Consider the following 72,089-nt stretch of genomic DNA (forward strand, 5'->3'; position numbering starts at 1 on the left):
TGTAATGAATTGCAGATATGAGTTCCACATCCGGTATCCAATACCCATGTGTTAAAAGAAATAATATTAAGATCAATATGGATCATGAAAGTTGTACCTGAGATTTGCCCCGCATCCCTCTTAGCTTTCAACTCCTTGAGATAGGTCGGACAATTTCTCATCCAGTGACCTATTTCCCAACAACCAAAGCACGGATCCTCAGCGCTAACCTTTAGCTTCTTGAGTTTTGGTTCCGCCTTTGCCTTTCCCTTGAACCCCAATTTGAGTTGCCCCTTACCCATGACAACCTTTGCCTTTGGTTCCGGGTGATGCCTCTTCTTCAATCCACCCTCATTGATCGCAAGAACGGGTAAAACCTTTTTACCCATGCCGGCTTCGGCTGTCTTAAGCATTGCGTGAAGCTCACCAATGCTTTTGTCCCATCCGTTCATGTTGTAGTTCATGACGAATGTCTCAAACCTTTAGTTAGGCCGTTCAGGATCAAATCTGTGGCTAACTCTTTTGAGACGGGACAGTTAAGCCGTTCAACCCGATCAATGTGGCTTTTCATCTTAAGCACATAAGATGATGCGGATTGGTTTCTTCCATATGACATGCATGAAGTGCTCGAACCGTTTCGAAGCGCTCCATCCTAGCTTGAGTAAGGAACATTTTCTTAAGCTTGGTGATCATGTCATACGCCCCATGATTCTTGAAATCCTTTTGGATCTCGTGAATCATTGTTCCCAACATGAGGCAAGAAACTTGCACCGAATCTTCGGTGTATTTCAGCCAATCCGCATAGGCATCCAAGTTATTGACATGGGGTTCATCATGAATAGGATCGTCTAAAATATAGGACTTCTTCTCTTGCTTGAGAACAATTCTCAAGTTTCGATACCAGTCCATAAAGTTATTAAAATTTAGACGATCCTTGTCCAGAATGGATCTAAGTGATAGATTATGCACGTAAGGGATAATTGCGTTCGGTGGATTGTTTGCGGCCATCTATTAAAGAATTTAACAAAAGTTCAAATTAGTATTTTCGATATCAATAAATTTTAATCTTTAATACCCTTTAATGTCTCCAAGACAATTAATGATTAAAATCTAGAATCCAATGTTTCATTCAAATAGTAGTTAGGTGACCCTTATCCTTCTATTCAAATTAACAAGGTAGTCAACGTTTGACAATTGCAACCCTTTGCAACTTCTAGTTTTATGTGATCGGTAAAACATCATTTGTTTAGTTAGCATGTTTAATCCCATCAACACCTTTGAACGTCATGTGCCGGTGACCCTATTCACATGGTTTCAAATCAAGTCGTCCTACTTACACACACGTGTGAGTTTACACATACAAGTGGTTAGGTGACCCTCATCCCACAAGTATTGTAAAACCACCTCAAGATCACAAGTTTTCTTAAATGTGGTTAGGTGACCCTATTCCACAATTTAAGTCTACAAGTGATTTAAGTGTCGTATAAAAGGATGGTGTTCAACTTATTTTAAAAAGGGATTTTAGTTTGCAAAATTCTAGATTGGAAAACTATTTAATGTACCTTCCATTTGCATGCATTCAAATGTATGGTACCTTTGAAAACCAATTTTCAAGATCCTTTTAATAAAACCCATTTTATTATGAAATCATTAATAGTTAATAAAACCAATTTTATCACTTAATGATTTCAAGGAATCACTTTTATGCTAGTTGTCGATTTTAATTGTTAACATCCAAACATGATAAAACAATAAAATTAAAACAACCATACAAGCATAAAATACAAGCACATGTCCATAACCATAGCCACCTAAATAGACAACACTTGTTGACCAAAACAAGTGTGTCAAAAGGGGGTCTCACCGGAAGCAGCCTCTCTATCCCTATGGGATAGAGGTAAGGCTGTCTACATCTTACCCTCCTCAGACCCTACCATAGCATTGCTATTGGTGGGATATGCTGAGTACGATGATGATGATGATGATGATGATGATGATGAAGTGTGTCAAAAGGTCTCTCCTAAGGGACGAGAATTACGCCCTGCTTACGGTGCGCGCATATAATGTATATATGTGTGAACCCTCGGGTGGGCAAAAGTAAAATTGCACTAATTTTGACGTTATTTTACTAATCTCGTGAAAATAACGTTAAAAGTGGCGGAAGGTTAATCAGGCATCATGTGGTGGCGTTGATAGCCGAAAGACAAGGGCGCATGCACCGATCAGCCGGTGTCCCGATGATTGAGTGCTCTGTGCCTTATGTCCAAGGCTTGATGCAAAACTACTATCGAGCCGGGGGTCTCACCGGAAGCAGCCTCTCTATCCCTATGGGATAGAGGTAAGGCTGTCTACATCTTACCCTCCTCAGACCCTACCATAGCATTTCTATTGGTGGGATATACTGAGTAAGATGATGATGATGATGATGATGATGATGAAGTGTGTCAAAAGGTCTCTCCTAAGGGACGAGAATGACACAAGGCATGTGTCGGTGAACTCCCACTTGATCCCGCATCCATATGCTTCAAGTGTCCACCTTATGTTGTGACTCTTCCACTTTATTTAGGCTTCCAATGGGCTCCAACTTCAGCTCCTTGCTTCCATGGGCCTCCAAGTTTGGACTTTGGCCTTTGGGCTAAAATCTCATCTTGGACTATGAAGTCCATTAAAGCCCAAAACCAAAAACGTAACCTCGACGCATCTACTTTTACAAAAAATATATCCTAATACATTTTTCTCTAGTAAAAGAAATACAACTAATCTACTTATTATTACAAACCAATATGAATTAAATAAATAGATTACAAACCCAAATAAAAGAATATTACAACCAAATTGAATATTGAATAAATCACAACACAAACACACATCCAAAGGTCATGTCTAGGTTATGAACATCCAAATGCACATCCAAATATGCAAGGTCTTAGAAGACCAAAATGGTTCCCCTCTTACCCATAAAACTTTCGGCCAAGAGAAACAAAACCGAAAGTTTCGGGTTTTGTCCAAACAAAATAATTAATCATCCATATGACTTAATTCTTCAAGATTATAACATGCATGTAAAGTATAATCTTGAGGAACCAAGGGGTAACCAAAAGGCAAAAACTTTCGGCTATATGGTGAACCACACCATAAAACCCAAAAAATTTTAGATCTATGAAGCATGTATCCGTATAAGCGGCTCTTGATGCCATTGTTGGGTTTTAACAAGATTAACAAAGTCCATATAACCCATTATATAGAAAAACACAGCGGAAATAATTAGTTTTAAATCTTGTTTACCAATAAATATAAAACCCGTTTTATATAAAACCCAATGCCCGGATCCAAATACGAAATACATACTATCAAACAACCATAGGGTGTTTGGCATACTACCTTCAAGTCCAGAAAACCGAAGGGGTGAATGATATGAACGGCCAGATTCCAAAGGAGGAAGCCTCAAGCTTGTATACCCAACGAGCTCCAACAAACACCTTGGTTGCCAAGATCCTTACTTAGATAGCCTCTCCTCGTTCTTGTTCTTCCTATGGCCAAAATCAAAGGAGAAGAGAAAGAGAGAGTTCTTGTGTGTGTGTGAGAGAAAGTGTTGTTGAATAATAGCTCTTACTCCACAACATTAATTACATTAATTGCATGGCCCCACTTTTAGTTTCCCTCCAACAATTCAAATGTCAAGCATTATTATTTGTTACTTATGTGACATGGCTTTTATGTTTATTGTTTAACCAACTTAAACAACATAAAATACTTTCTCTCAAAATATAAATTAACCATATAATTTATATATTACACAAGTGCAAATATCTAGAAACCCATTTCTAAATATTCTAAGTGTTTGATATTTACTTTAGATTATATCTTGAATAAATATCATGGTGTTTGTCTAGCTTGTTATTGGGTATGACCCGACTTGGATCAATACGTACTAGCCACATCAACTCTAATATGTGTCTTGGGTAGATCGATTCCAACATTGTTCAATCGTATGTATAGTATGCTAATCGATGAGATAATGTTTGAATTGAAGATTACAATTGTTTACCTGCTATTATTCTTCTAATTTGTGCTTGATATTGAAGCAAATTTGGACGAAATAGACGATATGAAGAAACCCTAGTTATCAACGTTGAAGCATGGATGAATATATGGATTATGTATGACGAAAGAGAGAACAATGATTTAGAATTTTGGTTAATTCCAGTTTTACCCTGCCTCATTGAAAACCCCAGCACTTTTTTTTCCATACTTTCTTTTTTAGCCTTTCATCTATTAAAATCAATGGTGTTAAGAGGAGTTCTCTAATTCTCTCTTTAAAAGGAGTTCTCTCTAGATCCCACCCCGATATATATATATATATATATATATATATATATATATATATATATATTGTTAATAAAGATTTCTATTAAATAATAAATAATAATATTTACGTAAATTATTATCTTTTTATAAAACACTTGGATTTATACAATATGTTAAATAACGGAATATTCTAAATATATATTAAAAAGCTTTATTATAAAAAATTTAATAATTTAACAACTAATATATATATATATATATATATATATATATATGATTTAACCAAAGTTCGGAAAACAACTCGTTAATGTGTCAGTTTTAAAAAAAAATATAAATCTGTTATTGATTTATAATAGTTAGAATATTTATAAATACTTATATGATCAAATAACAAATAACAAAATTGATTTAATAAAATAAGGGCTGGGGGGATTCGAACCTGCGCCCCCCAGAGGTTCAACCAATAACACGACCACCCTGGCCAACTGGGTTAGGGTGTAACTTGGTTACAACCTGCAACAGATACAACTTAAACAAACCTGATGCGAACTGAAATCAATATAAACCCTAGATAATCAATTGCTCAAACGGCTCAATGTTCAATTAATTTAGGTTAGGGTTAATGATTTATGACTATTGACGAACTTGCTGCATAATTTAATTATCTTTAACAACAATGTATTGAGGGTGTAATACGGAATAAACCCGACGGCCAATACAAGATCACGAACTGCTATCTAGAGGTTGTGATAATCAAATTGATTATGGGGTTACTATTGGCGACGCGTAGAGGGTGAGATATAAATATTTAATTGATTTATTATGATGGTTATCTAGGTTACTCATGACGGGCTAAGTTGGTTCGTCCTAATATGTAAATGCGCATCAATAACGATCTAGTTTCCTAATCAACTAAGTCGGTTAGGCTGAATAAGGTAAGAATGATCAAAGGCATATATCAATTCCAAAGTTAGTAAACGTATTGCTCAAGAATTGGATTCGGGTTGTACATGGATACGAGTATAGGTTAAATGGGTAACCGGGTTTGGCTGATATGATCGTATAATAATAATAATGAGGATTTTGCAGTTTAGTCCCTAAGCTATTAAGTGGGATACTAAAGAGTTTAAACTTTAAAATAGTGTTAAAAATGTACATTTTTTAAAGTAAATTTTATATTTTAAATAAAATAAACAAATAAAAAAATAATATAATGTGTGACATCCGTCAAAATCGGGTCCCGTTTGTACTCGTTTATATTCGTTTATGATTCGTTTATCATGTAAACCGACCCGTTTTCTAAACCGAAACTTATGATATAATCAAAATGATGGTTTTTATGTTACAATATTGTTTTGTTGGGTCTTGAAAACATCCTTTATTGGCCTTAAAACACGTTAAAATCACTTAAAACGAACTTCGGGGGCCAAACTGTCATTTTTGAAACTTTGTAAAGTATCACTAGACCAAAATTTTTCTTATGTTCCCTTATGTCTCCTTGTTGGTTTTATTGTCCAACAAATCCGAGTTTTAACTTTTCAATCACTTGTTTAACCAAATTTAACTCTTCCTATAAATACAAGGCCATCTCTAACATAAATCCTTGCTCATAAACTCTTTCCTTACTCAAATTCAAGAATCATTCAAGGTTATATTCATGTGTTATGTCGGGTTTGACTTTCAAAGTCAAACGTATGTGTACCTTACTAACTCTTATTAATACTTGAAGTATATGGCACAACATATATATAATATACACCCCTTGTTACCTTTGGTGGTTACTTTTCCGGCTCCGGTTGGTTAAGTTTCGGGCCTCGTAAGGCAAGGCTTTATGGAGAACTTCGTGTTCTTGATATATATATACTTATAACTTGTTTATACATACTAACCATGTCTAACTCTTGCTCATTTAGTTTGTACATCACATTTATGAAGTTCCATGGTTATGGGATTGAAGAGACTAACCTCGGTTTAACCGTAAATAGCTCTCAACCATAAACCGAACTTGTTTACTAGTTTTGTTAAATAAATTGTTTAGACATGCTTATTGTTAGATTTAAATTTCTAAAATCATTTATACAAGTTCATTGATATTTGGTCATGTGGAAACCATCTATGAACTTATTGTGAGATGGAAACCGAACCAAACCAAACTAAACCGATTTTCACTCGCTTAAGACACACAAGTGTGTTTTTAGCTATCAAGACTTGTATATTTCTTTAAAATTACATTATAAACTGATTTTAAATGATTTATTAAAATACTTAGAATGTTGAATCCAACTTGATATTATAACAAAGTTGGACCGACAAAACCGAACACTCGCTTAACGTGCGTTGTTAGTTCTAAAACAATAGAACTACATACTTGGTTAAGTCTTAGCTAATTTTATTGAGTTATCTCATAACATTTATTATTCCGGGAAGTTGACTTTGGGTTTGATCAATTATCAAGACCCGAACCAACAACCCGAACACTCGTTAAAGACCCGTTTTAGTATCTTTATTCCAAAGGGACTTGCATTCTTGCATTTTTAACCACCTTATTACTTAACATAGGTTGAGTAAATAATAAAGTAAGATACTTTAATCCGGTTTCGAGCAAACTTACATTTTTAAAGGATTATTGTCATAAGCTTCTTAAAAGTTACATTTTAAACCTTTAACTTTAATTGTTTATTTTCTCAAGCATTTAATTTATTAAAAGACTTCTAAATCAACTTTTCTAATTCAAGGCTTTTATTTTATTTTAGGCTTTGCTCGTTAGACCCGTTCTTCCGATTACCCGACTTTTTCCGAAATCAAGTTTCTTACTTATATGTGAATACTTTCATACCCCGTTTTCCATCTTTCGTTTTGGGGGTGACATTTCATACCTATTCAACTAAATGCTTTATACTTGAATCTTAAACCGCAAACGTTGTTATACTTTACTTAAATGATTCCTCGATTTGGTGTCCTATGCTTACATGAGTAAATGCCAATTTGTTTATCGCTTTTGGTTGGTGGAACTATAAATCCTAGTCTATTTGGCAACCCCTTATAGCAAGGTGTCATTAACGTATGCTATTAACGATAACTATAAAATCCTAGACTATTTGGCATCCCCTTATAGCTAGGTTTCGCTAATGTGTTTAGCGATATCTATTTATCCAAGTTATTGCTATTATTTATTGTTTCGTATACGAGATTTGTGGCTTTTCTTACTATATACTTATATGCTCAAACTTATGAATTCCTCACCAACCTTTGTGTTGATAAACTTTATTTAATGAAATGTTACAGGTTTGCAACTAGGTTGACTCGAGATCATGGTGAAAACGTTGTCAAGACCTTTAGGTTATTAGAAAATGAACAATATTTAATTTGCTATGTTTTGTTATATTTTCTTGTGACTATCTCATGAATATTGTTATATGACATTTTCGATATTGTCAAATGAAATGAGTTTGTTAAATATCGTCGCTTTAATTAGTGTCATGCGCTTATGGTCAATCGTTACACCTCGGCATGTTCCGCCACCTTTGATCGGGGTGTGACATAATGATAACTCGATACACGCGATATATTTTTTTATTGATAAAATTTTCCCAGACAAAACAGGTCGGGTTATGATTAATGAATATAAATTTAGAAGATCCGAGTTGTTACAGTCTCCCCTACTTTAGGTAATTTCTCCCCGAAATTAAAGGATATTATATGTCACACCCCGACCAAAGGTGACGGAACATGCCGGGGTGCAACGGATTGCCTAAGAACACAAGACACTATTAACGTGACAATATTTAAACAACTCATTAATTTCATTCACTCACCAAAAGTAACACATCTTGTTCATACAAATAACACCAAATATAAGAATTTAAGTGTTCATTCTTCTAATAACCTAAACGGTCTCAAATAAAATAGCATATTCAAACTCCAATCAACCAATAATCAAACTTGTAACAATGCATAAAATAATATTTTTCAACACGTATGTCAGTGAGTAATTTCATAGTTTTGATTATATATAATATGAGGCAAAATCCACGAACGTATATGAGACTAATAATAAAAGCATCAATTGCGGTATATAAATCATAAGTAAATGAGGATCCTTTATAATCGGTAACAACCGACATACTCGGATAATGAGGCCCTATTCTACTAACACAAGGCTAAAGTAGTTAGGGGTGCGTATGATCATACTTATTGAGGCTCAAAAACAACATAAAACACTCATGCACGTAAAGCATATGACATATAACACACAATAGAGCAAGTATTCTAAGTATCATACACCATAGAGTTTGTGGTTTGAGGATAGAATATTATAAATCATTCTTGTTTGAATAAGTATGCATGTTACCCCCAAAGTATAAAAGTGAAAACGGGGGATGAAATGTACTCACATGAAATAGGTAACTTGAATGATTAGTTTGCGATAAAACGGGTAAGGGTATGTTCAACGAGCAAGACCTATATTAAAAAGGTTCTTGAGTTAGTAGATGGTTTTAAAACCTTTAAAGTAAAATAACTTGACAAGTAAAATAAATAATTAAAGTTTGAAGGCTAAAATGTAAATACATAAGAAATTGGTTTTTGAAAATTAAGTTTACTCGAAATCGGGTCTTGGTATTCTATTCATTAGGTTTTACTTAACCTTTGTTAAGTAAATATTTGGGTATAATTGCAATATTGCAAAGTTAAATAGATACCAAATGAGATTTTACGAGTGTTCGGATTTGTCGGTTCGAGTCTTGATAATTGGTCAAGCTCAAAGCCGAGATTCCAAAGTATTAAATGTTAAGAGATAACTCAATGAAATCAAAAGAAGCTTATCCAAGTGTGTAGTTCTATTAAGAAGAATCTCGATGTCCGTTAAGCGGGTGTTTGGTTTTGTCTGTCCAAACTTGTTATAAGATCTAGTTAGATCCAACATACCAAGTGTTTGGAGAAAACAATTAAAATTATGTATAATATAGTTCTAGATAAAACATGAGTTTCGGTGGCTCAAAACACAACTAGTGTGTCTTAAGCGAGTGAACTCGATTTGGTTCGGTCTTGGTTTGGTCCTTGACGTGGAATAAGACCGAGGATGGTTACCACATACCCAATACCATAGAACTTGTTAAAATGAACTTAAAAATTATAATATACATGTAACATATTATTAAATCATTTTAAATATAAAGCATCTAAACGAGAGTTCGGTCTTGGTTCGGTCCTTGACTCGGAATAAAACCGAGGATGGTTACCACATATCCAATACCATAGAACTCATGAAAACAAACTTAGAAATGCTAATACTCAAGTTTTACATACAATATGTTAACAATAAAGTATTTAAACAAAAGTTCGGTTTTGGTTCGGTTCTTGACTCAGGATGAAACCGAGGATGGCTACCACATACCCAAATACCATTGAACTAATAAAATAATTTGGAAACAAAAGTAATTAAGGACTAAACAATATTAATAAGCTTAAATAAAATTAAAACATAAATTAAAGTGTCTATCAAGGAATATAATAGTCCTCCATGTAACCTTGCCTACCAATACCGAAACCGACCATGGCCGGAGATGGGAAAGCCACAGAAACAAGGGGAATATGTTTTAGACAAGCTATAATATCAAGCTTTAAGTAACAAGAATTAGTTAGAAACAAAGATTAGTATTAGTTTGACCTTGAAGAGTCAAACTATTAAGAACTTGAAGAATGGATACTTGGATCTTAGATTGAGAGAGTTTGGAGAAGAAGGAGCAACCAAAATGGGTGTATGAGACTTGTTTTTAGTGGAAAAAGTATAGTTTACTCATAAAGGGTATACTTGCATTTCATTGGTTAAAATGGTCAAACTAGGTGGATGGTGGTGGAAAAAGTAAGGGTTATCCTTTAGTTTAAAAGACCCCTTTAGATTTGGTTGTTTGGCGATTTGAGTCCCTGAAGTTCGTTTTAAGTCGTTTTTAATAATAAAAGGGTGTTTTAAGGCACCGTAAAGGGTGTTTTATTGATCCAACATTTGTGTAACATAAATGAACATAAAACCCAACATTTTATTAATACCAAATGATCCGAAAGACCAAAATGGGTCAGGTTTCCAATACAAAAACAAATACAAGTTAAACCGAAAATGACGAATATCACATTATACAAAACCATTAAAGTTTGAGAAAAAGAAAATTAAAATAAAATTTAAAAATTTATCATGGCAGAGAACTTTGAATAGTTAAGACAACGCTCCAAATGCAAATCCGATAAGGGCACTTATATATAGGATTTACCAGTGGCGTATCCACCATGTCCTTGTCATCTTACATTGGTACCGTTATCCCAACTACTTTCAATTCTACATTATGACACACAATCTTACGCGTCATGATTTTCATGCGAGGACTTCGATAATTATGTTCCTGGCCATAATTATTTAGATCGTCGGATGGTCCATATGATTCGTCCCATCGTGTGGATTTACAAAACGTTTGGAAATAAAATTTTAAATGAAGTGTAAAAGGAAAGTGAATAATAATTAATCTATGACATATATTAGTTTTGGAAAGAAAAAAATTGTAAGGATTAATCACAAACTGACACGTGTTTACAATTATTTTACTTTATAAGAATATAGGTAAATTAAAAACTATAAAACTATTATTATTAATTTATTTTTATTACTATTAATACTGTAAATAAATTCTATAAAATGTGTGTGTATATATATATATTATATAAATATAATAATGCATCAATATTGTATTATTATGATCCAGGATAATAAATACTAAAAAGAGAAAAATAAAAATAAATAAAATAAAAACTTTATATTATATATTTTAAAGGATGCCTAGAATGTGAAAAAAGATTACATAAGAAAAATAATAAAAGTAATATGTCAAATAAAATTGATAGATTAGTTTTTATTAGTCCCAAATATCTCTATTTGGTCGTTGTCGGTCTCAACTAACGAATTGGCTGCTAACGGTCCCAACTTTTAACGTATTTGTTTCCAACGGTCCCCGACTAACGGAATCCTAACACCGTTAGTTGCAGGTCGCCGGAAAAACGTTTTTGTCACACCCCGACCAAAGGCGGAACATGTCGGGGTGCAACGTGATTGGACAAATACACAAGACACTATTAAAGTGAAAATATTTAATTAACTCATTTATTTCACAAATCAATAAACAACACATCTTAGTCATACAAACAAATTGAACACAAGTAAAAAAATATATTGATCGTTTTACTAATATCCTAATAGTCTTGGTAACGTTTTCCGTCAAGTCCTCAAGTCGATAAAAGTCAAACCTGTAACAATGCATAAAATAATATTTTGTCAACACGTATGTTGGTGAGCAATTTCATAGTTTGAGTATATATAATATGAGCGAAATCCACAAACGTATATGAGACTATAAATAAAAGCATCAATCGTGGCATATAAAACATATGTAAATGAGGAACCTTTCTACTCGGTAACAACCGACATACTCGGATAATGAGGCTCTATTCTACTAGCACAAGGCTAAGTAGTTAGGGGAGCGTATGATCATACTTAATGAGGCTCAACAACAACATAAAAATAAACACTCGCGCACGTAAAGCATATGAGGCATATAACACACAAAAGAGCAAGTATTCCAAGTATCATATACCCTAAAGTTTGTGGTTTGAGAAAAATATATAATAAATCATCCTTGTTTTGAATAAGTATGCATGTTACCCCCAAAACATAAAAGGGAAAACGGGGGATGAAATGTACTCACCTCGATTGACCAATCGAGAGATAATAAATGATCGAAATGTAGAATGCTTGCGAACGAAACGAACGAATCCAACTTGAAAGCTAAATGAAAACGAATAAACAAAATATATTAATGAACTTGAACTTTTAGTTGAAACTCCATTTGAAAAATTGAACGAGAAGGTTCGGTTGTTAATCAAGTTACCGGTAAATTTGTTAACGATTAGGGACTCGTACTTAATTGATAATTAAAATAAAATAACATTATATGATTGAGCTTTTAAATAACTAAACCAATATTAAATAGAAACAAGACGGATTTAAATCAGGAGTTCGGTTTTATAAAAATGAATTGATAATAAAGTTTATAATAATATTATTAATGATAAAGATAGAAATGATAACAATGATTTTAGAATATGTTATATATATATATATATATATATATATATATAAGATAATAATGATAATAATACATAGTAATACAACCAAATGAGAAATGTAGTTAAAACTAATAGTAGTAGTAGTAATAATAAATATAATAATTATTACTTTCGTTGTTGAATACATTATTATTAGGTTTACGAAATTTTACTAATAATAATTATTATTATGATAATTATATGCCCCATATTAAAGATAATAATTTATACTTATAATATTGTAATACTAATAGTATTAGTGATAAAAATATAACTTGAGTATCACTGACGTTAAACGACAACTAGGCCCGACATGGGTTTTGGTTCAATAAAACAAGTGGATAATATTAACAATAATAGAATTTAATAATATTACTTAATAATTATAATAAAAATGATAATAATAATCATAGTAACAATTATCTATAAATTATGAAAATAATGATAATAATATTTGTTTTGTTAATGTTAACAATAATAATAATAATAATAACTATCTTGTTTATGATAATAATAATAATAATAATAATAATAATAAAATCTAGATAATTAATATCATATTAATAAAAATTGGTAACATTAACTTGAGTAGTTTGTTAATAAAAACAAACCAAGGTTGGTCACGGAGGGAAAATGAACCCGTGACCTCAAGTTTAACACACACTAACTTTCAATACCTTATTCGAAGTCGGAGGTGAGGAAAGGGCCGCCAGAGACGAGCTGCTGCCAAAGAGAGAGAGAAAGAGAACGAGAGAGAGAGGACGGGAGAGAGACGGAGTGACGGAGAGAGAGAGACGGAGAGGTAGGGAGAGCCGAGAGAGATAGAGAGATAGAGATAAACGGCGAGATAGAGAGAGATAAAGAGAGAGACGGGGAGAGAGAGAACGGAGGCGGAGAGAGACCACAGCGGCCGGAATTCCGGTCGCCGGAAAAACAAAAACCGACGGGAAGGGGTACCGGCTGCCGGAAAAAGCGAAACAGAGGGGAAGGGATGATGGCGGGGATCCTGTGGTGGTTTGCTCGCCGGAAAACGAGCGGAGGGAGAGAGGGGCTGCTGGAGCAGGGCTAGGTTGTGGCGGCTGGGTTAGATGAGTTAGAGTTAGGGTTTGTGATGGTGCGTCGGAGGTCGGTGGTGGTGCGTCTGAGGTTGGCGTCGCCGGAATTGATTCCGGCCGCCGAAAAACGGCTACAAAGGTGGGGTGGCGGCTGGTAGTTTGTTTGAATAATATGGTAGGGTTAGGTTTAGTTTGGTTTATATATGTATGCATATTTTTCACAAAAGGCCCCTCAAGTTTCAATCATGTTTAAAACGAGTTAAAAGGTTTCTAAAGCTTATAACTAGTTTACGAAAATCATTTTAAACCCTCTATATTTTCTTAACGACACTATAATATGACGAACATCGTTTTATGGTCAAGGTATATAATAATGTTATACAATAATTATATAAACTTTTAAAAGTATTGTGTCGGGTTTACAATATGAAAGTTTACAAAACGAATATAAATCGAGACTCAAGTTTGACGAATGTCACAGTATCCCCAACTTTTTCGAAATTTCGTCCCGAAATTAAAATAAACTTAAATAAGAAAAAAAATAATTATTAACGAACATTGTCTTTAGTAAGATAATTGCATGAACAAATTTTAAGCAAAAGAATAACGTCAAATCCTAGCATGACTCGAAAAACGCTACAAATGAGAAACACGATAAAGGCACTTATATATAGGATGTACCAGCGGCGTATCCACCATGCCTTTATCACGATTCGCATTTCCATCGTTTTTCCGCTATCATTCTCGGGTCTGAGCTATCGCACACAAGCGTACTTACTACGACTTCCATACGGGATTTCGATAATTAAGTGTGCACCCATAATTATTTCGATCATCGTATGGTCCACATGGTTCGTTCCATTGTGTGGTTTAAGAGACATATTTATTTTGAAATCTTTAAATAATAGATGTGTAAATAAATTTGTTGAATTTTTCCAATATTGACAAAACAGTACTAGCGGTTAAGAATTTCGGGATTGACTTTTTAATAAGTAGGAAAATGGGATACATAAATGAAACAGTTTAAAGTCTTAGAATATAAACCAAGGCGAAAATAACAATTCGGCTTAAATTAAGTAAACATGATCAAACAAATAAAAATAAATAAAATTTAGGGTAAACAATATGGAATAAGATTCGAAGTCAGAAGTCATCAAGATAATTACCAAAGTCTATAAATCGAGGTACTAAATAAAATTGATAAGATGAAACCCGATAAATAGGAATGAAAAGTCCAATAAATGATCACATAAGGTTGGGATAAACGATTATACAACTTACAATAACGTTGTACGATGAGTTTCACACGTGAAAAAATAATAATAATAATAATAATAATAATAATAATAATAATAATAATAATAATAATAATAAAAATCTTGGGGTTATAAGTAATTTAGAATACGATTGCGTGAAATCACGAGAATGAGGTGAGTTTCTTTGGAGTGACACATACGTGTATCAATATAAATAAAATAGTATTTGATTAACAACCAAAACAATCAATGAAATGTGATAAAACATGAATACGGCCACTATTGTGAAACTATTTATATAATCGTCATTATAATAACGGTTTCTAATAGCGCCAAAACTTGTAGACAGCCACACATAGGCCGTTAATGGATTAGATGAAATGATGTAAAATAATGCATAGAATCTTGTCTTGCTTGAAAAGCATAAATGCTCAAATATGACTAACAAAATTTATGAAATATCGTTTGAAAAATAAACAAAAAATTTTTTAGCGAACTTGAGGTTTCAAAAGTATCACACAAATTGTCATAGAATAACTTGAATTCGGCCAAAATCAAAACACCAAAATGAAATCTCATGTGCATAATATTGTCGTCGAAACATCTTATCAATGAAGAAAAATCGCAATAATTGTGTGACTCGAATTAATGACTAAATATGTAAATCGCGTTTTATATACTCAATGAAAATATAAGAATAACATCGAAAATGAAATATCAAGTAAAGTCGTTTTATTGTTTCCAAGAAAATGAATATAATAATATCAATATATCGCTGTATCGCGTCGCTAGAGAAACGTTTTGATCATTATCAAGTGTAAATCTTGTAAGTCAAATTTGTTAAAGGAATTTGTATGCATAAAGCGGTTGTGATGAAAATAATTTATGAAGAAATGATGCTTACGATAATAAGATGTTATAATTCGCATAAGTCGTTATTGGACAAAATTTGTGTAACAATGTAAAATATTTATAAACATGTCCCCAAAGATTTGTAGAGTCATGATCATTGAGTTTTTGCAAAATGATGAGAGTTGTAATTTGTTATTGAATAAATCTCGCATTCAACAATCAAAATGAAACCTCGTATTTAAAAAAATTATGAAGAGATTTATCACCTTAAGTGACAATATTTAAAACCTTGAAATCACGCATATAATCGTTTAATAATCTTTTTGAAAACAATTCCTCATATTAAAATTTTGTTGTCATGACAATACCATATATATATTTTAGAGTTTATAATTTAAAAGTGATTATTTGAACACATGAGGTTGTTATAAATACACTAGTTGTATATATATAAATAAATAAAATCTGAGAAAAACGAAGCTTGCATGTGTAGGGAGAGGTTTTAAGCTTCGTATGGTGAATGGTTTGGATTTTTTATTTTTTTGTGGTAAGTGTGAGTGTTTAGGTCCGTTTGGATAGTTGAGTTTTTTTTCTTGAGTTGAATCGATGGGGTTTGTTGAGTCTAGGTCTTTTGAGTGAGTTAGGCTTGGATGATTTGTGTGAGTAGTGGTTGGGCTAATGGGTGAGGTTTTTGCTTATTTGAGCTCGGGTTAAGTTGATAAGTTGGCTAGTTTGATATTGGCTAGTTTGGGTGGAGGTTTGGTTATACATGTATTTTGTAAAGAGCGTTTAGGTTGCTATTTGATATAAAATTCCATGTTGGATGGGAACGGTGTGGCGATATGGGTTGTGACTCGACGTAGCGTGGGTCGAAGGGTTTTGAGTCATAGTTGGGTAAACTTTGATTTGTATATGTTCAAGGCATTTGTGAGTGTGTTTGTCGGTGTCTTTGAAGTATTAGAATAGTGAGTTTGATAGGTTTTCGTGGCGTGGGAGTGTTGGTATTTAAGACATTTTGTTGGGTTAATGTTGTACATCTTGGATTTTGCATGGGGCTTGGGTAGGTGAGGATATAACGTTGATGTGTTAGGTTTCGTTCATATTGAGGAAAGGTTTGAATGCTCGGGAAATTTTTGAAGTGGGAGGGTGGTTTGATTTAAGGCGGTAGTTTGAGGTGGGATACGGGTGTTTGAGAACTTGTGGTTGTGTATAGGGAGATTTTCGATTAGTAATAAATATTAATTTGAAAATATCATAATTTATAACTAATGTTTTAAACATCTATGAAAATTTTGATAATTAAAGTTACAAGTTAATATATGTATAAATATATATTATATAAATAGAAATTTTGAGATCCGCGCGTGTGAATCACACAAATATTTTTGTTTTATAAAGATTAAAATAAATTTATTTTTTTTTTTTTTTATTATTATTATTATTATTATTTATTTATTAATTTATTTTGAATACATTATTATTAGGTTTACGAAATTTTACTAATAATAATAATTATTATGATAATTATATGCCCCATATTAAAGATAATAATTTATTCTTATAATATTGTAATACTAATAGTATTAGTGATAAAAATATAACTCGTGTATCACTGACGTTAAACGACAACTAGGCCCGACATGGGTTTTGGTTCAATAAAACAAGTGGATAATATTAACAATAATAGAATTTAATAATATTACTTAATAATCATAATAAAAATGATAATAATAATAATCATAGTAACAATAATCTATAAATTATGAAAATAATGATAATAATATTTGTTTTGTTAATAATAATAATAATAATAATAATAATAATAATAATAATAATAAAAACTATCTTGTTTATGATAATAATAATAATAAAATCTAGATAATTAATATCATATTAATAAAAATTGGTAACATTAACTTGAGTAGTTTGTTAATAAAAACAAACCAAGGTTGGTCACGGAGGGAAAACGAACCCGTGACCTCAAGTTTAACACACACTAACTTTCAATACCTTATTCGAAGTCGGAGGTGAGGAAAGGGCTGCCAGAGACGAGCTGCTGCCAAAGAGAGAGAGAGAGAGTGACGGGAGAGAGACGGAGTGACGGAGAGAGAGAGACGGAGAGGTAGGGAGAGCCGAGAGAGATAGAGATAGACGGCGAGATAGAGAGAGATAAAGAGAGAGACGGGGAGAGAGAAAACGGAGGCGGAGAGAGACCACGGCGGCCGGAATTCCGGTCGCCGGAAAAACAAAAACCGACGGGAAGGGGTACTGGCTGCCGCAAAAAGCGAAACAGAGGGGAATGGATGATGGCGGGGGTTCTGTGGTGGTTTGCTCGCCGGAAAACGAGCGGAGGGAGAGAGGGGCTGCTGGAGCAGGGCTAGGTTGTGGCGGCTGGGTTAGATGAGTTAGAGTTAGGGTTTGTGATGGTGCGTCGGAGGTCGGTGGTGGTGCGTCTGAGGTTGGCGTCGCCGGAATTGATTCCGGCGGCCGAAAAACGGCTACAAAGGTGGGGTGGCGGCTGGTAGTTTGTTTGAATAATATGGTAGGGTTAGGTTTAGTTTGGTTTATATATGTATGCATATTTTTCACAAAAGGCCCCTCAAGTTTCAATCATGTTTAAAACGAGTTAAAAGGTTTCTAAAGCTTATAACTGGTTTACGAAAATCATTTTAAACCCTCTATATTTTCTTAACGACACTATAATATGACGAACATCGTTTTATGGTCAAGGTATATAATAATGTTATACAATAATTATATAAACTTTTAAAAGTATTGTGTCGGGTTTACAATATGAAAGTTTACAAAACGAATATAAATCGAGACTCAAGTTTGACGAATGTCACAGTTTTTGTCGGAAAAGTCACACTTTTTGTTCTAGAAAACACCACATGAACACCGCCACTACCACCAATTGACTCACTACTACTTGAGCACCACCAACCATTTCCGACGATTGTCCCAGGTAGGGGTGGCAATCTTAACCCAAACCATTTCAAATGGGTTAATTTGGGTTGTTTTAAAATTTAAATGGGTTGATTTGGGTCATAGGTTATAATTAAATTGGTAAAAATTGGTCACTTGAAATTTCACATTCTTATTTTCGGGTCAAAATGGGTTGACAAATTTAACTATATGGGTTGATGTGGGTTAATGTCTGAAAGAAAAGTGGCATGTTCGGGTTGAAACGGGTTTTAGATTGGAAAGAGATCGGTTTTGGTTTCAGCTCGGATCAGGTTTCATGCCGACACGAGTTTTAGCACTGGACGGGTTGGGTTTCGGTTTCTTTCGAGTTTTCGCATTGGACGGGTTGATTTTGGTTTTTGTTTCGTTTTCGTCGACTTTTCAGTTTCAGTTAATTTGTCGGGGCTTTTTTTTTTTTTGATGAACGAGGACAACGGCGAAAGCATTTTTATTTTTTTTACTTTTTTCGCTTTTTATTTACATTTTGAGTTATGCTTTTTTTATTGTTTTTGTTGAATTTTTTTAGGGGTTTTGATCTTAAAAAAACCTCAAACATAAATTAAAAAAAAATTTATAAAAAAATCATAACTCAAAATATAAACAAAAACAAAAAAACTAAAAATTTCGCCCGTTGTCCTCGTTCAAAAAAAAACACACGACTAATTAACCGAAACTGAAAAGTCAACGAAAACGAAACAAAAGCGTGCTGAAACAAGCTGTTAAGTGTTGAAACGAACTGAAAAATCGCTTAAGCGTGCTGTTTAGTGCCGAAACGAACTGAAAAATCGCTTAAACGAGCTGTTAAGTGCAGAAATGAACTGAAAAATCACTTAAACGTGCTGTTAGGTGCTGAAATGAACTGAAAAATCGCTTAAACGAGCTGTTAGGTGCTGAAACGAACTAAAAAAATCGCTTAAACGAGCTGTTAGGTGCTGAAACGAACTGAAAATTGCTTAAACGAGCTGTTAAGTGCTGAAACGAACTGAAAAATCACTTAAACGAGCTTTTGCTGTTAAAATGAGCTGTAACATGTTGAAAACGCACTGATTCGTTGGTAAAAAAAGCTGACCCGAAACCCGTTTTGACCCGTTCTAACCCGAACCTGTTGACCCTAACCCATTCCGACCCGAACCAAAACAACCATTTTTCTAAGTGACCCGTTTCGACCCTAACCCGTTTCAACCCTAACCCGTTCCGACCCAACCCAACCCCAACCCATTTGCCACCTCTAGTCCCAGGGTTCTGGCGACCTCAATAATTGGGGCTTTTACTAGAAAAAGGTTCTTAAAATTCTTATACAAAGTTACAAAGATGTTTATGACAAAAATGTTGAGTTTCCCGGGAAAAAAGTGCGAGTTTTCCGACCAAAAATGTTTTTCTGGCGACCTACAACTAACGACGATAAGTATCTGTTAATTGCGGACCGTTGTGAACAAATATATTAAAAGTTCGGAGTGTCAGCAGCCAATTTGTTAGTTGAGACCGACAACCATCAAAACGTTAGTTTACTTATAACAATAACCTGTAGGGAGGAAGTTTAATTTAATAAAAGGGATGTGATCCTCATACACCACCCCCCACATGCATATACGGCTCGCATAGGCCTATACGGCCGTATAGGGTACGCATGCCTGACAAGGGGAAAAAACAACTTTTTGCAGCCTATACGACCATATAGGCATTAAATGGCTCGTATTGCCTTCTGACAAAACCATAAAAGCTATATGGTCGTATAGGGCTATACGACCGTATAGAAAACATTTGCAGAAACATTCAGGTTGCCTTAATCGCTGCCGGAAAACGACTTTACAAGCCTATGCGAGCCGTATAGTGCTATACGAGCGGATACACTTGGTTCACCACCAGCATCGGAGCCACAGGCACAAGGGCTACCACCACAGTAGTTCTTATTTTATTTTCATTATGTGTTAATGTGCACTATTATGAACTTTATGTATGTGAACCACGTTTAAGACTAGATGTATTTTGGGTGAACCGGTTATTTTTATGTATGTGGACCATGTGTTTGGAACATGATGTATTTTGGGGTGCACTTTTATTTTAATATGTGTTGACTAGATGTTAAAAAAACCTCAAATTTTTATTATATGTAAGCAACAAGTATGCCTAGAATATTAAAAAACCTCAATTTTTTTAGAAAATTTAATGATAAACAAGTTGGGTCAACCAACCCAAACATTCTTGAGCTTTTAATGAGCTAAGCTTGAGCTCAACATTTAAGCCGTTAAGATAAACGAGCCAAATACGACCCGTATAAATCACATATATTGTATATGCGGTCATCATTTTGTTTAAGAAAAATGCGTCTATACGGCCGTATACGCCTATACGACCCGTATAGGCCTATACGAGGCACTATAAACGATGACCGACAACCTCAGACACAAACTGACACGATCCAGGTCCTATACGACCGTATAGCCCTATACGAGTCGTAGGGCTGTTCAAAAAGCTCACGACTCGAAGCTCGCTTGAAAAAAGCTCGGAGAAAGCTCGCTCGAAATCGGATCGATTGTAAATGAGCCGAGCCTAGCTCGACTCGATTTCTAAACGAACCGAGCCTGAGCTAGCCCCGGCTTGACTCGAGCTCGCTCGACTGGCTCGAACTATTTTATTTTAATTTATTATATATATATACATACATGCATATAATTATCGAGCCCAATTATTTTAACTCATGAGCTTTCCTTTAATCCAACCCAATTTCCTTTCTCACTTCGTAGTCCATATTCATAATTCTATATATTAAGTAACTGGGAGATGAGACTTCATAATTCACACACTCAATAATCAGTATATGTTCCATGTTCCACCCTAACCCTAGCCGCTCATATTCACCTCCGTCGCTAGCCGCCGCTCATAGATAATACTTCTCTGCTTAATTCTGTATTTGGTTTGGTTTAGACTTGTTGAATATATTTTGTTTTCGATTGTGTTATTAGACGTATTTATTTAGTTTGTATTTGGTTGGTGTTGATCTCAATATCATATTTATTTAGTTTAACTTGATGGTTGTATATAATTGTTATTATTACAAGTAAAATCGAGCTAAATCGAGCCGGCTCGATTTAAAACCGAGCCGAGCTTGAGCTCAAATTTTTAGCTCGATTAAGAGTTCGAGCTCGAGCCGAGCCAGCTCGATTGAATATCGAGCCGAGCTTGAGCTTGCCTTGGCTCGGGCTCGGCTCGACTCGTGAACAGGCCTAACGAGGACGAAAAATGATGTATGAGGATCCAGGGTGGTGTGGGGGGATGGGCTTAGAAAGTAAAAGTGTGAAAAGTGTTGGTGGGTTTCAGGTATTGGATAAACTTGATCAGTCTTTGGGTTGGTAAAGTGTTATGATAGATATGGTTTGAAGGAAGAGGCAAGAAAAGAAAGAAAGAAACAGAGGCATGTCGGCGATGCTAAGACGGAAAGAATACAACAAGTACCTAGTAAGAGCAATCAGGTTGTTGTGTTCAAATTACAGCCACCATACACCACCACCACCACCACCACCAGTGGCGTTGCTTCATCATCATGAATCAAAGCGTTTAGGGTTGTTTCAGCAGCGGCGGCATAAATGGGGAGGAAGTAAGTACGACGAGATCAAAGGGCAAGTGAGGTGCCCGAGATGCAGCCAGCTGATGAGCCTCCTCTTCTCTAACCGGCCGCTGTCAGTGAGCTCCGATGTGGGGATTTACCACGCCCTTAACATGTGCCCCAACTGCCGGACCGCTTATTATTTCAGGCCCTTTAAGCTCCACCCTCTTCTTCAGGGGACCTTTATTGAAATCGGCAGGGTGAAGGTGCCACCCCCTGACGATGGTGTCAAAATGTGGGAGAAGTTAAGGACTTACGGTGCGACTGCGGATGTTACTCATAAGAATGATCAGAATAATGCTTCCTCCAAGTGTTTGCCCACACCCAAGGAGATTTCCAGAGGCCTTGATCACTTTGTTGTTGCCCAACAACAAGCCAAAAAGATCCTTTCTGTTGCCGTTTACAACCATTACAAGAGAATTTTTCATCAAACTAAGTCAGTAACTTACCTGTTATTACTCATTTTTACTCTTATATCCTAATAATATTTCTATGGCATCATAAAATAGGCCATCACAAAACCAAGATGTTCAAATAGAGAAAAGCAATGTTCTATTAATGGGTCCAACTGGCTCAGGTTGGTTATCACTTACTTTTTAAATAAATAGTATATTCATTTCATCATTTCATTTTCAAATATCTTCTGATATTTTTATTATAATGTGACTGAAAGGACAGGGAAAACGCTACTTGCCAAAACCTTAGCTCGTGTTGTCAATGTGCCTTTTGTTATTGCAGATGCTACTACATTGACACAGGCAGGTTTGATCATAATGTCTACAATCTGAACACATATTATGTATATGTAATGCTATAAAACCTGTGTAGGCAGGTTATGTTGGGGAAGACGTCGAATCAATATTATATAAACTCCTTGTGGTAATATACATATATACTCATTTGGCATTGCATGCTGACTTATCTCTATTTTATGTTAATAATCATTTGTTTGTTGTATTTGGTTTTCAGGCTGCTGACTTCAATGTTGAAGCGGCTCAACACGGAATTGTGTACATAGATGAAATTGATAAGATCACTAGAAAGGTAGGTACTCTCTAGATTTATTAATGCTTTTATGTATATATCAATTGAGTAATTTGGGTATCTATTTATGCAGGCTCAAAGTTTAAATAGTGGGAGGGATGTATCTGGAGAGGGGGTTCAACAAGCATTGCTTAGAATGCTTGAAGGAACTGTGAGCACTCTTCAGTCTTCTTTATCTTATTGGAAGTTTTGAAATTTTCGCATGGCTAGATAGATGGTTTTTAAAATGTTTGTGATCGTCTATTTTCAGATCGTAAATGTTCCTGATAATCTATCTCGAAAGCAGCCTCATGGTAATGGCATTCAGGTAAATTGCCTTTGCTTCCTAAGTTGTGTTTATTCTCTAATGAGTTTGAGTGCTATAACTTTCCCATGTTTAACACGAGTAACAAAATACTGAAATGCAATATTATATGCATTTCTCTACATGTGAAACTATTTTCCCCTTTTGACTCATGATGCTCATTAGGTGCGCCAAATAAAATCAAACAAAAGAGCTTTTATTCACACAGAAGTTCATGAACTTGGATGCTGATAGCCTGATAGTCAAATTGAATATGAATTTACACTAAGATCATAATTATCATAATCGAGGTTGATGATGATATGGACCATAGTTGTTAATAGTGCTCATAGTGAGCACTATTGCGAATAGCGTAGCGAAGCGATGATCCAGCGCTATCTGATGTTTAGCGCTCAATAGCGACAATTGTGGTCTTTATTTATATTTTTTTAATAAATATTAAAAATTGAATTTTTAGGCATATTGATCGACCAAACAGCACCAATCTTCACCAATTGCATCGTAAAAACTTATATTCATGAATAAAACCCTATAAAAAAATAACAAAAATTTTAATATGTTATCGCTAAACATCAAATAGCGCCCGCTATTTCATTGCTATCGCCACGTAGCGTATAAGCTTGTCGCTGTTGACCGCTATTCGCTATTCACAACTATGATATGGACCAATGATTTGGTAAAGTGTAAGATCATCAATATAAGTAAGTTATGGGGCTTGTCTGTAATACTGAAACGGTTTGAAAGTTTTTAGTTAAAGGGTCAAGGTTTTTTATCTAATTAGTTTTTCTTTCTCTTTCCTGGTATTAGTTTTGACCTCTAATAATATGTTTCCTAATTAGTTTTGCTTTCTTTTTCCTTGTATTAGTTTTGACCTCGTCTTCATTTTCACTGTGGCCTCTATCTTAACCATTATTGCGCGTCCATTATCACATTGATAAAACCCGTTACTAATGGACGTTACTTTCTTATACCTTGGCATCTTTTGTGCCCTTGTTTTCAGACATGATCAAACTTGTCTCAACCACCTTTCTCATTTTTCTTCCTGTTACAATAAGCGCTTTAGTTCTGTACATGCACTTGGTTGTAACCCGTTCGAGTAATAGAGCACGGGGTCCTCGTGCGAAGGATCCACAATCTCAAGAGTAAGAGTTGTGGAGTCCTTCACACACTACATCGTTACATCATGCTTGAGTTTGTGTAGCCAATGCTTTGCCATGGCATTAGTAGAATATCATGGTCTATTAAGCTCTTGCACAAACTCATTCTAAGTTCTGATGGTGCACGTACCTCGTTCAATGTCCACATATCGACTTGTGTAATAAACTCCGTCATGGATGACTCAAGCTCCCAAAACTCTCTTTTCCAAGCTGACCACCATGCTTTTGGACCCATCTCGACCCTTCTTAGCTCTTTATTGAGACTTTTCTCGACCTTATTGTCAACACCACATGACATGGATGTTCACGAGCTGGGCCTGAGTCATGGCCAGCTTGAGCTCGGATCGAATTCTAAACTGAGCTGGCTCGGCTTATTAGCTTGAGCTTGAATCTTAAACCAAGCTGAAGCTTTGAGCTCGAGCTCGGCTTGAATTTGAAAAGGAAATTAATAGTCAACTTCAACAAAACCAAAAAAATTGAGCTTTGTTGTGTGAAAAATAAAAACGTGGAACCATATGGTATGACCAACTTACCTTAACTGCGAACGAGTTCGCCAATTGAGGAAGCAGTCCGTGGTTTGATGTAGACAAAGTGATGCAGGATCATTTATATTTAATTAGAATCTTTTATTTTATTAGTTTATCTTTTATTATTTTGTGTTTATCTCGTTTCCAAGATGATCTCTTTTCATATCTAGTATAAATAGGGTTATGGTTGTTAGTTTTATTCAGTTTTTGGTTGAATTTTAATTGAAGAGAACTTTGTTCTTTGAACCTTTGGTTCGTTTTATCGTGTTTGATTAATCATGAGTCTCGCGAGCCATTGATCGCTTTCGAAAGTGCATCACAAAGCCATGCCAAACAAGTGATGGGTAAGCAGTTCCATGGCTTGAAAGAGCAATTAGTTGTCGGTTGTGATGCTGATTGCTGTGAAGATGAAAAAGGTGAAAACTTAAATGTCGATGACAGAATTAATGTTTTAAAACGTTATATCCTGGACCCTTTCAAGTTTCAACAAGAAGAAATAAGAATAGATGTTTGGGCTGCATGCTGGCTTGTTTCATATATAGTTATTTAAAAAATAACTCGATCTCGGGCTCGGCTGGTTTACAAAACGAGTTAAGAGTGATCTGAAATCTCCTTTGATTCATATATTAGGCGGTTGTGACAAACCGCTGCTATCTTTGATTATAGTGGTATTTTTTATTTTTTTTATATCCCTGTAGTTTTTGTTTAATATTGAAGGTGTGTAATGAGCTAAATGATTCAATATATGTGTAAAGAAGACAAAGTATTATGTTTCGTTTCATTGATGATCATAAAATTTAAAAGTAGTGATCTTCTAGAGTACAAGGTAAAGATAAAACTTTGGTTGTCTACAGACTGTGAACCGCTCCTCACAGCTGCTCTTTCCACACCTCCGGATATTTGGTGCCAAATCATCGTTTCCCATCCGATCGAGGCCTTGTTTTACCTGCCATTGGGATTTGAATTGATTGGTTATTTTTGCAGGTAGATACAAAAGATATCCTTTTTATATGTGGCGGGGCATTTATTGATATAGAAAAAACCATTTCTGAGAGGTATGCACCTTTCACTGGTGGATTCAGTTTATATATATATATATATATATATATATATCTTAGTTACTGAATTTTGTCCCAGGCGACAAGATTCATCTATTGGCTTTGGGGCACCTGTTAGGGCTAATTTGAGAGGTGGTGGTGATGGAGGATTAACCAATGCTGTAGTTACATCTTCATTGTTACAATCTGTAAGAACTATGAACCATTTCTGCACTATTTAACAACATTTTAAATAATAATAATAATAATAATAATAATAATAATAATAATAATACTTTGCTTTGACTTCTAGGTAGACAGTGGTGACCTTGTTGCATATGGGTTAATTCCTGAGTTCGTTGGTCGGTTTCCTATTTTAGTCAGTTCATCTGCTCTAGATGAGGACCAACTTCTTCAGGTATTCTTTATGTTACATTTATGTGAAGTAAAAAACATTTGTTTGTAATAAGATTCGTTGTTATTCTGACAGGTTCTAACAGAGCCCAAAAATGCTCTAGGGAAGCAATACAAAAGGATGTTTGCCATGAACAATGTATGTAGTCATATGCTTATACTAAATGGTAATTATTTAATACTAATTAATTATTAATGATTTGTATTTAGGTGAAGTTACATTTTACTGGTGGTGCACTAAGATTGATTGCAAAGAGAGCAATGGTGAAGAACACAGGCGCACGAGGTCTAAGAGCCATATTAGAAAATCTTCTTGTGGATTCTATGTTTGAGGTTCCAGACGAAGGAATTGATGCAGTCGTGGTTGATGAAGAGGTCATAAGATCAGGAACTAGTGCAAAGATCCTTTATGGAAATGGTGCATTAGAAAGATACCTATATTCATTGGTATCATGAACAAACCTTCCAATTTTTTTATTTTTTTTAAATACCCTGTAGCAATATTGTTTGATATTTAACGATTTTCAGGAAAGCAACACAAGACGACGACAAGGGTGCTGAATCGGTAAGAGCTGCTATTAGTCTGTAAAAGAATTATATGAAACCAAATATTTTCATCACAAACTGTTTGTTGCTCATGCTATTGTGGTTCATTCTCATCTCTACTCTAATAACGCTTAGCTACCTCAAAGAAAACGGCTTAAAACGTATTCCAACTATACTCTTTACCATAAACCAGTGGGATTCTCAGCGCTACATGGCGGAATTTTAGTCGGGGTCGGTTTGTTTAAATAGCATGACACAAAAATTGTATTATTCTGAACACAACCCGTACAATAAAAAAGAAAATGTTTGTTTATAATGGTTTCATTACACAGTATATTATTTTGATTATTTTTAACACAACTCGTGTAACTCTGATTTAGATAATACTGATACTAATTCGTCACGATTCAATGTGGAACTTCAAAAAAGTGAACTATGCCTTTTTGATATAAAAAATTAATATAAAACTTGATTTCACATGTAAAACTTAGCTTTAACATAAACCTTTTTGGAGTTTTTATCTTATGTGAAAAACATTCTAATAAAAAAGATTTTATTTTTACCTTTTTCTAATTGATTTTAATTTTTTTTATAATGAAAACGGCTACTATATGTATTTATATGTAAAACCCCAATAAAAGATTATGCAAAAATATATTTTTTTTACATATAAAATGAATTTTTTATTACTATTTTACATGTAAAGAATATAGTTTCTTAGTTCCCCACTTTCATGTGGTTCCTTTTGATGTATATATATACTGGAGATGGATCAAATACAAATTAAAAAACCGTACGAATCAAAGAATTGGGTGGTGACAATTTGGTAATTAATCAAACACAATTTTATAAGTCAACAATCACATGCAATCTAATAATTAGAGTAATAAAAGTATACAACTAGAGTAATTTTACATAGAATATCTTCTTCCCCACATCCTTTTTCACCATATCCTTCTTTTGCTTCTTCCTCACATCCTTCTTCCTCACAACCTTCTTCCTTACTCTAATATTTGCATCGGTATCTTCTTCTCCATCATCACCTAAAACAATTGGTAGGTGATGATTCATCATTGGAATATCTACAAGCCATTTTCACGGATATTCTTTCACTCTTCCTCCTTTTCACTATTTAACTAACATTACAAACAACTAGTTAGAAACATGTTAATAATTACTCTACTTATACATACTAAATACACTATATACAAAACAATTTCTACAACTACACTATAGTCTAAGAACATATTACAAAATCCATAAACAGACAAATTACACACAAGAAACAACTAGTTAGAAACATGTTAATAATTACTCTACTTATACACACTATATACACTATATACACAACAGCCACATACAACTATGACAATTACTCTATTCATGAAAATAATTACACTGTAGCCTAAGAATATATTACAAAAGCCATAAACAGACAAATTACACACAAAAAACTAGTTAGAAACATGTTAATAATTACTTTACTTATACACACTAAATACACTATATAGGCAATAACTACATACAACTATGACAATTACTCTAGTCATGAAAATAATTACACCACAACCTAAAACCATATTACAAAAGCCATAAACATACAAATTACACACAAAAAATAACTAGTTAGAAACATGTTAATAACTACACTACTTATACACACTAAATACACTATATACACAACAACTACTACAACTATGACAATTACTCTAGTCATGAAAATAATTACACTACAGCCTAAGAACATATTACAAAAGCCATAAACAGACAAGTTGCACACAAAAAAACAACTATGATAATTACACTACTTGAAAAAGTTATAAAAGCAACAAATAGAGTAATTACTTGTTGGTCTATCATTGTATTTTTTGCTTATTCGTTCACTATAATTAGGTGCTTCAGCATCTGTATCTGTATGGATGTGTAGAAGATGCATTAAACATTAGAGATTTGAAATCCATTTCTTCTCGGCCTAAACCCTAGTTATACGAATCAAAAACATATAATCAGAAAAATGAAATTTACCTTTCATCGTCATCCTTATTAAATGATATTGGCGTCTGAAAAGTGAAAATGATCGATGATTGTAGATAGTTTTAAGAGATATGTTTGGGTTATGAGTGAATTTGTTTGGGGTTTGATCGTTGGTATCGATGAAATTGGGGTTTTATGTGGAAAAAGGTGAGTTTAAGTAATTTACATGATTGCCACCGCTAGTTTGTTTGATTTGCACGTTAGTATGAAATTTTACTTTGTATAATAACGGTCCCATATATATATATATATATGGTAGGGTTAACGTACAATAATAGGTTATCGTACATTAGGTACGCGAGGCCCTGCACCACCCGATCCTATTTACAATTAAAACTACGCGGTGACATAATTGTAATTAAATCAAAAAATACTTCTCGCACAACAGATCGTCATTTGTTGCAAGCCTTCAACCATAATCAAATCATCCACAAAACTAAAGCATAATCAAAATCGATAAACCCATTTTTGCTATAGTTTAATAGTCTTCAAATTGATCAAAAATTGTTGATTTAATCAATTGAATTGATGTGTAAGAGGCTTTAGAATCATCAATCGATTATGAAATTGCAGAATAATACACTTAATTGAGCTATGATTATAGTTCATGTTTAACGTTCTGCACAAAACTTTAAACGTTCTGGACTTTTTGTACATTACTTCTAAACTTTTTGTGCAGAACTTCTAAATTTTTTGTCTAGAATTTCTAAAGTAAAAAGTTTAGACCAAAATGAACAAAAATTTTAAACGTTCTGACTAAAATGAACACTAAAAATGAACAAAAAGTTTAAACGTTCAACTAATACGTTCTGACCAAACTACAAATTTAAAAGTTCTTACCAAAATGAACACTAAAATGAACAAAAAGTTTAAACGTTCAACTAATATGTTCTGACCAAAACCACAAGTTTAAACGTTCTGACCAAAATGAACACCAAAATGACACAAAAAGTTTAAACATTTAACTAATACGTTCTGACCAAAACCACAAGTTTAAACGTTCTGACCAAATGAACTAATACGTTCAAAATATTAAACGATTGAAGTTTTAAATTTATGATCAATTCGATCAATTTCAAGGTTAATTGATCAATTAGGTTGATGTAAATTGATCAATTCTCATCGATTTTGATTATCATGTACAAGTATCTGATGTTTTGTGTGAAACCCTGTGAAACAGCAGACGATGGCTGTGAATGAAATTTGATTATGTTTCTGATCTTGGTCTGCAATTTAGGAGTCGATGTATGATTGTGGTTGATGAGCGAAGGATTTAATTAGGGACGGAATAGGATTTGAAGAAAATTACAATCTTGCCACCGTGTGTTTTCATAAGCCGACGTTCCAGACACTCGCGTACCTATTGTACGATAAGGGATTATTGTATTGGATCCTTTATCTATATATATATAGGTATTGGATCATTTTAGAAGTTTTTTTACAGCGAGAAGTGAAGGTGTAACTCCATTAATCCCTAATTTCACTCCATTTCTTATATGTATGTGCAATATGTATGTGTGTACGTACATAGGTTTGAATGTGGCTCGGTACATTTATGTGTTTGTAGGTAGGTTTGAATGTGTAATTAAGACATAAATACAATCAACCTACATATATGTATGTAACATCATATGAAAGGGATTGAAATTAGGGATTAATGAAGTTATACATTCACTTCGCGCACTTCTCGCTGTAATATCACTTCTCGCAAGATCCATCCCCTATATATATATATATATAGGGAAAAGATCTAATACTATAATAGCTTATCGTACAATATGTACGCGAATCCCCTTTTTGCACGAAATCGGTCCATGTAATCACATCCCAACATCTCGGAATCGTCAATACATATCCAATTAATCATTGGTTCACCGAAAAAACAGTTTTGGATCGTTAATCGATTAATTTTTTTACTTTTTTTTTCACGAAAACCGTTTTTGAGCTTTTTTATGAGCGTTTTAGGTTTTGGCTGAGCGTTTTAGGATTTGGTTGAGCGTTTTTAGATTTTGCCTTTGTTTTTTTCCTTTGAGCGTATCGCGTACCCATCGTACGTTAAGGCATTATTGTACAGTATCTCAACCCAATATATATATATATATATATATATATATATATATATATGAGAAAAACATGAACAATAAGCATCTCATATATGTAATAAATAGCATTGATTTATGACAAATCAATTAATTAAAATTCATTGATAATTTGTGTTCAAATTTGTAGGGGTGAGTTAAACGTTCTGAACAAAACTGAAGACCTTTAAACATTCTGACCAAAATGAGCATTAAACGTTTAGACCAAAAATGAACATCTTTAAACGTTCAATTAATACGATAAAAAATTAGAAGTTTTGGGTGTTCAAAAAGTTTAGAAGTTCAGAACTTCTAAAGTTTAGAAGTTAAAAGTCCAGAACAAGCCAAATTCCTACCCTTAAACATTCAAATGTTAAACCTTTAAACGTTTAAGGTTAAAAGTTTAAGCGTTCAGGCAAGGCAAAAAAAGGCAAAAAAAAAAAAAATTAAACGTTCAACTTATACATTCAGACATTTAAACGAACACCTTTAATAAATGTTCAGAAGTTTATATCTAAAATTAAACACCTGTAAAATGAAATTGAACACTGAAATCACTTCATATAATCTCGTAATCATCAAACAATTATCAATCGACCGTCAATTTGATCATCGATTCCATCATATGAACAAATATGGAACATCTGCAACTGGGTTCTGCAAATGACGTATTTCAATTCAAATCAATTGAAGTGTGTGTCTGCAAATGACGTCGGTGACGATGGTTGAATCGATGCAACGGTTAATTAGGATGGAAACTATTTGAAATAATATACAAACTTGCCACCGCGTGTTTTTTGAAATCTAGGGTTGAGGGTGTCGCGTACGTAATGTACGATAAGAGATTATTGTATTGTATCCTTTATCCAAAGTTATAAACCAAATGAAGATGGGTTAAACCACTAATTAATATAATTTAATGAGTTTAATTTGATAAATAAATGTTTACTTTTTTTAAAGAAAGTTTATTTTATTAATGTCTAGCAAAAAAAAAAAGGTTACTGACTGTGTTTAATACCTTTACCGGATTCGTAGGTATAAAAATATTAATTCAATAATCATCATCACAAATAAAAAGTATTTAAATGTTTATCAAACCCTAACACCTTTTCCTTTTTTATTCTGTAAAATCACTAACTCTTCTTGATAGAGCCAACTACGAAACTGGGCAAAATAAAATATTACTTTCTACCGATATTTGATTTCTGATTTAGTTTCATCAAATTTGATGAGCCTTATGCTCACTAAATAAAGTATCTTAACGCAATATTTTTAACTATATAATGCCTATAACTTATTTAAATTATAAAAACAATATTTTGTTAAAACTAAGCTCAAATAGTTTGATGGACCAACAAATGTTGGGCCGGGCTCAAGTAAAAAATACATCGAAATAACAAGTAAACAAAGAATTTGATTGCTAACTCAAGATCGTTATAAAGATGTGTCGTTATAAAGATGTGATGGTAGTTTTCTTGAACATTTCGTAACTCTAGGGTGCATAAACTCTATTTCCAAAAAAGAATAATAATAAATTTTGGACATTCAAATTAAATAATAACTGAGAGATACCTATTGTGATGATAACTGAGAGAATAGATAAAACAACACTCATGGCTTTAAAAGCATATCGAGGGTAGCTGTGGCTGTAGCAACGATGATAGTTCGCAAGTGCAACGGATCGTGTGGTGTTGGATGAACTTGTGTGCCAATGAGTGAGAAAATAGAGATAAGAGGGGAATGCTACTAGTAGAGCAAGCACGATGATAACCTGTTACGAACTAGGGAGAATAGTAGAGAGAAAATCTTATTAATTGATGTGTTAACTATAAGGACATGTACATATACTAGACCCGTCAAAAGAAAACGGTAATAACATAATAGCGAGCAATGAGGAGTAATGATGTAATAATAATTGTCTGTCATAAGGACTGATTTATAACATCAATATCTCAATGATAATCGATCATATATGACAACTGAAGTTCTGCCAACATATAACAAACTAAAAAGTTTTTTTTTCTACTACAAAAGATAAAACGCTAATTTTAACCAAATAAACGCTAAAAAAATTCAAATTCTAAAGTGATATCGAAATGGTAAATTATCAAAATACCGGTACTGAACCGTTATATTCAGTACCTACTTTTCCTTAAATGTGGTATCGGTACGTGTGATACATGTACAGTACAAATCTCATCCCTTCCATAACCTAACTGAGATTCAGAAATATTTTCATCGATCATGACAATAAACGTTCTCCTTTTAAAGAAAAATTATTTACATTATAAAGAATTACTTAAAAATTGACAAACTAAAACCGTTATTTTTTAAATTATTGTTTATTTAAAATGATAAAAAGTTATACAGAAAGAAAAAAAAATTACCAACTTTTTAAAGAAACAAATAAAAGAGATTTCCATCAACACCACTAGAGGTGGCAAATGGGTTGGGTTGGGTTGAAACGGGTCATGGGTCAGAACGGGTTAGGGTTGAAACGGGTTAGTGTCGAATCGAGTTAGGGTCAAAACGGGTCACTTAAAATGGGTTGTTTTGGTTCGGTTTGGAAAGGGTTAGGGTCAACAGGTTCGGGTTAGAACGGGTCAAGGCCGAAACGGGTCAAAACGGGTTTCGGGTCCGTTTTTTTTTTTGACCAACGAATCAGCGCGTTTTCAACACGTTGCAACTTGTTTTAACATAAAAAGCTCATTTAAGCGATTTTTCAGTTCGTTTCAGCACGTAACAGCTCGTTTAAGCGATTTATAAGTTTGTTTCAGCACCTAACAGCTCATTTAAGCGATTTTTCAGTTCGTTTCAGCACGTAACAGCTCGTTTAAGCGATTTATAAGTTTGTTTCAGCACCTAACAGCTCATTTAAGCGATTTTTAAGTTCGTTTCAGCATCTAACAGCTCGTTTAATCGATTTTTCAGTTCGTTTCAGCACGTAACAGCTCGTTTAATCAATTTTCAGTTCGTTCAACACCTAACAATTCGTTTAAGCGAATTTCAGTTCGTTTCAGCACCTAACAGCTCGTTTAAGCGATTTTCAGTTCATTTCAGCACTTAACAACTCGCTTAAGCGAGTTTTTAGTTCGTTTCAGCACTTAACAGCTTGTTTCAGCACGTATTTGTTTCGTTCTCGTTGACTTTTCAGTTTCGGTTAGTTTGTCGGGTTTTTTTTTTGTGTTGAACGAGGACAACAGACGAAACGTTTTAGTTTTTTTTATATTTTAAGTTATGATTTTTTTATTATTTTTTTGGAATATTTTTTTGAGGGTTTTTGTTAAGATTAAAACCCCTAAAAAAAATTCAAAAAAAACAATAAAAAAATCATAACTTATAATATAAATAAAAAAAAAGTAAAAAAACTAAAATGTTTTCGCCATTGTCTTCGTTTATCAAAAAAAAAACCCACCAATTAACCAAAATAGAAAAGTCGACGAAAACGAAACAAAAACCAAAATCGACCCGTCCAGTGCGAAAACTCGAGTCGGCACGAAACTTGATCCGAGCCGAAACCTAAACCGATATCGTTCCAATCTAAAACCCGTTTCAACCCGAGCATGCCACTTTTCCTTAAGACACTAACCCACATCGACCCATATAGTTAAATTTTCAACCCATTTTGACCCGAAAATAAGAGTGAAATTTCAAATTGACCCATTTTGACCCATTTAATTATAATCTATGACCCATATCAACCCATTTAAATTTTAAAACAACCCAAATTGACCCATTTGAATGGGTTTGGGTCGAGATATGAGTCAGTAACCAACTCCAAAGGGATCCATTATCCACATAACCAATTTGCATAATCCATTATAAAACACCTATTTTTCTAGTAAAAACTAAAGACACCTTACATGGATAGCATAGTTTAGTAAACATGATTTAGACAGGTTTTGATGTCTTGTTTAGGAGCAACTCCCTCAACTCCTTATTCGATTTAGGCTTCTCCTCTCCTGCACCTGAAGAAGATGCCGCCTGTTTAGGCGGCTGACCTAGGGCTCTAGGAACAGCAAAAGTGTTTCTCCCCTTTAGTTCAACTTTTCCATCTTCATCGTCACAAACCAAACATCAAATACTTACTACTCATCCAATATAACCATGTATTTAATATATGAGCTAACCTTGTGTTTGTGCCGTTGAAGTTTTGGGTCCTTTTCTTTTGCCCTTAGGATCCGAACGTGCAATGCTCAACTTCTTTCCGAGAAGCATTTGCTTATTCTTTGCCACAGCTGCCTCAAGGTGTGTATCATCACAGAAGTCCACATATGCCAATCCCTTTATACAACACAAGTCAAAGTGTCATTATAATAATATAATAATAAAATAATAATAATAATAATAATAATGATAATTAACAAGAGAGAGAGAGACCCTTGATTTTTTAGTGAACTTGTCCAACAGTATTCGAATAGCACCAACACCACCAACATCACTGAAAAAAGAACGTAGGTCCTCAGAATTTGCCTGCAAATGTCATACAATCACTTTACAAAGCACAAACACAACATTTATCAAATGTATAACGTATAAGAAGAAAAGTTGCCTTGAGATTTAGATTTGATACGAAGGCAGTGCATTGGTCAGTGTATTGCAATTTCTCAGGAGCAGGGTCTCTTGTATTTTCCACTTTAACTGAAGTCTTATCATTAGCTTTAACCTTTTGTTTTTTTGCTGGTGACTCTTCATTAGCCGCTGCTGCTGCTGCATCTGAAGATGACTTTCTCTTTTCACCTTTAACTTTCTTAGCTGGATCGTCTTTTTCAACTGTTGATGAAGTAACATTTTTGCTCTCTTGTTGTAACCTAAATAACTGTAGCTCCTGCAGCCGAGGACTCACCTACAATAACAAAATATTGCATCACACACCCCAGACACCAACCCGGGCCGTCACAACAAAACTAAAACAAACTGGCTGATTATAACAAGTCATTGAGAATCTGACATACAAGTCCAAAAAGCTTGTGGCTTGCTTGAATTGACATGCTTTGAAACCGAACCGAGCCTGAGCCAAGAGTGACTCAAATTATTTTACCCTTATTTTATTTTATTATCTACATCTATATCTATATCTATATATAGCTATATCTATAGCTATACTATATTTAAAGGACTAAGGGACCTCTTAAATTGTAAGAGGTACAATAAACTATGTAAAAATTAGAACACGCCATGCATAAAACTTTCAGACTTTAGGGGCAATTTTGTCATTAGGACACCATCATCTATACGATGAATTATAATTCATTAAAAACAATTACAAGTTTGGTCCTTCAACTTCAATCACATTTTGTTAATTTATATAATAGTTACACATTACCCCTTACTTTAAACCAACTGCCCACACAACTTTCAAATGGCTATAACTTTTCACACGTTAATATTTGTTTTTAATATTACGCCATAAAAACGAGATTTTTATTCTCTTTAATTTATGTATGATATTGATATAGTTTTTTAATTTTAAAAAACTTAAATGTTACGTGGTTACCAGCTAAGACTGACCAGGTTCAGGTCAGAACAGGTTGATACAAAATAGAGTTAATTTGGTTCAAATTACACGCGTACTGTTGCTAGGTTACACGCATACCGACACTGTTAGGTGTTCGATGCTGCATTTGCATGCTTAACCTGCCGCGTCGCGCGGCACCCAGGCGCCCAGCTAGTGTATACGTACATGTATGTAGGTCGTTCCCCACCCAGGAGCTACTTTACCATATTCAGAATTCAAGGTTTAAATAAAATCCCTACAGTAGTTCGTCTTTGGACTAGATTTATAATCGTTCTCAAAAGTTTGTGTAGCCATAAATCCTATTGTATTCATTGATAATTCACAAATAAACAAGCATATTATGATATTTGTTTGGCGTCCTGCTTGCGGTGCGAGCATATAATGTATATATGTGTGAACTCTCGGGTGGGCAAAAGTGAAATTGCACGAATTTTGACGTTATTTTACTAATCTCGTGAAAATAACGTTAAAAGTGGCAGAAGGTTAATCAGGCATCATGTGGTGGCGTTGATGGCCGAAAGACAAGGGTACATGCACCAATCGGCCGGTGTCCCAATCGTTGAATGTTATGTGCCTCGTGTCCAAGGCTTGATTCAAAACTACTATCGAGCCGGGGGGTCTCACCGGAAGCAGTCTCTCTATTCATACGGGGTAAAGGTAAGGTTGTCTACATCTTACCTTCCTCAGACCCTACCATAGCTTTGCTATTGGTAGGATATACTGAGTACGATGACGATGATATTTGTTTAACGAGTTTATTTATTTTGTCGATTCAAATGGGTATATGTTATTTTGTTGATTCAAATGGGTTTAAAGACCTTTACCTTATGTTGACTCTACGCCCTGCTTGCGGTGCGCGCATATAATGTATATATGTGTGAACCCTTGGGTGGGCAAAAGTAAAATTGCACTAATTTTGACGTTATTTTACTAATCACGTGAAAATAACGTTAAAAGTGGCGGAAGGTTAATCAGGCATCATGTGGTGGTGTTGATAGCCGAAAGACAAGGGCACATGCACCAATCAGCCGGTGTCCCGATGATTGAGTGTTATGTGCCTTATGTCCAAGGCTTGATGCAAAACTACTATCGAGCCGGGGGATCTCACCGGAAGCAGCCTCTCTATCCCTATGGGATAGAGGTAAGGCTGTCTACATCTTACTCTCCTCAGACCCTACCATAGCATTGCTATTGGTGGGATATACTGAGTACGATGATGATGATGATGATGACGACTCCATTAACAAATTGCAATTTGAAGTTACAAACTGAGTGTTTGAATATTGTACTTTCAATTCTATTTTGTTTCAATGTGTTTATTATATTTTTTATAAACCTAGGCAAACCAAACTGGGACGAGCCCGAGCTTGCTCGGGCTCGGCTTGTGAACAGCCCTGTGACATACAATTAAAAGTACCTTGTGTAAAGCATGTTCAAAATCTTCTAGTGTACCAAATTCCCTCTCAAAACGTATCCATGAGTTGCATATATCCTGAATGTTAGGATACAAAGACGTTATAAACTGAATCGATGAAACAAAAACATATAATGTTTACAATAAAAGACATACCTCAGAACCTGTCCCATGAAACCTTTTACTGTAGCATCGTTTATATAAAGCTCTAGCTTCATTTATGTGTCCCATCTCAGTCTCCATTGATATATAGCCTTGCCAAGCTTCTAACATAGACCCGCTATAATTATTTATAACACTTTCAATTAGCAAACTGGCAAAAGTTGTTATATTAAATAAAATAAATACAACTCTGAACCTGTTCTTCAGCAAGCTTTCCCACACTCCACGAGCTGCAGCTATATCTTTCCCGACATTAGACTCCAGACGGGCCCAATAGCTATGTATTTGCAATAAACTGGATGTGTTCTTTAATTGTGGTGACAAATAATCACATGCCCTCTGGAAAACCATCATATATAAGATAATAGTTGCAAACTGATTGATGAAAAGCTACATAGGTAGATGAATGTGTATCCACTATCGAAAGCCCAAAAAGACTACCAGAGCGATAAACGTAGGATGTAGACAATAACTACATATTTAAAAGTGATTTAAACACGGTCAATCCAAAAGATATTACAACTACCATTATTTTAGGTGAAATAATATACTTACAACGGTCAATCCAAAGTAACACAATTTAGGCCAAATAATATATTGAATAATTTTACTATTTATATGAAATAATAAAGCATTCAAGTAATCCAAAAAGTGTGCAAAGAAAGAATACAATTCGTTAAATTTTTATATCAACTTCCAAGCATATCAAATTACAATTTCTTAAAAATTTCTCTTCATTTAAGAGAGCCCCAAATAGCCTTCTTGGACAACCACACAATGACACAAGTCTAAGGGTAAATAAATATAAGGTAATCCAAACCGAGTACGTTGCCTAAAAATGTAATAATTCGCATGTGTCATTTAAGCACGTCTTTTTAGTGAAGAATCAAGTAACATTATCAAATAGGATGAAGCAATAACCATATGATTAATAAGAGTATAAGACAAACCTGGAAAGTATTCCTTATCAAGAAAATATCTAAGCCATCATCCAGTTCTTTAGCAAACAAGATTCTCCTCCTCAGACCATCAACTCTGGTCAAAAATATATCTACGTACTGAAATTATCATACAGTTATTAATTAAAAACATTCATGGTAACATTTCAACTATTATAAGACGTTAAATAAGAATCACTTCTCTAAACTAGAACTTTTGGAACACCTTATCCTCAAAACTCTCACTAACATATAAATAAACTAATGTCACATAAGAGAACTGTTTCATTAGACCATATGGGTGTGCATGAAACCCAAAAACCGATCCGAAACCAAAAAAACAGAAACAAACCAATATAACCAATCTGAAACAAAAACCAACGGTTTGATTTTATGTTTTCGTAAAATCAAAACTTTCGGTTGGGTTTTGGTTTTACGTGTAATTAAACCAAAAAGACCGAACCGAGCTTATAAATTTTCGTTTTTTTTTACTTTAAGTAATTTATATTAAGTTTAACACAAATAATTTAGCCCAAATGTATAATAACCAATTAATTATTAACCAACCAAACTTAGGCCCAAATTCCTTACTTTTAGTTAAGTTTTTTTTGGCCCAAAATTTTGGGGCCAAAATGACAAAACAAAAAAAAAAAAAAACCGAACCCCAACCAAGAACCAAAAAAACCAAACTGAACCCCAACCAAAAACCCAAAACCAAACACTTTTAAGAACTCAAAAACGAAAATTTAGGTTTTCGGCTCGGTTTTAGCCCCAAACCAACCCATGCACACACCGTCAAACATATGAAATTAAGAAAACAACATCAAGTGATGATAAAAGTATTTAAAAAAATGAATAAGTATGGTTATACCTCATCTATGGTAGAAAATGTGCATTGCAGAGATCTTTCAAAAACCTGAAATGGATGAGACATCTGGTATCAGTGGTGCAACAATCATACACACCTTTTAGAAATAGTGGGCACTTCATTTTTTAAATAAATATAAAAAAACAAAATAGAAAAACAGAACATACATCAGAAAGGTCTTTCTCAGAACCATGACTCCTTTCAAGGTATAGCATGAAGCGAACCCATAGTTCTCCAACCCAAGGGCAGTTCCTTGTAGCCCTGTTAAAAATATCCCTCAAAGTTTTGTCTGTCTGCCATTTAAAAAATAATTAACGGTTAAAAGGTTAAACTCTCAATGTCCAAAAGAAACAAAAAATGTTAACTAAAACCTTCAGGGTTTTGTTTAGGTAGCTCGTGTAATCAATCCAGAGATCACCGGATATAGGAAATTCAGTTATTGCCCGTTCATACAAGCTTTTAACTCGAGCAGGATCTCCAGAGGACTGTTCAAATTTCAAATAAGCCTACAGAAACAAAACATGGATCATCAATCATACAATATTATGCAGGTAACAAAACGAGTTATTGTCAAACGGACAATCTTCTTGCAAGTATCAAACCAAGTTAAGTTGACCTGAAACGCTTTTGGCCCAATGCGTAATTAGAGTGTCAAATATGATTACAAATACTATACTGGTACAATAATAATCTAAATTTTGAAAAAAAAAAGAATTTGATTGAGAAGGTTCTTATGCATGAGAATGCACTTTGTGCAACTTTATACACATAGTCCAAAAGTTCTATCCATAATTGATGTTTCAAATATGATTATAAAACCCATTTTAATCAATAACAATCTAAATAACAAAAAAAAATCAGGTTAACTTACCATAAAACTTTGAAACCGTTCTGTATCAGGCACATCACTTGTTAGTATTTTTCGTTCAAAATCGGCACGCGCAGTCAGCATGTCTAAAGCCTTCTGATAAGCAGAAGCAACATGAGATGAAAGTCCATCTGTACTGCTACTATTGGCATCAAGAGTATTCCCTTGTTCAGACTCCCAAGCCTTGTAGGTCAAAAGAGTTGACTTCATGTCCTGATGTGGAATTGACAAGTGGCGATGATATATACTACCAACTCTTTGAACCTGCTTTTCCCTTGCCTGTAAACCAAAATATAAGTAACCATAGCAGCAAAAATATATGATAACAAACAATCCCAGTTTTGGATAATTAAGGTTAGAAGAACAATAATAGTACAAAAGAATATGACAGATGGTCCCAGTTTTTTACAGTTACAGTTAGAGAAAGAAAATAAATATATACCTCCAAATCCGTCTCATCCATGCTATTGAGAATAGCTTTCTCAAAACTTATATATGCTTCCCATAATTTACTGCCTTCAGCAACATGTAAACCACATGCAATGAGTGCACGCTCAAATAGGTCACGTGCCTTCAAAATTCCAGTGGGTGCGAGTTCACGAACAGAAGAATCATACTTTTGAATGAAATTCAAGTAGTCACACCACAGAGAGACAGACTGCATAGAAAGAATACCTCATTAAGTTTGATAACTAAACTCACTACTGAAGACATAAAGCAGTATGAGACAACTTATCCATCATTAAAAGTTTGACTCAATGTCTTTTAGTACCTTAATAAACCAGTTGATAAATTGCAATACTATTAAACAATAAACACATGAACATCTTAATAATAGTAGTTTCCAGACATGTAAAGAAAAATAAGACAATACCAGAATCTCATTACTAAAATACCAAATATAACAAGAAGAACGAAGCTAATGCTTGAATCAAAATGTATGGAGAGCTAATATAACAGTATACACAAAATTGTAGTGTCCAACAAAAGTTTCTCACCAGATTATATATTATCTATAACACTATATAATGCATTCCATATGGACATTTTAAAACGGTACAAAATTTAAGCAATTACAATACTTGGAGCTTCTGGTACAACATCTAATTCAAAAGTAAAGAGAGGGCAAATTTGTCTTTTGTTTTACTTCATCAACGTACTTAACTGTAAATGTCGCTCTCAACTTTTAGTTATTTAAAGATTACTTACACTTTCCCCCCCACATCTTTAACCATATAAGTCTTTTAAATGCATTTTAGCCCCCCCCCCCCCTTCTTGATTTTTAAACGGCCATAACTCTTTATTATGCTAATATTTTTTTGTAAACTATAAATACGAGAATTTTTTTCCTTAAATTTGAGTATGGTATTGCAAAAGTTTTTTTATATAATTCAAAAAAAGATTGTGCGCACCTTTCTAGTTCCCAAATACAACCGCAAAGCAAAAACAGTGATATGAAGCTATAATCTCAAAGGTCGTCACACCATATAATTCTTGTAAAACTAGTTGAATAAGTTAAAATGATTATTATCAGTTAAACTATAAGTGATAGCTATATCAAGAGTATAAAGCAATTATAGAAAGAGAAAAAGAGGTTACCAAATAATCAGAGACTCCACGCTCATAGAGGCTCTCAATAGTGGAAACTGCATCTTCATAGCTACAATGAATTAAGTAGAAGAAATGATTGTGTGTTATTATTATTCATGTATTATGGAAAGGAAGGAAGGATTAGTTACGCGGAAGAGGATACGAGTGAGATTTCGTCATTGGCCCATTGGTGCCACATTGCAGGAGTCAAGGGAAACAACTCCTTCATGGCCTCCCTTGCCACCCGTAGTTTATCAAGCTCTCCTTGCTTCCTTAAACCACTTATATACTATACAACATTACACAAATTCAAATTCAAATTCAAATTCAATAATAATAATAATAATATAGTTATTAGTTACTTGAACATGTGCGTCGTAGTTGGCCGGATTGGTGGACAGTTCCGTCGCTAGGGTTTGCAATTCCAACTCCATAGCATCAGCATCATATGATTCCGAGTCTGAGTCAGAAGAAGAGGTTGTGTTCTTGTCATTTAGGGTTTCTTCTTCCATCATACTCTCTCTCTCTCTCTCTCTCTCTCTCTCGCCCTTCCAATGCCTTTGCCTTTCTCTGTTCTTTTCTTTATAACTAGTCACCAGACCACAATCTTATTAGGTCTCCCCCCAGTTTACCCGTTTCTAAATCCATACCCGAATAGTCAAACCCATAATGTATTTTTCGTCAGGGTTAGGGACACCGGGTTTGTTGCTAGGCAAGCGGTGCTAAAGCTGAAGCAGGAAAAATTACTAAGCACGATAAGGCGTGTGTTGAGAATCAACATGCCTTCATCGCTTTTGCTTTTGATACATTTGGGTCTCTCGCCCCCCCCCCCCCGATGCTGCTTCGTTTTTAAAAAGAGTTCAGCGGGTCGTGCACAGTAACTCAGCGACACCGAAGAACGATAACTATGTTTTCAGTAGGATCGGGTTTGCCATTAAAGGGGGTGGCGGGGCAACTTGTTGCCCGCTTACCTGCCTCTTTGTTGTGACTGGATCACTTTTCTTATTATTAAAGATATTAGTTATTTCTAAATATTACATTTATTAAAAACTAGTAAAAGTGCCCGCGTGTTGCTGCGGGTTTGCGCAAATTATCCCCTCGTATTGGTTTGCAGTGTCTAGTGTGTTGCGTAAAGGGTTATCGGTGAGAACGTGTTGCCGCATGTGCATATGGTTTGTTGGATTCTTTTATGTGGGGTGCGCACTAAAATATTGAGCTATGGATATATATTGGATGTATCGTGTTTTCTGAAATATTTGTTAAGGAAGTAGGTTTATGGGTTTAGTGATTATTAAGCAACATACAGGATTGAATGCGTCGTAACGGGTTGGTGACGACCGCAATCTCATATAGTGTTGATGTGCCATTATTCAAATCATGTTTAACAATGTTAGAAATAATATGGGAAAATTGGATTTTAATAATCCCAACTTAGTGCAGTTGGCCGATAATAATCCCAACTTTAAAAATAGCTATCACTGGTCCCAACTTTCACACTATTTGTTTTCATTGGACCTTCGCTAAAAAAAATTTAACGACGTTAAGTTTTTTTCAAATTTCTGATTGATATTTTAGGGCTTTTGATCGACATGAGAATATGAATTGACTGATGTAAATCTGAACTTGAAATGACGCTTTAAAACAGTTTGATTTTTGTTAATTAAAAGTTTAAACATCGGAATTGAAGCATCCTTTAGTCGTTTGGACCACCATTTGATGGTAAGTTTTACATCAATCGACTCGTATCCTCATTCCGATCAAAAGCCCTAAAATATCAGTTTGAAATTTGGAAAAAACTTAACGTCGTTAAGTTTTTTTTAACGGAGGTCCAATGAAAACAAATAGTGTGAAAGTTGGGATCAGTGACAGCTATTTTCAAAGTTGGGATTATTATCGGCCAACCGCATTAAGTTGGGATTATTAAAATCCAATTTTCCAATAATATGAGGTTGAAAATCCGTCCAAAGCAATATATATGAGGTGAGAAGGCCAATGAAAGAAAAATAATATATAACGTGCAAATGATGCAACATAAGTGACCTCACAATTAATGCATGCTTTGTTTTCAATCTTAACATAAACCACTTGGCATACATTAAACATGGGAAGAAAGTGACATCATATAGCCGGTGCAACAATGGTTTCCAAGTACATGGCACCTACACCACAATCAAGTGAGTTGACGCCGTGGAAGTATTGAGGGAGTCTCATATCAGTTGCTTTTATATTAAGTGTCCGTGAGTTACTCATGAGAAACCACTCCCCATTTGTCATGTAGTGTGTGATTGGGCACCATAAACGCTCTGGTATAGGAGGGATGGGAGGAGGGGTGAAGAGATTGATCCAATGGTCTTGTCTTAGGATCCATAACTGGAGCGTCGCCATTTGTAACAATCATGTAAAGATCATATTGAATAGTAAGCATGTTGGTTTCGAGAACACCAGTTGTTTGGACTGGTGGGAACTGTAGCTTTGTCACATGCCCAGAGAAGGCATCGAATGCAATGACGACATTTTTATCTTCTATCATGGATTTGGTAATTGTGTAGTACATGGTCGTACCACATTGAGTCCCGATGGACCAACAGAATTTGCGGTCTAGGTACTCTACTTTTGCTGGGAATGGGATTTCCGTCCAAGATGTTAGTAAACGGGAGTATACATGGGCTTCGAAGGCATTTGATTTTCGGATCACGTGCATGACTTTGTAGTCGTTCAAATGGTCCTTGAACAAAGGAACTGTATCTGTGAAGTCTACAAATATGCTTCGGTCTGTAGAGAGTGATAATGTCTTGTAGGCAATAGTGGTTGGATTCCACAAGAACAATTCATATGTATCATGTACCCAAGTACATATGAGGCCATCCATGTGTGAGAGGATGGAGATGCATGTAATATCCGGGGAGAATGGGCATGTGATGGGTTTACCAGGGCCGTATTCACCAGTTGTGAACTCAATTGGATGAACAGTTCCAATGAGGCGATGGATGACAAGTGTTTTTTGGTTACTCGGAAGAAGTGATCAATATGAATGGAGCTTTTCAAAATTTCAGTTTCATAGTATGTCGTGCCATTCCATGCATACAACCTTAAACCGGCCAACGACTTTTGCCGGTAGTCTTGTGAGTATCTTAAGAACAACTGCGTCTGGAGACATCGTAAACACGAGGTGGGAGGATTTCATGGAGCCTTGAACAGGTATATCTAAGTAGGATAAGAAACCAATTTATCATTTTTGGAGTGGTCTGCTACAAGTTCAATAAATAAAATACTACATAAAAAGAGGTTGAATGATCAAATGTGTCGTATTCACACCAAAAATTTAATATCGATAACACCAAATAAATTGCAATGTATGATATCATACTTAAAGCAGTTCAAATTATTGAAAAAGATTAAAAAATCGAGGAGTTTATGAATATTTAAAAAGAAATGAATCTTGGCTTTCTCTTAGATGTCTAAAAACGATTTCAACAAACTAAAGTTAGCTATGTTTTAAAATGAAGCTTAGCCGACCATCTTTTTCTCGGAAATTTCATGTTGGATTGCACAACCATTAAGACGATGGGTTGCTAGGGTCCATTTTAAAATAAATATAAATGTTATTTATTGAAATCATTTTTAGTTATCTAACTGCAAGTCAACATTCTTTTCCTATTAAAAACTCATAAGCTCTTTAATTTATTGAACTTTTTTACTTAATAAAAAACCAAAACTTTTTAAATTTTCATTGTTTTTATTTCACACCTGATTTAATAATTATAAATCAAGTCCAACAAAGTAGTTAATTCTTTCATTATTATTTGTTATTAATTAGTGTTTCAAAAAAATTCGGATCTTGCATATTAGCTGGTAAGATTTTTGTTAAAAATTGCCCAAAATTGTCTAAAAATCGGCAAGCTGTTTAAAAAAGATAATGAAAACAAACCCGTTTGTGAACAATTCGGCAAGAATTTCATTTAGTTAAACGAACAAACATGAACACATATCTGAACGTACGTTCATGTATGCTCGTTTACACTCACTTATGTTCGTACATATTTATTTATTTATACGTTTACATTTATTTTATTATACGTTCGTTTACGTAATGTAAGTTTGTTTATATATTCATTCAAAATTTTCGGCCCATTGTACATGTCAGTGTATGAGTTGTTAGAATCAAATAAGTAGATGAGGCCTATATACAAAATTTCATATTTGTGTGCTCCCGGTTAGACTGCGTTAATTAGCAAAAAGTTAATAATAATAACTATTATTATATGGCAGGGTTCAAAAGCAAACAACGGATGCAACAAATGAAATCAAAATGTAAGTGTAATGTGTGTATATGCATATGTTTGAAAAGAATGAATCTTGATATCAAGGGCCATCTAGGTAAAATGACTGAAATTGTCGCCGCTCGTCGCTAGGTTTAACCAAGCTATTTTATGGAGATGCAAATGCCGATCATAAATATAAGTAAGAAAAAAGTATAATCATAACATAGAATTTCAAGTCTTAAGTAACACAAAAGCGTCAAATTTAACCATGGGTATTCAACACCATTGTCTGGGAGAAGACGTAATCCAAAGAATCCTGATACAATATGCATTGGAGAACGAAATATATCTAAGGAAAAAAACAATAATTGACATGGGAGCTGATGGAGCTTTTGGGGTTCAATGTTTGTTGTGTGCGGTGAGCAATGACCTGCAAGTTGATAGTCGGCATGTTAGTTGGTAGCTTACATGTTCAATAAAAGAGACAAACATGTAGTAGAAGTAGAATAACAAATGGGTTTTCCCATCAAAAGTTACCTATCGTGTAGGTGTCAGTTGCACGTGGGTGGGGTGGGGTGGGTGGGTGTGTCATTTGCCGATATTGGTGTTTATGTTTTGGAGCAACGATGTGGTATTACGGAGAGCACCAAATTCTTCTTTAACCGCCCGAACACCGATCGTGTCAGGTCCCTTGGAAGCGACGCATTGCACCGTTGTAGACTTCTATTATGCCAGCACCTATCATCATTTATCATTGACTACCACTGATTACTTGAAAATGTTGGAAAAGTAATACACAAAATCCTTTATGTTGGCAAGAATTTAAAACTCGTTTAATCGTAAGTTGTATTAGTATATCTACATACTCAGGGTGATTGTTTCACCCGAGTGTACAATCACATAGCACACTAGTCTTTTTACTCAGATTAAGTGATTAACCATAGTTTTACGTATGCCTACAACTGAGTCTCTTTACTAGCCATGTTACGAACTTTCATCTGTAACACATCTATAACTTAAATCCAACTATACGTGCACTTATGGCCTAAATGCTTTTTAATATATTACCTTTACGCATCAAACGTTTTGAAAACCATTCAATCCATGCGTTTGATTTGTAAATCATATGCAAAATGATTAACGTCTTCGCATTAGTTTTAGAGTCAATGTACTCATATTTGTTATGATCAGTGTGTCTTTACTAATTTATGTTGTGCAATTTATCTTGCTTTAGACCTTTAGTTTAGTTTTTAACTTTAAATCTTGATAAAATATTTGTTTTGATATAACAGTATGACGTTTGGTGTTGATGTTTTGGCCTAATAGGTTCGAACACTCTCATCGAGCTCTCCAGGAAAGTAAACGGGTCTCGTGATTGATTGAGATTTATGTGAATTACTTTCCTTAGACAAGAGACTCAAATACTGGTGTTATCACACTTCCAGTTACTACATGTCTGTCACGTTATTTTGTTTCATAAAGCATCTATATTATAAATATCTTTTGTTTAAAATATTTATGTTTCTTCCTCTAGAAGAAACTTCAAATGACAATTAACTTTGTACGTAAAACTTTACGTTTCTTAATCATAAAGAAACGTTTATTTTTGTAAACCTTTATATATGAAAAACGTAAATATATTCATAATAACTTTCCAAGGTTTAAGCTATAGTTTTGACTATGATCTAAGTTATGTAATGAAATGACTTTAACTCTTACCTTAAAATGGGTAGCATTTCGACTATACGTAGAGCTTTGGGCATGAAACTTCATAACTCCGGAGTGGCGTCGGGATGACACGGACTTCAAGGAAATGGGAGTGGTTTGGCATTTGGTATGAATAAAAATGATCTCTAAAGTCTTTTATTTATAGTGTTATGAAACTTAATCAATTAGAACAAGGTGTTACTAGAATGTGACATGTGTCGTTCTTGTGATGACTCATGTTTATTTGTGTTGACATGTGGCGGACATGTGGAGGCTGATATGAACTAAATTATATATAAATATTATAACTTTTCCCTACACTTTTGAGTAGCTTTGGGGTAGTTTTTATTACATTATATTACGTCTTGAATCATATTTAAATCTTAAAGGTTTCAAAAGACAATGAGTTATAATTGAGTGTTTTTACTAACTCGCGACAAACAAGTGATTTGTTATGGTAAAATATAATTAGTAAATATTTATTAGAGTTAATTGTTTACAAATTAATGAATATATGTATTAACTCAATTTTCATTATAGGTGAATTTGTAATATACGCACAGTGGAACTAAATTGCAATAGTTTATGCATTGGTTCTCATTAAATAAATGCTTAATATAAACTATATGGGAGTCAGAAATACAGGCAATTATGGACCACCTAGATAAAAACAGTTATCAGCCTAAATTCTGCGTGGTGTATGATAAGATGGGGAATATTATCGGTTGTAAAGACTCATCTGGCGCAATGTTGGATCACATACCACATCCAGAAGAGATATTATACGATGTTTTACGTGTCATCCATAGCATTAATCCGAAAGCACCACTTTCAGATATCATGGATGATTTCCGGTCGGACTTAAAGTATCAAATACAATTTAATGAGTCGACGATCAAGTTTAAAGATGTTGGGTTGCAGGATAAGACAGAGGATCGTATTCCCTCTTGGGAGGATGAGTTTAGGGATGAATTTGGTGAAGATTTGGCTGGTTTAGCTGATATAGATAGAGAGATTTTAACCCCGAAAGAGATATTGAAGAGCTTGAAGTTTTGTTATTCAGGGAGCCGGTTAAGAAATTAAAGGTCAAAGAGGAATCACAGGAGATATCTGAAGAACTGAAGAGTAAAGAATTGCATCTCAATGTGAAAGATCATCCACGTTTACACGGTAAAGTTGATCGGTTTTTAGAAATACTTGTTCGTGGATCACCACGTAAATCAAGAGCCCCAAGAAGGAATATATTGGGCTCAGGAATCAAAGTGTGCCGAATTGGTTATCTTAGAATTTTAATAATGGGTGGATCGAGCTGAATGCGTATTTTTGAGCCTACATGAGTTTGGAAATTAGTTTCTTGCCAACTAAGTATAAGAGGAGGGTGTTGAGGAGCACCGATGGGAATATGATCAAGGAGAAGCCTCTTGATTGAGGTTTTAGGAGTAAGTCTGGCTGAAGACTTTTTGTAAACTTAGCGCTTCCCGGGAGGCAAACCGGTACTATCTTTTTCTTCTATTTTTATTTCTATTTTCTGTTTACTTCTTTGCTCTGCCGGTTGTTTCTTCTCTTACTTGCAGGTTGTTCCAAGGTTTCCTATTAGATGGTTGATGGGATATGGTTTTAAATAAGTGTGGGGATGCCACTTTTTCAGGATTGCTGCTTTTGTTCGTGAAAGATGACGTTATTTGAAGATAGTTTGCTGATCGCGTTGGAGTTGGAAGGTGAGGAACACAACTCGCGAGGCATATCGTCTATTTACCATGGGAGTCTGTTCCAATTCATTAGTTTATTTTTATTTTTGCATAATTTTATTCGTAATTTCTTTTTTCTCACATTGAGGACAATGTGAAGTTTAAGTGTGGGGATGGGAAATTGATATTTTTTCGGCAAAAATAAAAATAAAAAGATTTTGAAAAAAAAGATAAAAAACAAATGTTTTTGAAAAAAAAGAATTGAGAAAGAAGTTGAAAAGAAAATGTTTCTTTAATTATAAATTGGATTTTTTTGCAAATAACGGAAGATGATAGAAAAATTGGAGATTGGTTTTCTAAACTAATAATAATATGAGATAATATAAAAAGAAAGCGTACTAAGCTTGGGATGCGTCGGTAGGCCCAACTAGTCTTGAAAGGTATCCCACTGCATATTCTTGATAAACCTAATTTTAGATTTTGTGAGTTCTCCTCCTAAGGGGGACAGTGAAGCTGAAATTCAATAAGACATAGAGAGTATTATGAAAATAAATAAAGAGTGGTGGCGCCCCACAATGTCCAATTTTATACGAGCTTTAGTCTTTAGTTATATATTTATAGGTTAAAGATGCCTAAGTGCACAACAAAAAAAAGAAAAAAAAAAGAAAAAGAAAAGAAAAAAAAGTTTTGTTTTGAAAGTTAAGCATTCCAAAAAGTTGGTTTGAAAAACAAAAGAATGAGAAAGTTATGTATTGTAAAATGCCAAAGAAGCATTCTCAAAAATAGAAAAAGAGGCCAAAGTGCACATATTAGACGAGATTGAGAGTTTACGTGTTAGCAAGGGGATGGTGACTCTGAGGATACACTATTGGGGCTCGAAATTTTTTAGTCAATAAATATTTTTAGGGAATATATATAGGACAAAATCCAATAATATTTAGGGCATGCTCGTACGACCTCATTTGACCTATCATTCATAATTCCATCTAAGTGTATTTTCTTCTTACCATTAAGGGGTTCTTATCTTACGGTGATAGGTTGAACCAGTCTGCTTCAACCCAATTTTTAATTGTCTTTATTATGCTTGAGATGGGGTCGGTGGATCTTAACTCTAAAGGTGTGAGACCCATAGGTTTTTAGTATCACTAAAACTTAAGTGCTTAATTTGCGTGGGGGACTTGATAGGCTAGTGGATGGGTTTAAGTGGACAACAATATCGGCAATCATGGTTTTTACGTTTATCTGAGCTTTATAATAACTTATATGTTTTGAAAACCAGTTTTTCGATTATGATTCCATTGCATAAATCTTTTTCAGAGACGAAAAAAGAGTAAGTGTGGGGATATTTGATATGAACTAAATTATATATAAATATTATAACTTTTCCCTACACTTTTGAGTAGCTTTGGGGTAGTTTTTATTACACTATGTTATCTATTTATAGATTCAAAGGATAACCATTAACCTAAAGACTGAAAGCATTCGGGGCAATTGTAATGTGTTCTTTCACTTAAAATTATGCCAATAACTCTAAGCCATAAGGACATGCATTTATTTATATGTTTGGTCCTGCTGACTACTTGTAGACAAACAGGATAGCCATTCGCCTGGAAGCTAAGAGTAATTGGGGTGACTGAAAATTTTAAATGGGAAATGATAGTACATTGACTACTTAGCCAATCATATGGATTTAATAGGCTAAAAAGGCACTTAGTACAGTCATTAACATGTATGGTTACTTTCCCATGATGTGTAAATCTAAGGTGATATAAACATAAAGAATCTGCTAAGCTTAATGTGGAGTAACATTGTTGTCTATGCATGTTCCATGATAAATCTTTCCGAATGATAGGTAGAAAAGTTATTATCAAGTCATACACGAGTCTATTGGTATTTGGTCCCCAAAAGTGAAGTATTTATTCTAAAATGACAAAGAACAAAAGTGAGCAAAATCCCGATCAAACAACACAATGTTGTTATATGTTCACATACTTATATTAAAAAAAAGGGTCATGTCATTAAAAAGTTTTTAACCAAATCTAGGGGTCAAAGTCAAATTGGGGTGATCTGGAGAAAGCCAAAAAAGCCTTGAGAATAGATATGGAGCATCAGAAAAAAATATGTGTTATCCATTGAGTATTATGCAACTTAATTGAACTTTAAATCATATCACCAAAGAAATGAAATTCATGCTAAGTCTAGACCTGCTGTTAACCTTTCTATACTATCATAATAAGGCTGAGAATGAAGTATTGAGAAAGCTACTTAGTCAATATGATCCCATGCTTGAGATCTTTTCTAAAAAGGATAGAAAATGTTTTGCAAGGAAACATAACTGAAATTTGATCTCTTAATGCACCATTTGCTCTTAAACAATGATCTTTAATGAAAAATATGTTTGATAATATGTTTAAGTCAAAAAGAGTTGCATTTTACCTTCAAAATGTTTGAATATGTATCTTCGAGTAAGGTTTGATGCTTTGTAACCTTTTTGAGCATACTTAGACATTTTGTTCTAAGTTTATCCTTGTCGAGCATGCTTTGAAGTTTTTACACTTTTCGGGTAGATTTCACTATTTTACTTGAAATTTAGCTTTCCAAGCAGGCTTGATATTTAATTATGTCTGAATATGATGTTTACTAGCAAGCTTTTATATAGTTAAGACTTTCTAGCATACTTTAGTGTTTTGATTGAAAGTATAACCGTCACTAGCAAGCTACTTAATACGTTTGATTATACTGTTCACTAGCAAGCTTTGTTGATTTCTGAACTTTCTAGCAAACTTAACTGTACAATAGGTTGTTTGGATCATACTAGCAAGCTTTTGATATGAATATGTGTTCTAGCTTAGCTTGATGATTCACTGTGCTTAAATGACTTAATCATGATTTTGTCAAGAATACTTTGATAGATTTGTTCTAGCATACTTTATGACTATGATCTTGATAAATTCTAGCACAACTTGTGATTTAAATGATAAGTATGAAATTCACAAGTGTTTCGGGCAAACTTTATTTTCCGAACACACTTTAGGTTTATATCACACTTTATGTTCTCAAATATACTTGAATTGAATTTTATATAGAGTTCGTGTACACTTTGTGTTTAGATCTCATCTCTAGCACACTTTGCTTATTCAACTGTGCCTCGAGCACACTATGTGTAACAGTTTATTTGAATGATTATTTGCTAACTGTTTATGCATTTTTCAGGTAAGGTTTGAGTTTGTCAGAAATTCGAGCAAGGTTGACAATTAGGAATATGTCTAAGGTATTATTTTGGGATTCTTAATTGATTCCTAGCAAGGTGGCCTATCTGATGATTTATATTTGATTATTAGACTTGTGATATATTTCTCGAGCAATCTTGTATTTCGAGTAAGCTTTCTTCATTTTACTTAGCCGTATTTCTAAAACTCTGAAATAACTCTGGAACGAGTAAGCTTTATGAAAGCGGAAAATACCGAGTAAGCTTTGTGAATAATCACTTTTCCGAGCAAGGTTTACTAAATGCATTTTATCGAGCAAGGTTTTAAATGTGAATATATTTAATGGATAATGTTACTGTTTGACGGCTATTTACTCACTACATGACAAAATGCATTTAAACCCACTTTCAAAAGGTATATGAGAGGGAGTTAGAGAAATTTCACACATTTTCATCTCTCTCTCTCCTTCCACTTTCACTCTCGTTTCAGAATATCAACCGACTTAAACTCAAGATTCCTAACCCTAATTTATCAGCCCATACAATCCGACTCGGTAAGTATCAATTAAGTGTTTTCCGACAATGATTAAGTGATTATGGGCATTGATTATTCATTTTTACTAACTCTCTGTTTCCTGTGTAGGTTATTAATTTGTCGAAGATCAAGTTCAAAAGACATTTCTTTATCCATTTTTCAAATTATAACCTAAATAGTTCAAAGTTATGAGCTTTATGACTAACATCTACTTTGAATGTGTTTTTGCTTGTGTGTTCAGATATGGCGGAAAATGATGAACCGACCTATCCGTTTGAGAAAAAGCACAACATGTGTGCTTTGTTACAAGTTACTCCTGACAATGAGGAGGTGGTTCTTATGATAAGGTGGCTGCAAAGATCGAAAATACGGTTTGCCCTAACAGAGTGCACTGTTCTCTATCGAAATCATTTACTAGATTTCTGGCGCTCAGCATAATTATACGATGATATAAACGGTAGGCATTTGGAAGCTACCGTGGCAAGGCAGGATATACGGATAAATGAAAGATTAATCAGAAGATGCTTGCAATTACATGATGATGATCACAATCCGATTCATTTTACAACTGATCATCTGCTGAAGATATTTGTGCATACTATGGGCTATCAAGGGAATGTGAAGGAAGGACAGTTCCAAAAGGGGATGTTCCCAAACCTGTATAGGTACTTGATTCACCACCTCATTCAGGGCTTTGCCCCTCGAAAGGGATCGTGGAATCTTATGAGTCGGGATTTGGCTAATGCTACAGTTGCAATAGTGTATGATCTACCATTCAATTTTTCGAAGATGATTTTTGAAGGAATGGTGAGAATATTAAGGAAGGCAAACAAAGACAAATTCCTAGCCTACCCCAGGTTTCTGTAAATAATATTCAATCATGAGCTACAAGGTTTACCCACAATGGGTACAATACATGTGCTGCAGAATCCTAATGTGTATAAACGAATTGCCAATCTGTCAAGCACAAGCAGATTTGATCCTAATGTTGAGTTTGATGTGTTACCATGGTTAGTTAACCATGATGCTGAGATCATGCCTGTTCCTGAGTTAACCTCAGAGGAGGAAGATGATGATGAGTTGGTGATTGATGATAGTTCTGACAGTGATGATGGAGGAAATGAGGGAGATGGACATGAAGGAGGAGCTGAAGGAGTATTTGTTGATGATGTACGTGATCAGGAGGAGAATCAACCCATACCAACACCACCAACCACACCCTTAGCCACACCACCAGCAACACCATATTACTCACAACCACCACATAACCAAATCCACCAATCCCCACCTCAAACACCACCTACCCTACACCACATGAAGGAGGAGCTGAAGGAGTATTTGTTGATGATGTACGTGATCAAAAGGAGAATCAACCCATACCAACACCACCAACCACACCCTTAGCCACACCACCAGCAACACCATATTACTCACAACCACCACATAACCAAATCCACCAATCCCCACCTCAAACACCACCTACCCTACACCAAAGCCCACCTGAAACCTTACACCAAAGCCCACCTCAACCACTAACCCGAACCTTTACCCAAGACCAAAGCCAGCCAACACATGAACCATATATCCCAAAAACTCTTCCCACACTTACAAACATTCCCATCCACACCAATTACATCCCCAACCCATTCCCAAACCTTAGACAACCCAACCAACCTACATTCATGATTATCCATACCAGAAAACCTTTAGTACCAAACATTAACCCTTTGGCTTCAACCAGTGAAAACATTTTTGAAGACCCAAGCCCTCCCACTGACCCAATCCTTCCACAAACCCAAACTACAGAACCACCCACCAATCCTATACCTGACCCCTTCTCTGACTCACCACCTACTACCCCTCCCCATGGTCACTATGTTTTTGAAAGAAATCTTGAATTGATAAGTGAAAATGTGGATTTGAGAGGTGAAAATGTTGAGTTGTTGAAAGAAAATGCTGAGTTGAAAGAACAGCTGGCCCAAGCTCTTAGCAGAATAAACCCTTGAGGCAGAGGTTGAGAAGACCTCGGCTGCCCCAAAACAGGGGGAGAATGTTCTAGTGGCCACTGTTGCTGATGAAATTGTGGATGAAGAGATGGTAAATGTGGAGGTAGAGGTTGGAGATGATGTTTTGAAAAGTATTTTAAATGCATATGGTGATAGTGAAGATGAGGATAGTGGAGAGAGAATAATCTTTGATGAAGATTATGAAGGAGATAAGTCTGGAGATTATGAACAAGACTATGATGTTAATGATGAGGTGTTGAACACTCTCTATGGAGATTTTGATGATGACTTACTGAGGAAAGAGAAAGAGATTGTTGATGAAATGGAAGGAAAAAATACTGACAATATGGCCACGACAGAAGCAGTAGTAACTGATGTTCTTGCTACTGATGTAATGACAGATGCAATGGCCACAGATGTAAAAAATGATGTAGAGATGGATGAGGGTGCTGCTACTGAGGAACTAGTTCTTACTGAACAAGAAACCAATGAAGAAAGTTCTAAGAAGTTTGAGCGGATAAGGAGATGGAGGACTTGTCAGATGATATTGACAACTTTCCCTCTAAAACAGAAGAAGAAAAGTAAAAGAGATTAGATAAGGGGAAAGCAATAGCTGATGAAGAAGAAGTACCTGTTATTTCAAAGAAAATAAATGATGAGGATGATGAAGATGATGAGAATGCTGAAGCAGCCAAAAGGCTTAAACAAGTGCTTAATGAAACAAGGGAGAGGGATATCATTGCCCAAACCTTAACAGCAGAAGAATTGGCTGAACAAGATGATTTGATTGAACAATCCAACATTGCCAAAACATTGAATCAAGAGGAGGAAGAGGAACAGGAGGTGATTGAGATGTTGATAAAAATGAAACGAGCTGAATAGGTGGATAATTCCTTGGGAATGGTCGTGAGTGTATTCAGTAAACCTCATAATGAACCTGAGAAGGAAGCTGAAAATGAAGAATTTGTCAAGCAGGGGGAGACTGAGGAAACAGTAGAAACATTGCTTAAAAAGGCTTCAAGGATATATGAGGAGTTTACATCCAATGTAAACAGGTTTGAAAAGACATATAAAAGAAAGATGAAAAGGGATGAAAGTCCTACAGGACATGAAAGCCCTTTTATGCTTGTTCCGGTTCAGATGATAAGGCCGGAGGATATTCATGAAGATATACACAATCAAGAAGAACCAAAAATAGATGCAGTAGAAGAGTCAACTGAAAAAGAAGATGCTACAGAGGAAGATGACTCTGACAATGATAATAATGATGATGATGAGGGTAATGCTGCTGAAAAGGTTGATATTTTGTCCCCACAAGTTGAATTGACTGATGAACAAAGGACAAATATTCAACAAAGTCTGGATGAGGCTAAAAGGAATAATCCTTTAGTAATCAAATTGATAAGATTTGGATACGGATTTGAAAGATTGGCTCCTCTATCTGATGAGGAGTTATGAAAATTAATTGACAAAGAAGATTATTTGATAAAGAAAGGACTTCAAAAGAAAAATGTTGACTCAGTGAAGTATAGAGAATATTTGAGAAAACATGGGCTGAATGAGAAGGATTTAAGCAGGATGAGTTTCCATGATTTGGAGAGACAATATAACACAACAAGGGAAACTATTGAGAAAGAAGAAAAGGAAATATTTGCAAGATAATCAAAGCTAAAAGAAAGAGTAGAGGAGGTAAGGAAAAAGTATGGAGGAAAGTGTGGATATTTGATTGATAGAGGAATGGCTCCTGAGATGGTTGATAGCTTGCCAAAGGCAACGGCTGAATCTCACTTCAATAGACTATAAAAGAAAGATCAATTAAAGAAAGATCAATCAAAGAAAGATCAACCTGAACCTTCTGCCAAGAAGCGAATGATTATGACTCTAAGAGAAAAGAAGAGAGCTGAAAATGAAAAAGATGAGTTGGAAAGAGCTAAAGCCCAAGATACTCCTATTTCTGTGGAAGTAAAGCCTGAGCCGATAGAACATAAAGACCCATCGGAAGATGAGGAGATGATCAAAAATTTGAAGGAAGTGATGAAGAGTAAAGGAATGAAAGAAAATATCTTTGACATGTTGGGTAAAGCACAACTGAAAGAGTTGTTTTATTAACAGAAAGCTGAATGGGAGAAGCCACAAACTGAAGATGTGAATCCCAGAAGCTTTGTATATGGACGATTTGTACCAGCAGGACAACTGAGAGATGACAAGATTATGAAAATGATTGGAAGATCTTTCAGGGATGGAGGAGAAAATCTTGTTAACTTGATGATGATGCCTGCTGAGTTAGTAGTTGAGATGTACAAGAAGAAATTTGGAGTCACGGGGGCCACCAAACCAATGAAGTGTATTCCAACAAGGCCCTCAACTTCAAGGAGATACACCTCAACAACCAGGAGTGAGTCAAGTAGAGCTGGAACTCAAAGGGAAGAAAGGCCACAAACTGATGCGGACTTAAAAAATGTTATTCTACTATGACTCTGTCTCCCATACCTTGAAGGTGATGATGCAAAACAGAGAATTAAGGGAGATTTTTTTCAAAGATGACTTTGCTGATTACAAGAGAGAGCAGCTTGAGATAATGGCAAATCTTGATTTATATGATTATCATGACAGAAACAAGATGGCTGGGAGACAACAGAATGAATTGTCGAAATACTTGAACAGTGAGGCTGAGAAGAATTTCCCACTGTTGAAGCAAGGAAATAAGTGGAAGCTGACTAAGCAAGAACAGAACAGAAGAGCCAGGCATATAAGTAATATAAGAAGTGCTGAATTTGGCTACCTTTCAAGAGTCAGAGATAAGAATCCACTGTCAAACTTGAATACGTGCATAAGTATGAGAATAAGAATGACAAGACCCAACCATGAAGTGCAGAAGAATGGTAGGATTGCTCAAGTTGACTACAACAGTAATGAAGACCACCACATTCTTCGAAACTCCGATGGAATAATTTTGGGTATGATAAAAAATGATGGTGATCTGACCTTTTTGCATAATGAAGATTTGAGGGACATAATGGACGTGACAATTCCTGAGAATGACCCTCATCATCAAATATTGTCTATTTTCAAGGAAAAGGCAGGATCGGTGATAGTTGATCGAAGACAAGCAGCCCATAACGCAAGAAAATGAAGATTTTTAGTTTAGGGTTTGCTTTGTAATGTCCACTGGACAGAATTCTCAACTATGTAATCATTTGATTTTGATTTGGTGTGTATTTTTAACTAAGTGTAAGTAACCTTAGAGGTGTTTTGGGACAACTGAGATATTCCAATCTAGGGGGAGATTGTTGAGTCAAAGATTTGACATGAAATGACTTAAGGAAGATTGGAATCTTCTCAACACTCCTCAGAAATGGCTAAGTATGGATACCGAGCACACTTGGACATCCGAGCAGGGTTTTACTTGTCCTAGCAAGGTATTTTGCCTATCGGGCAAGGTTATCTTCATGAAGTCTTCTTAAGTGATGATCCAAGCAGAGTTCACTTTGTCTAGCAAAGGTGTTCTTCAAGTCGAGCACAGTTTGCTTACCAGCAAACCCTTGACTAAACTAAGCTTTTGAAGCCAAGTATTTGGAAGATCTAGCAAAGTTTGATTAATAAACAGTAGTCCGAGCATGCTTGTTGAAAGTGATCAAGAAATATACTAAGTACTTTCTCCTGCAAGGTTCAACTCCGAGCAAGCTACAGTGCTACCAGCACAGGTCAAACAGTGTTCATAGCACACTCTGGTTTGCTTAATAAGTTATTCTTTAACAATGAGTTGAAGGGATTCATGAAGAATAGTTTGCTAGTAGGACCATATTGAGCAAACTTTGCTATGGCCAAGAAGATTGAAGTCTGCTAGGTGAGTATTTTTCTATTTTCTAAGGAAAATACTCTAAGTAAAGTCTACCCGGAGAACTGTTCACCAGCACACTTCAAGGTTACCAGGTCTGCTCGAAGAAGACAAATGGCACAAAGTGTTCCCGAAGACCTGTTTTTACGCTTAGAATGTTTTGTAATATGTTATATGATTATGTACCAATTATTAGGGTTTCTCAAAAGGAATGACATCTGTCAGATGGTGGCAGGCCTATAAATAGAATAATTTAGGGTACGCCTACCATGGATTTTGCCACTTTACACTTTTCAGACCTAAAGAATATTTCTGATTGAGTGTGACGGCTGTCCTAAGATTCGTACTGATATACATTTCTTACAAGAAACCCTAATCAATTTACATTTGTATGAAACCTTTCTATAAATGGAAATCTTTTGAGTTATTGTTTGTATTTGTTACATTTAATAGTCTTTAAGCAACAAATAGTGTTTGTTAGTGATTCCGCCGCTAACAAACATCTATTCTTACCCTAAATAGCACAATCATCAACCTTCTTGTCGACACAGTTACTGTGTGGGTTGTGACATTATTGTGTGTTTGAGTGATCAATTCGGGACCGACATCGAAAGTTTTAATTAACTTTGATATTTAGAACTGTGTTTATGAGTAAATCCAACACTAAAGTAGGGCACCGGGACCGGGTCCTTACAAGTTGGTATCAGAGCACAAGTTCGAGAGAATTAAAGAAAGTTAAACACACATAATTAAAAATAAATATGAATAAAAAATAAAAACTTTGTTATGAAAACTATACACAATTAAAACAATTTAAATTATCATTAAGGTACATATATAATAATATTAAAAAGATTATAATCAATATTAACACCCAAAATACATTTGTAACACCTAAGCTTAGTTAAACAAATTTGTAACGCGAGTTACCTTAAACATAATATTTAATACATGAAATAATGACCAGAAGTTCATACCTAATATATTTTGGTGATGACCAAAACAACATCATCTTTATAGCAACAAATAGTTTATTGTTCTCAAAAAATATATAGAGAGAGATAATTACAAAAGTTAATGTCAAATCACAAAATTTAAAATCAAATTGGTTCTAATTTTACTAATATGACTAATTAGTTTTAATAAAATTACAAAAAATAAAAATCAAATCGGTTAATTTGAAAACTTCAAAAATTTATGCAAAGATTTTGAAATGGGTTTAAAATTACGGAAAGTATTTTAAAACTTTGTTGAAAAATTGGTCAAATTTCAAATTTAAAATATGTTTAAATTGTAAAATATTAAGCATAAATTAAGGATATTATTTAAAACCGGAAAGATATAAATGTACATTTTCTTGTTAAATTTTTTTAAATTAAACTTTGAAGTTAAATATATTAAATTGAAGGCTATGGTTCAATTTTATGAATAATAAAAAAGTATCAAAACAATAAACTTGTGGTATATTATTTTTATTAAATAATATGGAGATAATTACAAAAGTTAATGACAAATCACAAACATTAAAATCAAATAGGTTCTAATTTTGCTAATTGATTCTACTAATTTGACTAATTAATTTAGAAATAATATAAAAATTAAAAATCAAATCGGTTAATTTGAAAAAAATTAAAATAGAGATAACTATTTTTACTAAATAATATAAAGATAACTAATGTCAATCCTCATTACATTTGGTGATATTTTGTCCTTTAAATGCCACATCTTAAGAAGTTGTGAATTTCTAACCGAAATAAGTGAGAGATTATGAAATGCTTGATTATTTTTAAAAACATTAAGAATTATGTTAAATTTGCTACATTTAAATTTAAAACTTTAAAATAAAGACATAATTAAATTGGAGTTAAATGATAATTTCTATAACGTAAATTAAGAACCATATTAAAACATGTTGACTTATTGTTAACTATGAATATGAGAAATATACTTTTGTATATGTCATTTATTGTGATTGAAAAATTGTATCATTTACTAAATAAGTTGTGTTTTGGTAACTAAATATTAAAAAGAATATGTATAATTTTATCTTTGTTATAATTTTACCTCTAACTTTTACAAGACTAATGTTGTTATTCTTTTACTTTGAAGAACTAATAAAGAAGGGGGATAGAAAGTAGATATGTAAATTTCTGGATGATAATAACTCGTTACAATATATGGTATTTATAATACCAAAACAACTGTTTATATACACTATTGGGGGGGGGGGGTGCAAGGTTGCATAATTGGTTTGACAAAATAAAAAGATGTCATACAAAATCGTCGGTGGTTCATAACACTCCCCCTTGGGTGACACCTTTTCAAATCTTCGGGGTCTTGAAGTACTGGCTTATTAAAAACCTTGCTAAAGAAAAACCCAATGGGAAAAAGCTTTAGCTAAGGGAAAAGGAGCGCAGTATATAGTTCCCTCTCAAGTTGCAGGTCGTTACATTATCCGTACATGGCGCATGCCAATATCATGGACATGTATTCTGAATGCTGCCGTGGGAAGTGCTTTTGTGAAAAGATCAGCTGACTTATTGCTGGATTGGACATATCTCATCTCAACCTGATTGTCTTTAATAAGGTTCCGGGTATACTAAAAGTATCTTGGTGGTATATGCTTTGTTCTGTCACTTTTGATATACCATTCCTTCATTTGCGAGACACAAGCTGCATTATCTTCATTGATAGGAGTCGGAATTCGATATTTCTCTAGTCCACAAGAATCAATATGTGTCGTGACATAAATCTTAACCACACACATTCTCTTGACGCTTCATGCAATGCAATGATTTCAGCATGATTTGAAGATGTTGCAATGAGTGTTTGTTTCTGAGAACGCCATGAAATCGCAGTTCCTCCATTCTTAAATATGTATCCAATTTGAGATTTTGCTTTATGGGGATCTGATAAATAACCTGCATCTGTATAACCAACTAACCCACCCCTTCTTTTGAATCGTTAGGATAAAATAAACCTAAATTAGCAGTTCCTTTTAGATACCGAAAAATATATTTATTGCCATTCCAATGTCTTTTAGTAGGGGATGAACTGAATCTTGCCAATAAATTAACTGCAAAAGAAATGTCAGATCTAGTACAGTTAGTAAGATACATAAGTGCTCCAATTGTACTGAGGTATGGTACTTCAGGAACAATAATTTCTTCATTATCTTCGCAAGGACGAAATGGATCATTGTCAACATTGAGTGATCTAACAACCATCGGTGTGCTTAAAGGATTTTCTTTGTCCATATTGAAACGCTTTAAGAGTTTCTCAGTATAAGTTGACTGATGCACAAGTATCCCATTATGCATTTGTTCAAATTGTAAACCAAGACAATATATGGTTTTTCCAAGATCTTTCATTTCATATTCTTTCTTTAAAAGAGCAATCGCTTCATTAATTTCCTCTTGTGTCCCAATTAATTTGAGATCATCAACATACACAACTATGATCACATATCCTGATGTTGTCTTCTTGATGAAGACACATGGACAAATAATATTATTTGTGTATCCTTTACTTATCAAATAATCACTCAAACGATTGTACCACATCCTTCCAGATTGTTTTAGTCCACACAAGGATCTTTGTAACTTGGTTGAATACATTTCCTTAGGCTTTGAGCTTAATGCTTCGGGGAGTTTAAATCCTTCGGGAATTTTCATATAGATGTCACTGTCTAGTGATCCATACAAGTAAGCTTTGACAACATCCATAAGAAGCATCTCTAAATTTTTAGAGACTGCTAAGCTGATTAAATATCTAAACGTAATAGCATCCATAACAGGAGAGTACGTTTCTTCATAGTCAATTCCTGGCCTCTGAGAAAAACCTTGAGCTACAAGTCTTGCTTTATATCCTGTAACTTCATTTTTCTCATTTCGTTTTCTCACAAAAACCTATTTATATCTTACAGGCTTTATTGACTTTGGTGTAATGACAATAGGTCCAAAACCTTTCTATTGTTTAGTGAGTTTAATTCAGCTTGCATGACATCTTTCCATTTGTTCCAATTTTGTCGATTTTTACAATCATCTACAGATTTTGGTTCAGAGTTATCATTTTCTTCCATGATATCACTTTCCACAGAATAAGAAAATATAACATCAATATTTTCCATTTCATCTCTCATCCCACATTATATGTGATTGGCCATAGTTGATTGACAATTCCTTATCGGAATCATTTATTTCTTCATGAGGGAATTTTATATTATTTATTCTTTACTGATGGAAGGTTTTGTCAATCATTCATTCCTTAGGGCCAGTATCCTTTTCAGAGCCCTTTCTTTTTCGAGGATTTTTTTCCTTTGAACCGATTGGCCTTCCACGTTTTAAACTTTTTTGGAATTCATGAGGTGCATTATTATGGTTTTGCTTGCTTGGAATCTCAACATGAGCTGGAGCATTAGCAGCTGGTATATGAGATTTAGTGACCTAGTTTATATCAGTAAATGCATCAGGTAACTGATTGGCAATTTCTTATAGATGTATTATTTTTTGAACCTTTGTCTCACTTTGTTTTGATCTTGGGTCTAGGTGTAATAATGATGGCACACACCATGATATATCTCTTTCTTGCCTTTTCATTTCTCCCCCTAATGTCGGGAATATTGTCTAGTTAAAATGGCAATCAGCAAAACGTGCAATAAATACATCACCAGTTAAAGGTTCAAGGTATCTTATGATGGAAGACGTTTCATATCCAACATATATTCCCAACCTTATTTAAGGACCCATTTTTGTGCGTTGTGGTGGTGCAATAGGAACATAGACAGCACACCCAAAAATTCTAAGGTGAGAGATATTTGGCTCATTTCCGGAAACAAGTTATACGGAAGAGTATTTATGATTTGCACTTGGTCTCTGTTGGGTTGTCGTCAGCTCCAACAAATAAATTTATAAATGTGAACTCACTATGTTACACACTATTAGGGATAGTATGAGTGGAAGTGAGGTTCGTGTCCACAGGGAATGCGTTTTAACAATTTTATAGCCAGAAACGATTTAGAACTAGTATTCGTAACAGGGGGATTTTGTGCAAATAAATAGATTATATAAGCATAAACTAAATAGTAGTAGTACAAATGCTTAACATATAACTAAGAGATAAAATAACTAACTTAGAATAAACAATTATTAAAGATAGTTCCGACACAAGGGGTATTTCATACTTCTGATTCGAACTACGATCATCAATAATTATGGTGCAATGATGTTTATTATTAAAAGATTGGTATCAATACTAAACGTCACGCAGTTCGGACGTTCCCTCCATCTATGTCTAACTAAGCGCAGTTCGTTAGTTAGAGCCAACTCGCTACCCTAAGCTCACACCATTCGGATCTTAATGTGGAGTTGCATGTGATGAAAGTATTAATTATCATTTAGTGTTCACGCCGTTCGGAATACTAAATCACATTGTATAACTTCTATAACGAGATTGAATTCATAGACAAACGCAAAACCGTTATTTGTTCCTTATTTATCAATATTAAAATCATATTTCATATGTTAACTTTGAAGAACGTCATTAGCATATTAATAAATTGATCAGGTTCATTAACAAACTAATTTGAATCCTAACAGAGTTTCGGATTTAACGTTTAAGAAATTATACAACCAAAACCTTTTAACAATAAAATCAGATAACTATTTCACATTCGAATCATAATACAAAATAGAGCCCTTAATGTTGAAACTAATAGATTATTAGCCTAACATAGCAATTAACATAACCAAAGTAAACTTACAAAGTAAAGACATACTACTCGTGGGGCGTTCGAGAAGAACTTCGGAACTCCCTGGAAGTGGTTTGGACCTCCTCAAGACTCTTAGAACCTCCTTGGCACTCCTATGGAGTTTATTTAGCTAATTAGAGAGAAGAGATGTGAGAAATGGTGTGTTTTTGGCTGAAACTCGGGCTGCTATTTATAGCTGAAAATCTGGAATACTTATGGGTCGTAATATTTTCAACAGTATCCTTATGACCCATAAGAGTAACTTTTTATCTTATCTTATCTCCAACTCCAGATTTTTAGGATTATGTTTCCTACCGACAGTCTTTATGGGTCGTAAGGTTGCTTTATGACCCGTAAGTTTTATTTTTTAATGTCTTCATATTATCTATTCCGGATTTTTTGGATCTTGGTTGCACCGACGACGACTTTTGTGCTACAATAATGACCGACGGTTCTTTATAGGTCGTAAGGGTGTTTACAACCCATAAGTGCTGGAAATCTTTATGGGTCATAAGTTTCAGCTGGTCTTTTGTCTTCAAATCTTTACAACCCATAAGTTTTGCCAGTGTCTCGTTATTCTTTTATCTTCGAGTCTTGTCTTTGCTTTTGATTTTCATTTCTTCCGGCTTCGTTCTTTCTATTGGTTGTTCATCAGTTTTCCTTCGGACCAAGTTGCTTCATTCCCATTTCGGACCTTGTTACTTCATTCCCGGTTTTGTTCGGTTTTTGAACTGCATCCTTTTTGGTTGTTATTTCTTGTTTATTTGGACCAATTCATCATTCGAACCTACAAATCCATGTTACAAATAATTTAGTATCAAAATCAATCGATTTGTTACGAAAAGTGTATAAAATCGGGGATAAATGATATAAATAATGTGTATAATTTTGCACACATCAAATATCCCCACACTTAAACATTTGCTTGTCCTCAAGCATTGCCTTAATCTGTAAAAACGAGAGTCACGGTGATCATCAATGGTAGACAAATTGTTGGCAAATGTAAAGATTTATATACATACATGATTTAAAAATATTTAAAGATGACAGCGATAGACAGAGACTAAATCAAGTGTATTTGTTTTAGATGGAGTTCTTGATAGTCAATTATTCACTCTTTTGCATCCCTCACGTTCGCTCTCACTCGGTTTCTTTGTGTAAACTAGCAAATAATGTACTAGTATTTTTTTTAGTGATCGCTCAAACGCCTAGCCATAAAGCAACAATGTCATAAGCTTGCAATGGTATCTCTCTATTTAACATGTAAAAGTTATATAAATCAAGAGGAGTCTATAATGGGAAGTTTTAGTGAGGCTTAGGATTTGGTAGTAGGAATATATGAAGGTTTATTTGTGTGTGAAGTGTTACCCCGGTTTAGCTAACTATACCGACTTTCTACTAATGAAGAAAAGAAACACTAATTTTCATTTTTTTTTGTATCTACAAACCAATTGACTCTTTTAAGGTCAGATCGTCAAAACCATTTTTGTCAAAGATGTGGATTAAATCTTCCTCAATCCTGTAGTGAACATTACTTCCAACTCTAATGGACCTTTCGGCATTGAGCCTAATAGCCCCCACCCTCATTAGAAGCGTTATGTTAAGGTTGCTTTATGACCCTTAACTTTTATTATTTAATGTCTTGATATTATCTATTCCGGATTTTCTAGATCTTGGTTGCACCGACGATGACTTTCGTGATACAATAATGACCGACGGTTCTTTATGGGTCGTAAGGGTGTTTACAACCCATAAGTGCTGGAAATCTTTATGGGTAATAAATTTCAGCTGGTCTTTTGTCTTCAAATCATTACAACCCATAAGTTTTGCCAGTGTCTCGTTATTCTTTTATTTTCAAGTCTTGTCTTTGCTTTTGATTTTCATTTCTTTCGGCTTCGTTCTTTCTATCGGTTGTTCATTAGTTTTCCTTCGGACCAAGTTGCTTCATTCCCATTTCGGACCTTGTTACTTCATTCCCGGTTTTGTTCGGTTTCTGAATTGCGTCATTTTGGTTGTTATTTCTTGTTTATTTGGACCAATTCGTCATTCCAACCTACAAATCCTTGTTACAAATAATTTAGTATCAAAATCAATCGATTTGTTATGAAAAGTGTATAAAATCGGGGATAAATGATATAAATAATGTGTATAATTTTGCACACATCAAATATCCCCACACTTAAACATTTGCTTGTCCTCAAGCAATGCCTTAATCTGTAAAAACGAGAGTCACGGTGATCATCAATGGTAGACAAATTGTTGGCAAATGTAAAGATTTATATACATACATGATTTAAAAATATTTAAAGATGACAGCGATAGAAAAAGACTAAATCAAGTGTATTTGTTTTAGATGGAGTTCTTGATAGTCAATTATTCACTCTTTTGCATCCCTCACGTTCGCTCTCACTCGGTTTCTTTGTGTAAACTAGCAAATAATGTACTAGTATTTTTTTTAGTGATCGCTCAAACGCCTAGCCATAAAGCAACAATGTCATAAGCTTGCAATGGTATCTCTCCATTTAACATGTAAAAGTTATATAAATCAAGAGGAGTCTATAATGGGAAGTTTTAGTGAGGCTTAGGATTTGGTAGTAGGAATATATGAAGGTTTATTTGTGTGTGAAGTGTTACCCCTGTTTAGCTAACTATACCGACTTTCTACTAATGAAGAAAAGAAACACTAATTTTCATTTTTTTTGTATCTACAAACCAATTGACTCTTTTAAGGTCAGATCGTCAAGACCATTTTTGTCAAAGATGTGGATTAAATCTTCCTCAATCCTGTAGTGAACATTACTTCCAACTCTAATGGATCTTTCGGCATTGAGCCTAATAGCCCCCACCCTCATTAGAAGCGTATACTCGTATTGGGATTCAGTTTGACCTTTTCTACATCTTCCAGTGTGAGACCAATTTCCACAACCCATGCATTTTTCATAACGTTTTGCTATTCTTTTCATAGCACCTTTGGATGTCCCACAAAATGGTGGCTTTTGCTCCTTTTGACGCCACTTTTTCCTCACCGCTTAAGAGAAAAACTCTCTCCCTAAGTCCTGTAGGCAACCTAGTCTTTGATAATTATAGAAAACAAAGTAGATTGAAATCGTATGATGCATTTCCAGTTCTTTAGGGTCTGCCGGTAAAAGACCACAACTAATTCTGAAAAGATGATAATTAACTAAACCGAGTTCAATGTTAGGGGTTATAATTGGAAAAGGAGGAAAAGGGTTTATAAGGATAACTGTGTGGGTTATGATCAGTGAAACATGGTTAGGTTTGGCTTGGTTTGCTAGTGAAAAATATTTGGCTTGTGATGTAATGAAAAAGGGTAATTTAGTGGGCGTGTTCTATAACCTCTATCACTATATAGTTTTATAGTTTATGACTTTGACGAGAATATCTATGGCAAGTTCTAACAAGTAGACATTTATGTGGCACACTCATAATCAAGTGAACATGAGCATATAATGATGAATGCTCGATAAAGGCTCAAAAACTCGCTTGGAATTTGGGTGGGTATTTTAGATGCAAATTTATGAATAATTGGTATGCATTGAAAATTTCCATTTAAAACAAACACTTGGTGATTTTTATTTGCATCATTAAATATAAATTAATCATATATGTTTAAAAATCAACTAAAATTGCAACAATTTGTCTTAAAATTTTTAAAATTTTGACCTTGTTTTTACGTTTGTAAAATTGTTTTTATGTTTTTCGGTTCCTTATTTCCCCATCCCCACACTTAAAATACACATCGTCCTCAATGTGTGAGAATAAAGGTATAACGAGTGGAAAGGAACTGAAAAACTCCCCTGATTGGACTGTGATGGTTTTCGGATGATAGAGATTGTTACGAGTTCCTCTTGCTAGTCTTGTAAGTTACGGGTCGTAGGAGCGAAAAATCAATTCTATTCGTACAACTTGTATAATCCATATTTCTAGAAAACCAAATTAGCAAGAGATACGGGTTGCAAGCTTTTGTATACGACCCGTATACAAAATTACTGTTGGACAACTGTAATATGCGACGGTTATATAGCCGTTACAAAAAGGGTTATAAATACCCAATTAACAATCTCATTTTATTCACAACAAACACTCTCAATTATTATCCTCTCCAAGGTTCCCGAAGAACACATTTAGAATGGTTCATCTGGTTCTTGTGCTTACCGGAATAATGCTCGTGATCCTTGCCTTTCTCATTTACAACCTCCCACCGGATGAGATGTTTCCCTTTGTTGTTTTGTATTTGTTTGTTGCTTTACGGTTGTATTTTATCTCTTATGCAATGAGTGTATGAATTTTCATTTTTATTGAACTCATTTAAGAAATAAAATTGTTCTTTTGAAATTTGCAAAGTGTTTCGAGCAAAACAAGTTAGAGATATCGTTCGTGAATTTCCAAAATTACTTGCCTTTCCTGCGGTATTCGTTGTCTCAGTTGTTCTGTCATACTTCATTCAAATCGTAAGTAAAGGCAACCAAACATATATAAACATAAGTATCAAATATAAACAACTATCTAAAACACGCAAAAATCACAAACTGAACACAAAAAATTGTTAGACCAACCTTTAACCGAGTGTTAGTAGCAAGATTTGAACTTGGAATTTGGTGTTTGGCTTGTATCTATCTTATGGGTGTCGTCTGTGTGTGGTAGGGTGTAAAAAATATGTTTCTTTAAAAATGGCACCCATATGTTTAGTTGGGGAATTCCTTATGGGTCATAAAGATATTTGGAGAATACACTTACGACCCATAAGATTGATTTGAAAAGGTCACCCATAAACTTAACTGGGATTTCTTATGGGTCATAAAGATGTTAGGGGAACAAACTTATGGCCCATAAGAATGCTTTATGTAACAATACCTTTTTTTTTCTTTTTTATTTTGTTAAAATAAAATCCCTACACTTATTTTTAACGACATTCATTGTTCACGACGCCAAGAATTGTACTTGATTTTTATTTTCTTACAAATAATTTTGTTGTTTTTTGATTCTCAAGATCTTGCATATCTCGATAAAGGTTAAAATAACAATTTCACACAAAAATACACAAAATGAAAACTACGGGTTGCCTCCCGTACAACGCCTTCTTTAACGTCTTTGGCTAGACGTGGACTCACTTTTTCAATTTGTGTATGTTGGGTTCTCCAAGTCAATCATGTCATGATTTTCTTTTTGGAACCCTTCATAAAATAATTTTAGAGGGTGTCCGTTTACTTTGAACGTTTTACCTGTCTTTTCGCTTGTTATCTCAACTGCACCATGAGGAAAAACGTTAGTAGCAACAAATGGTCCAACCCATCTAGACCTTAATTTCCCAGGAAAAGGATTGAGTTTAGACGAAAATAAGAAAACCTTTTGCCCCACACTGAACATTTTTCGTGTGACTACCTTGTCATGAAATGCTTTGGTTCTTTCTTTGTAAATTCGAGAGTTCTCATAAGCATCATTACGAATATCCTCTAACTCTTGAAGTTGTAATTTACGATAAACTCCTGCTTCGTCCATCTCCATGTTGAATTGTAAGACAACCCAAAAGGCTTTATGTTCTAATTCAACCGGAAGATGACAAGCTTTCCCAAAAACAAGTCGGTAGGGTGACATACCTATTGGTGCTTTGTAAGCTATGCGGTATGCCCATTACGCATCATTCAAACGTAAGCTCCAATCCTTTCAATTTGGATTGACCGTTTTTCTAGGATTGACTTGATTTCTCGATTTGACACCTCTGCTTGTCCATTTGTTTGTGGGTGGTAAGCTGTTGAAACGCGATGTGCAACTCCATACTTCTTGAAAAGTGATTCGATTGTTCTGTTGCAGAAATGCGTCCCTCTATCACTGATAAATGCTTTTGGCATTCCAAATCTGCTAAAAATATTTGACTTGATAAAATCTGAAACAATTTTAGCATCATTAGTTTTCGTGGCTTTTGTCTCTACCCATTTAGAGACATAGTCCACAGCTAAAAGTATATAAGTGTTACCAAAGGAAGACGGGAATGGGCCCATGAAATCGATGCCCCATACATCAAAAATATCACACACCAGGATTGGTGTGAGAGGCATTTGATTTCGTGATCTTAAATTCCCGGTCTTTTGGCATCTCTCACATGACTTGCAAAACATATATGAATCTAAAAATACACTAGGCCAATAAAAACTGGATTCAAGTACCTTATGTGCTGTACGTTTTGGACCAAAATGTCCACCACATGCTTATGAGTGACAAAAATCTAAAATTGAGGGTACCTCGCTTGTGTCGACACATCTTCTTATCACTTAATCGGTGACATATTTCCAAAGGTATGGCTCATCCCAAACGTAATGTCTTGACTCCTTCTTAATTTTCTCTCTTTGAGCGCGAGTTAGATCAGAGGGAAAAGTGTCTGTGATTAGGTAATTTACGATGTCAGCATACCA

General features: G+C 34.5%; 2 protein-coding genes across 2 annotated transcripts; one reads left to right on the forward strand and one right to left on the reverse strand.

Moving 5' to 3' along the window:
- The first annotated feature begins 22,029 nt into the window (after positions 1 to 22,029).
- LOC143619047 (CLP protease regulatory subunit CLPX3, mitochondrial-like) lies at positions 22,030 to 27,600 on the forward strand. Its single transcript, XM_077091075.1, has 13 exons — positions 22,030 to 22,602; positions 22,676 to 22,743; positions 22,845 to 22,928; positions 22,999 to 23,045; positions 23,136 to 23,210; positions 23,284 to 23,361; positions 23,461 to 23,517; positions 26,183 to 26,253; positions 26,336 to 26,444; positions 26,549 to 26,653; positions 26,726 to 26,788; positions 26,860 to 27,111; positions 27,194 to 27,600. The coding sequence occupies exons 1-12, from the start codon at positions 22,211 to 22,213 to the stop codon at positions 27,103 to 27,105; spliced, it is 1,395 nt and encodes a 464-aa protein (XP_076947190.1). The 5' UTR covers positions 22,030 to 22,210; the 3' UTR covers positions 27,106 to 27,111; positions 27,194 to 27,600.
- Positions 27,601 to 35,067: 7,467 nt separating this feature from the next.
- LOC143619048 (uncharacterized) lies at positions 35,068 to 43,193 on the reverse strand. Its single transcript, XM_077091076.1, has 16 exons — positions 43,028 to 43,193; positions 42,815 to 42,954; positions 42,675 to 42,735; positions 41,518 to 41,733; positions 41,079 to 41,354; positions 40,579 to 40,713; positions 40,375 to 40,500; positions 40,211 to 40,255; positions 39,352 to 39,459; positions 38,598 to 38,740; positions 38,396 to 38,519; positions 38,243 to 38,317; positions 35,860 to 36,153; positions 35,688 to 35,780; positions 35,438 to 35,591; positions 35,068 to 35,362 (listed from the first exon to the last, which is right to left on the reverse strand). Exons 1-16 carry the CDS (start codon positions 43,178 to 43,180, stop codon positions 35,199 to 35,201), a joined length of 2,307 nt encoding a protein of 768 aa, XP_076947191.1. The 5' UTR covers positions 43,181 to 43,193; the 3' UTR covers positions 35,068 to 35,198.
- Positions 43,194 to 72,089: the final 28,896 nt, after the last annotated feature.

The sequence above is a fragment of the Bidens hawaiensis genome, unplaced genomic scaffold, assembly GCF_021521415.1.
Source record: "Bidens hawaiensis isolate Kalapana, Puna unplaced genomic scaffold, B.hawaiensis_p1.1 tig00002380_1, whole genome shotgun sequence".
Classification (NCBI taxonomy): Eukaryota; Viridiplantae; Streptophyta; class Magnoliopsida; order Asterales; family Asteraceae; genus Bidens; species Bidens hawaiensis.

Bases quoted from the DNA above. Each gene is read 5' to 3' on its own strand.
- LOC143619048 (XM_077091076.1), bottom strand. From the start codon at position 43,180: ATGATGGAAGAAGAAACCCTAAATGACAAGAACACAACCTCTTCTTCT. The intron at 42,736-42,814 runs GTAACTAATCCT...AATTCATTGTAG, and splicing joins TCACTCGTATCCTCTTCCGC to CTATGAAGATGCAGTTTCCA. The intron at 38,318-38,395 runs GTATGTCTTTTA...CCTAACATTCAG, and splicing joins TTCATGGGACAGGTTCTGAG to GATATATGCAACTCATGGAT.
- LOC143619047 (XM_077091075.1), top strand. From the start codon at position 22,211: ATGAGCCTCCTCTTCTCTAACCGGCCGCTGTCAGTGAGCTCCGATGTG. The intron at 22,603-22,675 runs GTCAGTAACTTA...ATCATAAAATAG, and splicing joins AGAATTTTTCATCAAACTAA to GCCATCACAAAACCAAGATG. The intron at 22,744-22,844 runs GTTGGTTATCAC...CTGAAAGGACAG, and splicing joins AATGGGTCCAACTGGCTCAG to GGAAAACGCTACTTGCCAAA.